Source organism: Equus przewalskii, chromosome 18 (genome assembly GCF_037783145.1).
Source record: "Equus przewalskii isolate Varuska chromosome 18, EquPr2, whole genome shotgun sequence".
NCBI lineage: Eukaryota > Metazoa > Chordata > Mammalia > Perissodactyla > Equidae > Equus > Equus przewalskii.
The window spans coordinates 60,603,755-60,675,843 of record NC_091848.1 but is presented as its reverse complement, the minus strand read 5'-3'; positions in this window follow the sequence as shown (position 1 = coordinate 60,675,843).

Below are 72,089 nucleotides of genomic sequence, written 5' to 3'. Positions count from 1 at the left end.
ATTCCCCAGTTTCTGCCCTCCATCCAGGCTTGGCAAAGTGCAGAACTCCCTAGTGGCTTCAGGCACCATGGAGATAAAGTTAAAGCTCTTTGCAATTTGTGATATTGCCTCGTTAACCTTCCTGATGATTTTCCAGCATCATTTACTGCTGTTGCTCTTTTCCTTGCTCCTGACATGCAACTTGCCCTCCAACCACACCACCCTCACTATGTTGCATGATGCTCTTTCACACCTCTGTGGCTCTGATTTTCATTCTCCTCTGCTTGTAATGTCTTTCCCAATGCCTCACCTGGCAAATTCTTGCCCCTTAAGAAAGAACACAAATTAATCTCACTTAGCTCATTTTCCTCAACCCTTACAGTTAAAGAGACTTAAACACTCTTTCTATCATTACTCCCTCACATTTGTCCATTTCTGGTTGACTCCTCATCTCTCTGTGCTCTGCTGGGAGATACTCTTGCCCGGCTCCCTTGTCACCAGGTTTCTCAATGGGCGTTAGGTCTTTCCAATGAAATGTGCTCAGAAGAGACTTGGGGAGTGGGAGAGAGGCAGAGGCTTTCTTCTTGCAGCTGGGGTGGCTCCTGTGTAGACCTTAGCTGACTGGAGTTTGCAGTGGCCAGATTCTATCATCTACCCTTTGCTCGCCCGAGGCTCTGGGATAGCGCAAGGTCAGCAGTAGGCCCTAGACACTACCTGACCTCTGAGTGGCAACTGCAGGAGCTTGGGGTGGTAATCTGTAGGCTGCTCTCTGGGTTCTGCTTTCTCAGCCCTTCTAACAATGCCGTAAGCACCTCGTCCCTGTATTAGGCTCTTCTCTGCTTGGAATATCGATAGTGGGTCCATTCCCTCAATTGAACCCTGAACAAGGCTTTTAGCCTGCCTCATGAACTTATGGATCAAGAATTACTAAACACGTTGAAAGGATGAATATTTTCATATATGTATACATATAAATAACATGCCTCTCTATATGTACAGAGAGAGAGATGAAAGTATTCATCCTTTAGTGTCATTCTAAATTGTCACCATGAAATGATATTACACATTACTTCTTACTTTGGAAAAGATATAGAGATATATATCTCAATACAGATAAAAAGATATGTAAACCTTTTTATATATATAAAGATATATATATATATTATATATATATAAAGATATAGATAAACCTTAATATTTCTTTTGGATATGTCAAAATATAGAATTTAATAAATGGAAGGACTATCTGAACTAGTTTGAATGATTTGAAAATTAGCCTACAACAGTACGTATAGTAATGTTAATATGTTTAGTAAAGTTAAGATGCTTGACCATTTTGATGGAAGTTATGTGTAAAAATGTATAGATTTATAATACCCTTATAAATATTATATAACTATAGATTTATAATACTATTACATCGAGCAGTATTTATTTTTATTAAAAGGAGCCATTTACTTCACAACAATTTATAGCAGTAGTAGTTTATGTTCTATATTTTCCTACTGTATGTAAAATAAAATTTGAATGATCAAAATAAAAATTTGCACACAACTCCTGGAACACAGCTAAAAGAAGGGTCAAGTGGCACTGGAACTGTACTCATTCTAGAAATAAACAAAAAAAAAGACGTGACTAATAATGATAATAAATCATCATTGGTCATAACCACGTTTGATAATTTTATGCCCTTGAACCTCATCTCTTCATTTTCAAAGACAAGGGTCTATAGGTTGTTTGATAAATGCATATCAAACATCAGATATCCTACAGCCTGCTTTAATGTGTATTTTTACCTAGGTTTCAATAATCATTATACGATTCTTGTATCTGTTCCAACCTAACATGTGGCAGACTGAGTTACTCAGAAACAAACAGCAAGTCGTTCCTCTCTGCCTGGTTGGAATATTTCTCATTTTTCAAAATTGTATTGAAGCACACAGTAATGCAATCATCACACTGAGACTGTCGATAATAACCCTCACAACTCAAGTGGCTTCTTTGAACAGCTGCTCCAACACAATTTTAAATCCCATATTCCTCAGAAGGATAACAAACAATGACTACGACGATAGAAACATTTGAAATCTTATGAGGTACCCTATGAAGACATTGACGTGGTGTCAGTGGTGTGTCAACAAAGAGTTCTGTGTCCTTCCATCAGGCGCTTATTGTCTTTGAACCTTTTGGGAACATCAAAGACATCATGTGTTCTCCACATACAGTGTTCAAAAACACCTGGAATTTGAGCATATAGATCTAGCGATATCCAGCACATTTTCCTATTCAACAGATCAATTCAATTCTTCATGCCCCAGTGTTTCTGACATGAAGCCTCGCTATAGCGATGCAAATCATGAAAACATTAACTATGAGTTTAAGACTTATCTAAATAAATTCATTTGTAACTAGTTAATATTTCGAATGGTTATACAAGGCCTAAATTGTTAGACTGATTCATTTTTGAAAAAAATGAATATATGACTCATAGATTGAATAGCGTGATAAAAATTGAAGAAAAGGAAGGAAAAGAGAGAAAATATTGAGGAATACGAACTGATGTACAGGAATCTAGTTTATACTAGAAGGTAAATATGACAAAAACTCTTCTCAGCATTCCACGCAATCGGTTCAAATGCGTTCTCTATGTTGGTTGGATTTAATCTGACTACATCGGACCTTTGTTTAATAATTATGAGTTATTGCAAACATGCATAATTAGAGAGGAAAGCACCAATTCCACGCTAACCAAAGGCCTTGGCATCCTCTTCTAACGTGATATACTGTTGGCAAGATTCATTTCCTTGCAGCTGAGAAAAGCCGGAAAGAGTCTGACATCATCGTCTTTACCCCAAGCCTTCTTTCAGAAGCTCCCCTGATTTGATCAGACTCATACAAGATAAACTTGATTAACCTAAAGTCAACTGATTACAGAGCTTAATGACATCAACAGAGATCCCTCACATTTGCCGTGCAGCTGAACAGAAACACAGAGCTTATATTCCCAAGATGTGCCATATTCTACTGGTTAGAAGCAAGTTTCAGGCCTGCCTGCACTCAAGGGAGAAGATTATACAAGGTACAAGGGTACAGGTCATGGGTGGTCCTGTGGTCCTGTTGATCTTCTGCCTGTCACAAGACCACTGCAATGTCTTCACAGTCATTGTATCATTCATTACCTGGCTGAAGTTCATCTTCTAGGAGTTTCTTCCAGAAGGATTCACGAGAAAGCTTTCTTTGATCTCATGAATGCTGGGCAATCTTGATTTCTTACTTTTACATTTGAATGACATTTGTGTGCTCTTAAAATTATTGGTTCCTATGTTCTTTCCCTGAGGGCTTTGCAGGCATTGCCAAAGTCCTTTTCAGAGTTTACTGTTAATGTGGGAAAAGCTTAGGCTGGTCGATTGCTTTGTAATTTTGGGTAGAATCGTATTTTGCTTCACTGCCGATGGATTCTTCGACAAGCTTTGAAATCAGTTAGCTTTTGAAGATATTTCTAGATTGATTACTGTGTTAATTTTTTTCTAAGACCCAATATGTCCTTCAGTTGGTGATTTCAATGCTTTCTAATTAAGTTCTATTGAATTTCATGTTGTTTTGCCTCTTTTTAAATTTATTTTTTATTTTGTGAATTTTTTCAGTTCCCTCTTTCGTGTCCTATGTTGTGTCTTTGTGCTACCTGAAAGTAATTTTTCTTTTCCCTCAGATAGTCAGGTTTTTCTTTTATGATTCTTCTCAGAAGTCATATTACCTAGTTTATCCTCTAGTTTGATATATTGTCCCTAAGATTTTGTATGTCTGTTTTAAACTTTAATTTCACAGAAGTGAAATGACAGATTCATTTATTATATTTTTTAATGTAATGACAAAATTTGGGGTCATGATGTTTACATATCTCTGTAGTTTTTTTTTTCTGGTGAATGTAAACATTGGCTTTCACCTTTTCTTTTTCTTGCCCTTACCTCTTGTAGATCCTAGGCTCAATATTTTGCATTTTGCTTGTATTTGGATGCTGTAATTGCTTCCTGAGCCAGCTTTACTCATGAGGACCATGGTCATGTTATAGTATAGTAAATATTTTCTTCACAAGAACAAGAGGGTCTTCTTGAGTACATTCTCTTAGTCTGTATCTCTGCCAGACAACAGCAATCAGCTCCTCACAGGGCAACACAGTTCTCTTCCACCAGTCTAACTCCTGTGGAACCCACTATCTGCAGATGGGATTGCTCATCCATGCCCACCTTCCTGCCTCTTCTTCATGCTGGACGAGGCTGGAAAGAGGGAACTCACCACGAGCCGTAAGATACTTCCCCTATTCCAAACAAGCAGTTTAGTTTTGAACTCAAGCTGCCTCACTTAATTTGTGGAACTTGCCTCAATCATGGTAGTGCAAGATTTTCAGCCATAAGTATCATCAGTTGTCATCTTTCTAAACTGTTATCTAAATTTGCTTCCATTTACAGAGTTTTTTCACATAATGTAGTGCCAGGATACATAAATTTCCTATTATTATTGCAAATATGGATTGAGTTTCATATCATTTATCTTTCTTGATTGAGGAATTTCTGAAAGGACAATGAGAAAGCCACATGCCACTTGCAATTTTAAAATTATAGTTCTACTCTGGAGTTCTACTTCTCTCTATAATACTTTTAAAAAATATATTCAGCATTTCTATCTTTATTTTTGCTAAAGAAGATACTACATTTTAGGGGTTTTTTGAATTATATTTGATGATGGTTGGTGAATAGCTATATTGATCATTTCGTAGCTGAACATGAAGTCTTAATTTTACCCTCAGTTTTAAATTAAAGTTTAGCTAATATTCTAGGTTGTTAGTTATTTTTTCTCAAAATTTCTTTAGATATTTTTTGAAGCTGGTTAAAAAATCTGGTATGCCAATTTAGCAAAAAGCTAATTTCATTTCTTCGACAAATGACCTTATAACTTAAAAAAGACCAAAAACACCTTAATTATTTTTTTCTGGAAATTTTCTCTGTGATGAACACAGGTACAAATATATTTTATTTATTCTTTTTAGCATAAGTGTAATATAAAAACAGAACTCATTTTTTTCCTTCAATTATCAAAAAGTCACATTGATAATACCTTCAGATATTACCACTCCAACCTTCCTTCCATTTTCTTCTTCTGAGACCTAAAGATCTTCTTCAGAGTCTCTACTTGTCATTCCACTGATCTTCTTAAATTCAATGCCAACATTTTAACATTTTGGTACACTAGTGGAAAATCTCTCAGTAGAGTCTGACAAGTTGCTGATATTTTCCTCATTTGTGTCTTATCTAGTTTGCACTATTTATTATGCTTCTATTGAAAGGACAATATATATATTAATTTATTATTTCCAAAATTTTCTATTCATGTTCCGTAGTCATAAATTCTCCTTTCATTCTTCTATTTGATACTGTTTTTTTCTTTTAAATTTACTTTTCCATATAACTATTTGAGCACCACAAACATGCTGAATTTAATCTCTATATTAGACCATTTTATAAAATCATTTTCATCTAGATTTAACTTTCATAGAAATAGTTAATTTGTGTTTACTTTGTTGGCATTGACTTTCCTTTCATATTTTGGGATGTGATCTGTTGTATCATTTGGAAAGGAGTTTTCTACTTTAATACACTTGTATTTCTTCTTTATCTTTGTTTGGATTTTCCTTTGCTGTCTTCCAATCAGCAGCTTACTGGTGTCTGTTATCTGGGCCACTGGTCCTTGAGAACTGAGGCTTATGACGAAATTTTATAGCGTTATAAAATTAATAAAATCTTGGGCTTTCAACTCTGTGGTGGTGTTGAGGAGCCAAATTTAAACATAAGTTGAAATCATCTTTCTTCAGTTCTGAAACTGTATTTGCTTCTTTAGACTGTAGGTTCATAAGTATAGTTGCCAGATAAAATACAGTTAAACTTGAATTTAAGATAAACCAGATAATATTTTAGTATAAGTATGCCCCATTGTATTTACAATTTCTATTTGCTAAACATGGCAATCCTGTTGAAGAGGGCTCTGCAGTGGTCTTTCTAGCCTCATTGGTTGAGACGGGGAGCTTGCCAGGCAATGCTCTCATTCAGGTGGTGAGACTGACTCTTGCTCTCATCTCACATGTGCACATGTTGTCCCTTTATCATGCTGGAGCCAAATCTTTGGTCATCATTGTATACTTATGGTCCAGGGCCCACAGTTTCAATACTCTACACATTTTGTCTGTTTCTGTTTTTTCAACCTGGCTATTCCTTTTCAATTATCTATATTTGTAATGCTTTAGTTTTATATATTTGGAGCTAAGAAAGGGCATTGCAACATGAATCTACTGTATCATCTTGACCAGAAATCTGTCATCCCTTTAAGAATTAAAATACATTGAAAAGAAGTAATACATCACAATATCTTTCAAAAGATATCCAGTTATCTACGTACCTATATCATATCCCACAAAATATGTTCTGAACATATATGCAGAGAAAGAGAATCATAATTCTACAATAAAATCTAAAAGCAGCCTGATATATTACTGAAGTTCAAGTGTGAATATTTTCCATAGAATCCCAAGCCCAGTAAATATTTGGGAGAACTTGACATTTGTATTCCACATTGTGTATAACACTGAACTTTTATGAAGTGTTTTATTATTGGGGATTAAGTATAGCATTACCTTTTAATGGAATCATAAATCTTTAATTACAGTTCAATATCTTGCTGACTTAAATTGCTTTTGGACTCAAACAGTTCTGTTACAATATACAGTATGAAGAAAGCAATTTCTTTTCCCTAAAATAAGTATCCTAATTTCTAACATAAAATAGATGCTCTCTGCAGTACATATGACTTTAAGAGAAATAAAAGTAAGATGTTATCCTTTTAGCAAAGAGGTGCTTACCTCTGCAGTGTGACATTATTCACAGGTCTTTAATAAACAAGAGAAAATCAGAATGGGAGGAGGCACTTTGAAAATCATTAGTTTAAACCACAAATAGAATCAGGATTTACTTTCACTGTGTCCGTTCTAATACTAATACAACAACAGTAATAGCAGCAGCAGCAGCAAATGTTTGCTTTAGCCTACTCTGTTACAAGAGGATCTAAAAACGTATCTAAAACTCATCTTTATTTTTATGTATTGTTTAACTCAGTTTATCTGGAATCTCATATATATATATATATATATGCACATGCGTTATTTTATGTGATTTAACATATTCAAATAAAAAGAAATGCCAGTTATTTTAGTGCAAGTATAATATGACTAATTTAATCTTAATATTTTCAATCTAACACAGAGTAGAAAATATTTTGTAATAAGATGCAACTTGGTTTTGAATATCATCTTCACATTAAATTTCTAAGGTTAAACTTTTTCAGATTACAAACTTCTCTCAGTTTCATTATTATCCTATACAAAATTGAGAATACTAATAATATTCTAGTAAGAATTGATTAAAATATGGCTGTACCAGGTTTAGTAGGATAATGCCTGAGTCATAGTAAATTTACAAATAATAGCTCCTTTTCTTGTCTCATTCATATTCCAAGTAATCCTTATGAAAATTTATAGTGAATGCTGATTTAAAAGTATATTATGCTGGGGTTTATTCTAAATGTGCAAGCCTGGCTTAATAGCTCATTCTTTTTTAGCACTGAATAATATTCCATCGTCTGGATGTACCAGAGTATGTTTACCCAGTCACGTACTGAAGGACAACCTGATTGCTTCCAAATTTTGGCAATTATGAATAAAGCTGCTATAAACATTTGTGTGCAGCTTTTTGTGTGGACATAAGTTTCAGCTCCTTTTGGTAAATACCAGGCAGTGTGATTGCTGCATCATGTGGTAAGAGTATGTTTAGTTTTGTAAGAAACCACCAAACTGTCTTCCAACGTGGCTGTACCATTTTGTGTTCCCACCAGCAATGAATGAGAGTCCCTATTACTCCACATCATCACCAGCATTTGGTGGGCACTGTTTTGGATTTTTGGCCATTTAGGACAGTGAAAACACTCTGATACTGTAATGATGAATACATGTCATTATACAGTCATGTATCACTTAACGACAGGGATACTTTCTGAGAAATGCGTCGTTAGGCAATTTTGTCATTGTGCAAACATCACAGACTGTCTTACACAAACCTAGATGCTATATCCTTCTACACACCTGGGCTGTATGGTCTGGCCTATTGCTCCTGGGCTGCAAACCTGTCCAGCATGTTACTGTATTGAACTCTGTAGGCAACAGTAACACAATGGTATTTGCATATCTAAACATAGAAAATATATGGTAAAAATACAGTGTAAAAGATAAAAAATGGCACATTTGCATAGAGCACTTACCATGAATGGACCTGCAGGACTGGACGTTGCTCTGGGTGAGTGAGTGGAGAGTGAGTGAAGGCCTAGGGCATCACGGTGCACTGCTGCAGCCTTCGTAAACACTGCGCACTTAGGCTACACTAAATCTATAAATAAATAGTTTTCTTTTTTCAATAATAAATTAACCTTAGCTTACTATAACTTTTTATAAACTTTTTAGACTTTTTGACTTTTTGTCCCTTTTGTAATAACACTTAGGTTAAGACACAAACACATTCTACAACGGTACTCTAATATTTTCTTTCTTCATATCCATATATAAGCTTTTTTTGTATTTAATTTTTCTTTTTTACTTTTTAAATTATTTGCTTAAAAACTGAGACATAAACACACACGTTAGCCTAGGCCTACACAGGGTCAGGATCATCAATATCACTGTGTTCCACTCCACATCTTGTCCCACTGGGAGGTCTTCACTGGCAATAACATGCATGGAGCTGTCATCTCCTATGATAACAATGCTTTCTTCTGGAACGCCTCCTGAAGGACCTGCCTGAGGCTCTTCTTGAGGAGGGGTCACTCTTCAGAAATATGCCCACGTGGTTTGCTTGGTTTGTTTCTGTTTTCACCACAGATTTGTCTGTAAGCAGATAACGCACCACAAACATTCCTCTCTACTAATGAAAACCTCTCGCTGCTGGGGTCCATGTTTTCAGACTTTTTAAGGAGCTTGTGGAGGTCTGCCAAAGCTTCTGCTAAACCCTCCACTGTGAATTTTCCTGGTGGTTCTTCCTTTTCTTCTCCTGCAGTTTCCTTCTCTCTTGCCTCTTCTCCGGCTGTGTGTTCCTGTTCCAGGTCCAACAACTCCTCACGAGTCAGCTCCTCAGGAGCCGCCTCTAGGAGCCCCTCAGTGTCATCCTCATCCTCACCCAGGTTAGAGTTGTTTGCCATCTCAACTACAGCCTTGTTGATTTTTGCAACCTCCTCACCCTCAGCAAATCCTCTGAAGTCATGGACGAACCTCTTGAGTGTCTTCTTCCAGATGTCATTCACACACTCCTTGCCAACATCACCCCAAGCACAAGCAAGGTTCCTGATGCAGTCACAGACATTGTAATCCTTCCAGAGTTGCATCAGTGTCTTATTTTCAGCAATAGCCTGGGCAAAGGTCCTCCTCAGGTAGTAGACCTTAAAGCTGCTATAACTCCTTGATCCATTGGTTGAAACAAAGAGGTGGTGTGTGGAGGGAGAAACACTGCTTTGATATTGAGATGAAGATCACCAATAAAGGGAGGATGTCTGGGAGAGTTATCAACAATAAGCAAAATCTTGAATGGCATGTTATATTCTCCATTCTCCACGGTACTTCCCCATTTTGCTGGCATAGCATTTCAGGAGGGCATGTTGGACAAGAAGTTGGGTCATCCATGACTTCTCATTGCTGCTGTACACTGGCAGAGTGTGCTCACTGATACACTTGAAGGCCCTGGGGCTCTCGCCGTGCCAGATCACAAAGGGTTTCAGTTTGTAGCCTGCAGCATTGCCCCCAAGCAAGACTGCTATCCTGACCTTAAAAGCCTTGAAACCTGGCACTGACTTGGCCTCCTTGTGGACGAAAGTCCTTTCAGGCATCTGTTTCCAGAATAAGGAGTTTTCAGCCATGTTGAATATTTGCTCTGGCAAGTAATTTTCCTCCACTATCAGCTTATCTAGAGTTTCCAAAAATTCTTCAACTGCTTTCACACCAGCACTCGCAGATTCACCTCTCACTTTCACAATATGTAATGAGTAACGATTCTTAAATCATTTAAACCACCCAGAGCTGGTCGTAAATTCAACTTTGTGGTTGGGTCTGGCCTTCTCTTTCAACATCACAAATAAACTTTCTGCTTTGTCCATAGTCATCATGCTGCTGAGAGGGATATGCTTCTGTATCTGGTCTTGAATCCGGGTCACTAGAAGTGTCTCCATGTCTAGTATAGGCGTTTCTCAAGTTTTTGTTAGTCTCATTGCCTCAATGAAGCAGATCCTTTAACAGCTTCCATCACTTTGTTCTTGTTCTTCAGGATCATAGCTATGGTGGAATGGGACATGCCTGACTGGGGAGTGATAACCATCACTGATTCTCCACCTTCATAGTCCTTAATCACTTTTAATTTTGTTGCCAGGTCAATCACTCAAGACGGCTTCTTACTGACAACATTGGCAGTGGATTTTGTAAGCCTGAGGGCCGTGGTGAACAAAACAATATGAGATTAGATCAATCACAAGAAAAAACTATGCAATCAAGAGACTCAGTAAACACAAAATGTATGAGACTGCTGTCAGCATACCACGGCATACTGTTTTACAATAAACTGTTTTCTTATTAGTAGAAGGAGGATACTCTAAAGTAAGGATAAAAGTATAGTATAGGAAATACATAAGCCAGTAAATAGTCATATAGTCATTCATTATCGTTATCAAGTATTGTGTATTGTACATAATGTATGTGCTGTATTTTTATATAACTGCCAGCACAGTGGGTCTGTTTACACCACCACCACCACAGACAGGTGGGTAATGCATTGCACTATGACTTTATGACTGAACCCTAATGTGAATTATGGATTTGTGTGATAATGATGTGTCAGTGGAGGTTCATCCATTGTAACAAATGTACTGCTCTCATGTGGGATTTGATAATGAGGGAGACTATGCATGTGTCGTGGTATATGGGAAATCTCTATACCTTCCTCTTAATTTTTCTGTGATCCTAAAATTGTTCTAAAATCATAAAAGTATATCATGCTATTTGCTTTTGCTATCATTTTTTGGTGTTTTGATGTCAGGTGAGTGCACTAAACACAACTTCTCCTGTTTTGAGCTGCATCCTTTCACATGAACAGTCTATTTGGTCTTCTTCCCACTTTGTTTATTTTGTTGATTGCATTTTTTTTTTATTTGCTAGTGCAATTTAACTACTTTATATTCTTATTTGTAAAAATCAACCTCACTTGATTCTGAGGAATATAGAATAGAAACTACATTCTATAAAATGCTAAAAGAGAAATTCCATAAAGAAATCACTTAGATGATCCATTATATGTGGTTAAATCACTCTGATGAAGAAATTATTTCACAGAAGAAATACAAAATATATATATGTTAAAAAATTTGGTGAATAATTTCAAATACTGGTTATCAAGTGAATAAAATAGGGAGGGCTTTAATTATTAAGCATTCAATATATGAAATATATGAAAAAAGTAGATGCCATATTGTTTTTATTAGTATTGTGGTGTCCTTTGTTTGATTTTATCAATAATAATTAAACATAGAAAATATCCACTGTTTAAAAACAGTAGTAATTAAAAATAGCAATTATCTACTGTTTACAAACAGACACAGTAGGATTAGCAAAATAGTATAAACAGAAACGATTTTGTTGGCTCCCTAATGAATACAAACAGGTGTGGTGCCCAAAACAAGTAGTCATGGATGACAGTTGGCATAATAATAACAAAAGGAAGAAGTAGAACGTATCCGATTCTCATCTGTACTCATAAATTCAACAATTACACCATGGTAGAGGTTTTTGTTTAATAAAACCTGGATTGACTGCTCTGAATCTTACTAGAGAATGCAAAGATGAATAAGATGAATAATAGACCCGTTTTTCATGTGAAGGAACGTACACTTTGTTGGAGGAGAATGGCGCATACTTAAGATATGTAGATAATTAGTAAAGAGGAGAAGATTCTTTCTAAGTTGAAATGTGTATTATATAGAAAGTTCATCCCACCTTGACATTTTAAATTCTGCCTCCTGTATCCCTGGAAAAGTTATGTAGGTTCTCAAAAATACTCTTAAATGTTCTACAGCTACCTAGAAATAGTGACTTGAACGTTTCCCTTTAAGGATGGAAAAACACATGTTCCCAAAGGAATTACTACTGCAAAATAATCTCAAAATTTTAAGTGAAGAAGTACATCCTGAAACAATGCCAATTATATGAGTTTAATTTGGTTCAAAAAATTTTTATTGAGGTATAATTGACATACAACGTTATATTAGTTTCAGGTGTACAACATAATGATTAGATGTTTGTGTGTATTGTGAAATGGTCAACACAGTATCTGTTTTGAGTTTTTCTATTGTGTTTCTAGTCTTTATTTAATTTGTTTCTGATCTAGTCTTTGGCATCTCCTTCCGTCAACTAACTTTGGGCTGTGTTTGTTCTTTTCCTAGTTCCTTGAGGTGTAATCTTAGATTGTTTACTTAAGATTTTTCTTTTTTTCCAGGGATGCATTTATCACTATGAACCCCCCTCTTACAACAACTCTTACCACATCCAAGAAGTTTTAATATGTTTTATTTCCTTTTTCTTTTGTCTCAGGGTGTTTTTCAATTTCACCTTTGATTCTTCATTGATCCATTGGCTGTTCAGTAGCATTTTGTTTAGCCTCCACATATGTGTGAATTTTTCAGTATTCTTCTTGTAATTGATTTCTAGTTTCATACCATTTTGGTTGGAAAAGATGCTTGATCTGATTTCAATCTTCTTAAATTTGTTAAGACTTGTTTTGTGGACTAACATGATCTATCCTGGGGAATGTTCCAATTGCACTTGAGAAGAATGTGTACTCTGTTGCTCTGGGATATATCTAAGTTCATTTGTTCTAATGTATAGTTAAAGCAGATGTTTCCGTATTTATTTTCTGTCTGGATGATATATCCATTGATGTAAGTGGGATATCAATGTAATCATTATGTAATATCCTCCTTTGTCGCTTATTACAGCCTTTGTTTTAAAGTTTGTTTTGTCTGATATAAGTATTGCTACCCCAGCTTTCTTTTCATTTCCATGTGCATGGAATATCTTTTTCCATCCCATCACTTTTAGTTTGTGTGTGTTCTTACATGTGAATTGAGTCTCTTGTAGCATCATATAGATATGTCTTATTTTTTATCCATTTTCCATTCTATGCCTTTTGATCAGAGAGTTTAGTTCACTTACATTTAAAGAAATTATTAAGTATGTACTTATTGCCATTTTGTTATTTTTTTCTGGCTTTTTTGTAGTTCCTCTGTTTCTTTCTTCTTCTCTTGATTTCTTGCTTTATGGTTTTATGACTTTCTTTAGCAGTATGCTTAGATTCATTTCTCATTATATGTTTTGTATCTACTATAGGTTTTTGCTTTCTGGTTACCACGGGCTTACATGTAACAACAGTCTATTTAAAGTCTTATAACAGTCTGTTTTAAGTTGAAAACAACTTAAGGTTGAATGCATTCTAAAGCCCTACATTTTTACCTCCCCGCAAACATTTTATGTTTTTGATGTCATGTTTTACGTCTTTTTATCTTGTGTATTCCTTAACTAATTATTGTAGTTAGTTTTACCACTTTTGTCTTTTAATCTTCATACTAGGTTTATAAGTGATTAATCCACTACCTTTACCAATGAGATTGTTACTTTCATGTGTTTTCTTGTTACTAATTAGTGCACTTTCTTTTCAGCATAAAGAAACCCCTTTAATATTTCCTGTAAGGCTGGTTTAGTGGTGATGTACTCCTTTAGCTTTTGCTTTTTTGGAAAACTCTTTATCTCTCCTTCAATTCTGAATGACAGATTTTCTGTATAGCGTATTCTTGGTTGGAAATATTTTTCTTTCATCACTTTGAATGTGTCATGCCACTCCCTTCTGGCCTGCAAAGTTTCTGCTGAAAAATCAGCTAAGAGTCTTATGACCCCATAAGACTCTTGTCTTGTACATAACAGGAATCCCTTGTACATTATAAGTTGATTTTCTGTTGCTGCTTTTAAGCTTCTCTCCCCCCTTTAACTTTTGACATTCTAATTATAATGTGTCTTGGTGTGGGGCTGTTTGGGTTCATCTTATTTGAAACTCTGAGCTTCCTGGATCTGGATATATGTTTCTTTCCCTACATTAGGGAAGTTTTCAGCCATTATTTCTTAAAATAAATTTTCTTCCCCTTTCTCTCTCTCTTCTTCTTCTGAGACTCCTATAAGGCCAGTGCTAGTCCCTTGATGTTTTCCCATAAGTCCCTGTAGCTATCATCACTTTTTTTAAATCATCTTTTCTTTTTTCTGCTCCGATTGGGTGAATTACTCTGCCTTCTCTTTGAGTTCACTGATCCTTTCTTCTGCTTCTTCTAGTCTGCTGTTGGACTCCTCTAATGTAGTTTTTAGTTCGGTTATTGTATTCTTCAGTTCTGTGAATTCTGTTTGGAAATTCCTTATATTTTAGTGTTTTCATTGAAATCTCACTGCGTTCATTCATTCTTCTCTCAAGTTCAGTGAGCATCTTTATGACCATTACTTTGAACTCTTTATCAAGTAAATTAATTATCTCTGTTTCATTAAGGTTTTTTTCTGTGGTCTTATCTTGTTCTTTCATTTGGAACATATTCCTCTTTTTACTCGTTTTGTTTGACTCTCTGTGTTGGTTTCTATGCATTAGATGAAACAGCCACTTCTCTCAGTCTTGAGGGGCTGCCCTTGTGTAGAAGATGAACATTATTGTTCAACCCTGCCCCGGCTCTTGGTTATCTTTCAAACCTTTGTGATGGTCCAAGCAGCCTATTTTATTTCTAATAGCTCCTAGTTGTAGAGGGTGTACCACGGCCAGTCAGTGTCCCAAAGGGGACAATCTCAGACAGCATCTGGATTCAGGCTGCTTGGAAAGCAGACCCTCAGACAGCAGCTCTTAAAGAATGCAAATATATCCTGTCCTGTGGGATTGCAAGCATAAGCCCTGCTGACCTCCAGAGCCAGGAGATCTGGAGGTGTCCCCTGGGCAGCAGCCCCATAACTGGGGCTCCATACAAGTGTACGAGCTCCTTTCTTGGAAATACTAGTGAGCTGTAGTGAAGCAGAGGAAGAGTGCAAAGGTGGTGCCCCAGCCTACATCCCCTGAGCTTAGCCTTCCCATGCACACCCACCTGCCTGCCCCTGCAGCCAAAGCTCCAGAGCCAGCAAACGGGCCTCTTCCACAAAGACTGCCATTCAGTCTGCGGTCTGGCAGAGCCCTGGGGGTGGTAGACAGAGAGAACTGTCTCTCTGATGGCTACAGTCCCATGGGGGCCCAGGAACACAAGCTCTCCTGGGCAGGTGGTCACAGGTTGTCCCCTGGGCAGCAACCACAAACCCGGTGCACAGAATGTGTGCAGAAGCTCCTGTCTGGGAGATGCTGATGCTCTGGAGTGCAGAAGAGGGAGAGAAGGAAGATGGCACTCACTGGCTGGAGAGAGGCCGGGGGCAGTGCAAAGATGGCAGCTGCTGAAAAAGGGGGAAAAAAGGTGCCTCTGGCTTGAGCAGGGCAGAGGGAGAGCAGGAAGAAGGGGCCCACCAGCCTCTGTCCCCAGACCTACGCTTTCATATTAGGAAATGAGTCTCTTTCCCATATAGTCTGGGCACTTCTCAAAGGGCTGCTTCTGCACTGTGCCCTGGGGTGGGTGAGTCTGCAAGCCAGCCCTTTAAGAGCAGCTCCTCAGTTCACTACATCCCCCTGGGTCTCATAAGGTGAGCCCTGCTGGTCTTTTGGTGGTTCCTCTCTCAGATGTCAGTCTTAAAAGCTGTGGTGCCCAATGTGGGATATGAGCCCTTCTCTTCTCATGGGGAAGCTCTGGGTTTTGAGTTCCCCGCCAACTGCGGGTCACCCCACGGGGGTGGGGTTTATAGTAAGACCATGTCTCAGCCTTTGCCACCCAGCTCAGTGCGATTTCCCTCCATTTCCCGCATGTGAAAGGATCACTCTGCTAGTTTTTAAGTTTTTCCAGAGGAGATTGTTCCACATGTAGCTGTAGACTCGATATGTCCATGGGAGGAGGTGAGTTCAGGATCTTCCTACACTGCCATCCTGAGCCAGAACCAATTTGGTTCAAAATCGAAACAGTGTGTGCACAGGCATGCGCAAAGTGTGTATTTCCCAAAAAGTTAATTGTGGTTATTTCTCAAATGTGTCACTGCCAGTTAATGGCCTCTGATTCTCTCTTACACTCTCTGATTTTGGGCACAGACATACCTTGGAGGTATCATGGGTTCAGCTCCAGACCGCCGCAATAAAGCAAACATCGCAATAAAAGTCATATGGATATTTTGGTTTCCTAGTGCATATAAAAGTTATGTTTACACTATACTGTAGTCTATACGTGTGCAATAGTATTGTGTCTAGCAAAAGGTACGTACCTTAATTAAAAGATGCTTTATTGCTAAAAAGTGGTATCCATCATCTGAGCCTTTAGCAAGTAGTAATCTTCTTGCTGGTGGAGGGTCCTGCAGAAAACACAATATCCGTGAAGCACAATGAAGTGAAATGCAATGAAACTAGATATGCTTGTACTGATTTTACAAATATATAATTTTAAATATATTTTATATTAATGTTATATATAATAAATATATAGTCTCATAAATAGGCCTATTAAATGTTCGAAATAAAATATATTTTCTGGTATATAGAAGGATAAAATATTTTAAGCTATGTTAAATTAGTTTAAATTCTCTCTTGAGGGGGACTAGCAATCAGTCATGGAAACTATGTAACATTTTATTATGAAGGTGGCCGCCAGTGCCTATGGGTCAGCTCCAAGGCAGAAAGTGAAGAGGAATTAAATCTACATAGGATATGATTAAAGAAAGCAGAAAATTATCTTCCAAGGAATCATATCTGCAAAATAACAAGAGGAAATCACAATAACACCTGGTAAATATTTACTAAATATTTAAAATACCTTATATAGAGTCATAAAACATACTGTTTGCATCACTGTATTTTAAAACATGACAGTGCAGCCAGTTTATCAAAAATTCTGGGACTCTGCCACATTCATACCCTGTGAGGAGACCTATGAAAAGTGAAATTTTAGTCAATCAACCAGATGGTTTGTCTGCATGATGCCAAATTGCCACCTGCTTAATAACACTTGCCTGATTAATTGTATTTTTTTCCTTTTTATCCACGTTTGGGAAAATGTAGGAACAATCATTATTTTATATAATATTTTACCTTAAAGTATTTAATGGTACCCCATATCTGACAGCAGATAAACTCTTTTTATTTCATAAAAATCACACTTCTAAGGACATAACACAAAAGCACAAAATGTGTAAGTGTCATATCATTGTGTCTTGCATGTCTTATTACTTCTAGAAAATATTTTTAGACTCAATCTTTCACATATCTGCCACGATGTTTCTGTGATTATAAAAGGTCTGAAGGAGAACAAATATTGAATTTAATAAGTGCAGAAGCTGCTTTGTGATGGTACCTGCGGAAATTCGATTGTAAAGTAAGTTAGAGAGATGGTATTTTTGTCTTTGTATAACTCATGTTATAGATTTCATTTACAAAAATATTAAGAAATTTAATGAATATTTTCACTGTGTATCAACACATTTTAATAGCCCTCTAGCTATCACATCACTCAGGCTATATAACATTAGCTATGTTAAGATAGATCATAAGCACGACTTGTATGCTTTATAAAAATGATGGATAAATTACATTTTGATAACAGACTAAAAACATTTTATCTTTGAGGGTGAATTGGGCATAGGCTTTTTAAATACACAACATACATAAATCGATTCAGAAAGTAGCCAAATTGAGTTAGTTTAAAAGATTCTTAATATTTTCATCATTAATGTATATTTAAATAAATAAAGGTTTTCTACATTTTTTCCCTTTTACTGCACATAATAGTATTCAAAGTCCTGTGCATAGTAATTACTGAAGTTGTTCTGGTACTTGACATCTATTATGTATGTATTCATGAACACTGTATGAATGTTGCTACCTGTCAAATATTCTTCCAAATTAAACATTTTAATTATCCAGAATGTTTTATTATTAAAACAAAGCACAGCCAGGGTTTTCCCTTTTTTCCTCATTTAGTCTCACAGGCAAATTTGGCTTTAGTTACAGAAGTGGGATGTCCAACAGCCTTGAATACAAAATTTAAAACATTACAAAGAATCTCAAACACCAAGCAGACATAAATTAAAACTGCTTTAAAGTTTATGATGTTATTTATATTTTATTGCTCACAGTTCTTGAAAAATTACAAATCTAGAATATTGGCTTTATTTACCCAACCTTTTGGAACTTTCTGAAGCTATATTCGGAAATCCAAACATTTCTCAGACTCCTTTTAATCCTGTTCATCAATCCATTCCTTAATTTCTACTTCAGAACAATTTTCTTCCCCCCGTTATTGATAACTGTCCCAACACTGTCTGGCTACCAGCGCAATGACTATTTTTACTGGATTGTGACTGTACTCTTTGAGACCGTCTCAGAGTCTATGGTCTCCCTCTCTTCTCAGCTTCTTTCTCTTAAATCAAGGGTATTCGATCACATGACTAACGACATTTTAGATTTAAAAAAAATTCCTATTTATCAAAATAGAAAATGCCTAAGATATTTAATGAGAGACATTCTAAGTGCATGCTGATTATCAATATGATTTTGCAAACAGTTTTCCTTCAAAGTAATTTTTCAAACATACCTCAAATATTTCCTCCTTGTCTATTCAGGGGCTTAGATTTATCTCGACCTGGAGGAAAAATGAAGGCACTGGTGCCACTCTATAGAGAGAATATAGAAAGAGAAAACAGCAGACTGTAGGTATCCACGTCCTTTTATGTGTGTGGGGGTGTGTGCACATTCATAGGTTTGTTAGATATTCTGGGCAAGTTGTTTCCATGCCTTCTTTAACAGTTAGGTTTTATAAAAGATTTAGTCTATAATCACTTTCACAGTTTATAATTTCAATTTTTGCTTGTAGGATCTTTTGCCAACTTTTAGAATCACTATACTTCTAAAACCATGATAGAATAAGCTCATTCTTTCCACATCAGCCCTTAATTTTTTAAAATAACTTTTGGTTCAATATCATTTTTGAGACTAGTTCTTAAACTTTTATGACTAATTTTCTACCCTCGGAGTTGGGTTTAAAATAGCACAAAATTGTTTCCAAACTACATGTAGAATATATTTTTGTCTTCTAGAATAAAAAACAATGGATACAGTCTTAATTCATTACAACATTTAGAATTAGATCCTGAGTGTATTTTGGCTGCACACATCATAAGAACAAGGAGATGAGTTGCATAACAAGCCGACTATCATCCTTAGCAAGAGTAAATCTCCATTAATGTTCAGGATTTATAGAATAAAAACGGTTTGTCTTAAACTGTACAATTAGAGATAAATGTGTACTTTGTGACATAATCCGATTGAATATGTGTTTTAGTTTCTAATCATTCTACATTTGTTCAATGGGAGAAAAGTCTCATCCTCCTGATAAATAGACTTGGGAATATTCCTGAATCTGATGGAAAGGACTTGGAAGAAGTGAACTAGTAGAGAGCTTCAGGAAAAGGAACATGCACCGTGTTTATTCAGATCTTTCGAGACTCAACCTGTGAGCTTTCCTAGTAAGAACAAGAGAAGAATCCTTGTTGTAGGTCCAAGTGCAGCTGGGTCATTGGCCAAGTAGACACATTAATCAGCATCTCAAAGGGGCCCACCAAGTGCTGGCTGAGGAAGAACGCCCAGGTTCTGAGGACCTTCAGTGTTGAGCCCTGACAGTGTTTCTGTTTCTCTTTTGTTATTGGGCACACACCCATCATTCCTCACTCCTTGTATTCAACAGAGCTCATGTCGTTGAGCGATACAGGGAAAATAGAACTAGGCTCTGAAGATCAAGCAACTCCATGGAAGCAACAGAAAAGGAACAGATATTTTACATATTTCACGAGAAATTTTTTCTTCTAATTTTTATTTGTATCTCATGCTAACTTAGTTGGACATTCGTCCTTCAAAATAGCCATTTACTAGTGCTTTTTATCACTTTTCAATTTGCATTACCTCCCTGGTACCACTTATTCCAGGTTTGACTTAATTTACCAGCACTGTGCCTGTAAGGCCACCCCAGGACATGTCGTTTATTCTGAGTGTTGTCTTGGCAGATATTTCCTATCTGCCTAAGAATTCTCCTGCCAGTTACCAATGCCAAAAACAATACAAAGCGTCACACAGAGGCTGCTCAGGATGAAGTCATGCACTGTCTATATATGAGAACAGTGAGAGAAGAGTCTCCACGTCCAGTTCACAGCCAGTAGTGCGAGTGATCCTTTCTGTGTGCAAAATGATGGGAATTTTCTAAATAATAACCAGGGGAGAATAGGGTTTATTAAAGGACAAAAAGTGTGTAATGCTGTGTCTATATACTTATACAAATGGATAAGTATATGTAAGGGTATCGATATGAATGGATGCATATTAGATAAATATTGACATATGAGTTAACATTTATCATGTGACACCGATATTTTAAAACTAGCATCTTAATTATTAAATACATTTTTCTGTTCCTCACTTAAAAAAAAGACCCTTATATATATATATATACACTAAGAAAACAAAATAATTGCTGGGTGAAATTAAATGTAACCTCCTAAACTCTTAAGGACCAGTAAAGTAACTACTTGTGGTCAACTCAGTTTACATAAAATAATTATTTCGTTTTTCTCTTTGCTTATCTCCCCATATGTCCCCTTTCTCCACATCTCTCTCATTTTCTCATTGTCCTCATCTACCTCCCTCCTTCCTTCGTTCTCCTCCACTGCCGCTTTCTCCCTCCTTCTCTGCCATCATCTCTGTCATTATCATCATCTCCAGAATGATTTACCTCGAAGCCATCACATAACTGAACATTGTGTTATGCCATTCAGGAATCATTTCACAATATTAATTATTTCTTATTTCTTCTGGTTATAGACTGATACCATAACAGAAAACCTCATGGGCGTCTGGTGTATATTTCTGATTTTATTCCCATAGTAGAGAAGGTAAATTGTAGCTCGTATTGATTTAAAGAGATATGTCTCCTGTTTGTAATTTCCTCTCCCTAAGTAGAGGTATGTTAACATTCTCCACCTCTTCCTTGTTCAGTTGATTATCATATTAATCGAAAACAATTATTTAAACACTAGTGAAAAATATGAATGTGACAGACAAAAATTTCAAAAGAAATATATTTTATAAAATGAGATGCCCCATACTTTTTGACCTAGAATGCCTCTATGTACTCTGTATCCATAGTCTTCCCCACAATAGGTTGAAGTAAAAATAACCTGAAAACACTCTTTCAGTCCAAAATGAAACCAAGCAACCAAGTAAAAGTCGGCCAGTGGCGTTTTTGCAGCTGCCTTCTTGTTTTATGAATGTAAGTACCTGCACGTTGGCTGGAGAAACCTTGATTCTGAACCTAAGAATCATGTAAAAAATGTTAGTTTTTTTCAAGTAATAAATAATATGAATATTTACTCCCTTAACAGATTTATATCAGAGCTTTTAGTCATCTTATTTTTTTCTTTTTAACCACATTCTATTACTATTCAACAAAAAATCAATCAACGGATAATGAATCAATGCTTGCCATACACAATGCGCCGTGTTCCCCGTCCTTCAACAGAGCCCCTATCTGAAGTGCTCTCAACATGTATTTTCTTATAAAGACATTTTGGGAAGAGGAAAAAATGTTAAAAACAAATACGCAGAACAGCTTTACTTTCCCTCCCTAGGATATGGCACCCTAACAATCAAGACCTTCGCTGTCACTTTAGCTCCTGTGAGCAGAGCCCCCCGGCCGTGCTGCGTCCGCCGCTGCGTCCTGTGCGCCCACCCTTCGTGAAGGAGAAACCTCTGCTGATGGGAAGGAGAGGGAAGACGCGGGTCCTCCTTACCTTAAGCCTTGTCTGACTCCAAGTGGAGTTTCCTTACTTTTAGCTGGGAGACTCATACATAGAACCAAAGAATGTCGTCCTTTTCTTAGGTTGGGTTATATCAGTGGAGATCCGAGGATGACATTTGTGTGCAAGGAATTTGTTAAGAAGCCGCCTAGTAGCAGTCAGAAGGAGAGGAAGGAAATCGTCAGACGGGGCGAGGTTGGATCGCGGGCAGAGTCCTTCGTGGGACGCTTCAGGTCCATCTTGCGGCGGCTCCGGACATACTGTGAGGACAACTCAGAGCGGCTCTGCCAGGAGACAGAGGCGCTGGACGGCTTGCACTTACATCCCGACACGTCTGTCCATCACCGGCTGCAGAAGGGCCAGGGCGCCGGCGCTCCCGGTGCAGCAGGGAGCCGTGCTCAGCAGCCTCAGCGCCAGGCCTTCGACGGGAAGACGCAGCTGCGCCCTCTGGGCGGAAGCACGGTGGCCCCCGACGCGCGTGCAGGTGGTGAAGGGACCAGAAGGGACACGCGTGGACCAGAGAAAGCTTCCGCGTTTGCAAAAGAAGTAGAATCTCAAGTTCTGAATTATACGAACCTTGCTTAAGCTGAAAAACAAACGTCAAATAGAAAGAATTAGACTAGAATAAATTTCACCATTTTAAGCGTGCAGTTTGGTGAATTTTGGCAATTGAATATAGTCATTATCACATCAACCAGGATATAGAACATGTCCAACCAACTGAAATGTGTCCTTGGGCTGCCTTGCAGGCCATGCCCCCCTGGGCCCGGCCCTCACCACCGGGGTCACTGCTCTCCTTTCCGTCCCTACTGTTTTGCCTTTTCTGTAATTTCATATAAATGATACCATAATGTTTGCTTTTTTGTGTTGGACATTTTAAACATAGCATAATGTTATTTGAAATTCATCCGTGTGTTTTGAAGTATAACTATGCTGTTTTTATTGCTGAGTAGTATTCTGTGATACTGAGAGAGAGCCACAGCTTGGTTATGTCTCCATGAGTTGATGATGGCTGCGGCACTGCGCATTTCAGTCAGGAATCCCTGGCAGTTCCGCCGGCTCCGTGTCCTTGCCAACACTGGGTATTGTCAAGCATTTTGCTTTTAGCAAATCTAGTAACTGTGGTGTTATCTCATTATGGTTTTAATTTTCACTTTCTGGATGCCTAACGTTTAGCGCATCTTCATGTGGCCATTGGCCATTCATCAATCTTCTTTTGTGCATGATCTATTCAAAATTGTTTGCTCATGTATGTTGGAAGAAGTATTGTTTTTATTTTTTTCCATAGAAATATTCAATTGTTTCGGCATCGTTTATTGAAAAGATTATCTTTTCTCCTTTGAATTAACTTGGCGCTTTATAGAAAATATATTCACCCTATAAGTCTGTGTTTATTTCTTCACTCTCTATCCTCTTCTCTTGGTCTATATATTGATCATTACCACAATGTACACGATCTATGGTGAATGTTTCATTTGCAGATGTGTTCTGCTGTTTTTGAGTGTTTATAAATGACAATTAATTTGGGGGGAAAGTTGCTCAGATATTCTATATACTTACTGATTTTTGGTCTTCTTTTTCTAACAATTATTGATAGATGGGATGCTGGAACCTCCAACAATAATATTAACTTTGTCTATTTCCAGCTTAGATTTGTTAGTTTTTAATTATCTGTCTTAAAGCTCGATTATTAGGCTTTTAGGATTGTTATGTCTTCTTGATTTTCTCCTTTCCTCATTTAGAGCTTAACCTCTCTCTGTGGTAATTCTTCTCAGTGTCACCCCGTCTCTTCTGTCTGACAATAATGTAATCAATATTATGACCCTGGTGGCTTTCTATTAGTCTTTGCTGGTTGATGTTTTCCTACCCTGTTACATATCGGTTAGCCTTGTTTGGGGATCTAAGTGGAAAATTTCTGCATTTTATTGAAGTACATGGTCCATTTAAGTTTAAAATAACTATTGATGTATTTATATATAACTCTACCATCTTTGCTTTATATTTGTCTTTTTGGTTTGTTGTTTCTTATTTTTTTCCATTTCTGCTTCCTTTGGGATTTTAAATATCCCGTTTAGTCTATTAGTTTTTCCATTTTGTTTAGGTGCTGGCTCTAGGAATTACAGTTTTCAATCCAAAAGCACCACAGTCTACATACAATTAGTATTATAGTCCTTCACATATAGTATGAAAGCCTTCCGAGAGTATCCATCCATTTGCCCCTCTCTTCCTTGGTAGATGTGCATACATTTTTATACATATGTTAAACCTCACACTCAATATTTTGTTATTATTTTTGCTTTAAGAGGTCAATAAGTATTCGTTTTTCTTCCTACATCCAAATCTCTATAAGATATTTTCCTTCTGCATTAAAAAACTTTAATATATTTTGTACTCCAGATATCCTGGTCATAAATTTTGTCATTATTTTTTAATTTCTAAAAAGATGTTTGTGTATCTTTAATTTCTGAAGAATATATTTTACTGTATGAGGAAACCCATTTGATGGTGCTCCCTCACTTCCTTAACACCCTGTCTTCTGGCTTCCATTGTTTCTGTTGAGAAGTCAGTGAGAGTCCTCATTTTTGTTCCCAGGTCTATAATGTGTCCTTTTTTCTTTGGCTGTTTTTTTTAAAGATTGGCACCTGAGCTAACATCTGTTGCCAATCTTCTTTCTTCTTCTTCTCCCCAAAGCCCCCCAGTACACAGCTGTATATTCTAGCTGCAGATCCTTCCAGTTGTGGTATGTGGGACGCCTCAGCGTGGCCTGATGAGCAGTGCCATGTCTGCATCCAGGATCCGAACCGGCGAAACCCTAGGCCACTGAAGCCGAGCATGCAAACTTGTAGCCACTTGGCCACACGGCCAGCCACGGGCTATTCTTAATATTTTTCTATTATCATTGTTTTTCAGTAATTTGGTTACAATTTTTTTACAGGTTTTGTTTTGTTTTATTTGTTCTTATCCTGGTTAGAGTTTTTTGAGCTGCTTAAATCACTAGGTTTAAGATTTCACAAAATTTGAAAAATTTTGTCCGCATTTATTTAAATATTTTTTCTGCCCTAATATTTCTCCCTATTCACCTGGGAATGTAATTACATATGTGATAGAGTTTTTGATGTTCCCTAAATTCATGGATGCTCTGTTTAAGTTTTTAAGCCTTTTTCTCCTGTTTGGATAGTTTTTATTTCAAATGGTTTCAAGTTCAGTTTTCACTTACTCTGAAATATCTCACCTGAAATTACTCTTTTCAAGGGAATTTATTTTTTCAGTGCTATATAAATATGTTTTCAGCCCAATAATTTACATTTTGGGTTTTTTTATACATTTTATTTTCTTTTTTGTACTGAAATCCCCCGTTTGTTCTCTCATTTTATTCCCTTTGCCTTTAAATCCTTAAACATGGGTGTAAAAGTATCCTAAAATCTGTGCCAGCAAAACCCACCACGTTCGTCATTTCCGAGCCTGTGTCTGTTGACTGGCTTTTCGCTTCTTTTAAATTCGGTCACTTGCTGTCGCGCGCCCGCATCGCCTTGCCAGCTTATCCAGGTCAGCCTTCTGTCGTCTTCAGGAGGGCGCCATTCTACTGCGGCAGGTGGTTAATCCGCCTGCAGGGGCTTGGCTGTTGGGAGCTTCTCCCTACGTTCGCTGAGCTGGGTCCTGGGCTGCTTTCCCTGCAGGGCGATGCCAGCCTCGTTCGTGCCGCGCCGCCTCTCCGGGCGTTTGCTGCATGCCCGGGTGTAAGATGCGGTCTCTGCTCTGCTCCGGGGAGTTTGAACATCTAGCCGCTCTGTCCAAACCCAGGCGGCCGTGCAGCTCACAGCTCTCCAGCGGCTCATCTTTCTCGAGTTTTCTTTCCCTTCGTTTCTTTCTCTTTTCCCTTTGGTTGTGGGTGGTTGGCTCAGAGCATCTCCTCGTCCAGCTTCTCAGCTTAGTCTTTAGGGATTCGTTCAGGATGAGTGCTGTGCATATTCCCGGAGCCCCTTCTCTGTGCATTCTTTCTCCACTTCTTTGCCCCAAGTCCAGCTCTCTCGATGACCTGGACAGTGACCCCTGTGGCTTCAGCGCAGCGTGGTTTCCGGCTCCGTCTGGACTCGCTGCCTCTGGAGAGCGTCCCCAGGCTCGAGGCTGAGGTCGTAGAGCTGCCTCAGTTTCCCTCTTTGCGGTGACAGCAGTGCTGCCTTGCCTGTCATGCGGTACTTGAACATAGTTATTACAATTATTGCGCCATTTTAACCAGATATAGATGCTCCTAAATTTTTAGAGTTTGTCACCCAATTGTTTTGACAAAATACACAGGTTTTCATAGTTTTTAAATAGTATCTTTTGATATATAGGCATCCTTGAAAAATTCCCTTCATAATAAATGACAATTTCCAACAGGGAGCAAAGAATAGTGTATTTTCAGTTATTAGATTACCCTAATATAATTGAAGTTTATGCTGTCACGTTATTACTGAAAAAAGAAATAAAACTTTCAGGATGCTATATCACTCCTCATTAATGCAGTGTTCCAACGGCCATAGTAATTACTGGACCTTTCTCATTAAGTATATTGGTGAAAATTGGTATATGTCTTTGATTTGGTCTGTTATGTCTGGAGGGAAAGTGGTCATGAATAGCTAAACTTTGCAAAATAGGTTACTGAACACATCCATATAAAGGTAAGAAATAGTGAGTAGATGCCTACATCTGAGACCTGTGTACCTAATTTTTGTTCACTCACCACGTCCTTCGTGAGCTAGTTAAAAAACAAACAAAAAAACAAAACAAACCCCCCAAAAAGCCCATGGAAAGATTGTGATGGTTAATTTTATGTGTCAAATTGGCCAAAGAACTCAGATATTTGGTCAAAACCACTCAGAGGTTGCTGTGAAGGTATTTTCTAGATGAGATTAACAGTTAATTCCCTAGACTTTGAGTAAAGCAAATTACACTCCACAGTGTGGGTGGGCCTCACCCAATCAGATGAAGTCTTTACCCAAAACAACCCCTCCAGTCTCCTGAGAAAGAAGAAATTCTGCCTCCAGACTGTCTTTAGACTCCAACTGCAACATCAGCTCTTCCCGAGTCTCTAGCCTGCTGACATACGCTGCGGATGTTTCACTTGCCAGCTTCCACAATTCTGTGAGCCAGTTCCTTTAAAATCTCTCTCTCTCCATCTCTGTCTGTGTATACACACGTCCTGTTGGTTCTGTTTCTCTGTAGAACCCTGACCAATACAAAGGCTATCCTTCTCTTCCTTAGTCATGTGCATACGTGTATGCCTCATCTTTGCTAGTAACCCTTGTATGTTATTATAATAATCTCTAATTATTTTATTTGCATATAGTTTCCATCACAAAGTACAGAATTCCTTACAACTGGGACAGTGCCTAGTGCCACTTTTATGTCTGTGTTTGCCCCTTTTCAATGGCAGAGGTAGGATGCCAGGATATATATAAAAATTCGCCCTTTTGTTGTGGATTTTGCTGCTGTCTCTTGTGAACAAGTGTGAAACATCTGACACATTCGTAAACCTCCAAGCGTGTGTGTGAGTGCATGTGCTGGGAAAGAAGAATGAAATAGGATCAATATGAGCTGTTCCTGACTCTCAAAGGAGTCGGAGACTAAGCAGGCGCCTTACCCATGTCTGCTCTTGAGCGTGCGTACAGCGTGCGTGAGGGCTCTGATCGCGGTGATTGGGGTCATATTGGGTACTTCGTTGTTTCCAGTGGAATTTAAAGACAAAGGGACAGGTCATGCTAGATTTATTCCAAATACACTGCTGCTCGTGTCCCCACAGTGGAGACAGGTAGGTTTACTGTTGCTGCCAGTTTTTCTCTTTTTTAAGGAGAATATTTCACTGACCACTACAGTAGGGTCATCTGATTGTCTTCAGCTCAGAGAAATAAACTCAGCTTTGTAACTTACTCTACCTCTGCCTCACGGTTTTCTGTAATAAATGATATAAATGATGACCTTCATCCTTCTAGGAAGTTCTAAGACACAAAGACTACCTGGAGATTTGTATTCACCTATTTTATTTTCATGGGACTTGCTTAAGAGTGACAGAATGCAGTTTCTTTTTCTTTTTTCCTTGGGAGATTTGCAACTGAATTGAAGCAAATCAAATCAATTTATAATCCTGTAGGAGGATAAAGTATAGACATAAATCCAGCGAAAGGCATGTAATTAATATTTGCATATCTGTACATATTCTGGCTGGCTCTTTGCTCCTGTGCAGCCAATGCCAATCCTCTGTCCACAGCCGCCTGTGATGCGAGGCGGGCACCTGGACGCCTAGCCATCCTCTGTCTCTTTGCCTTTCTTTTTGTTCTTATTCCTTTGTCTCCAGCCTCTTCCACTTTTATGTTTTCATTGACTCCTCTAAGCTGCTCTGGGCCTCCCAGGTTCGGCAAAGTTGTCCTCTGGTGTGCTTTCCCAGCTGTCATGGCTCACGGTGCAATTTAAGCCTCTGTTGAACAGTCCTGTAAATCCAGGTAATGAAAGCCACAAACTTCTCAGAGCATCGCGACGCTGACACCTGTCAGGATGAGTACTGTGCAGCCAGCAAGGAGGAGGCACGTGGGGAGGCTCCAACAGCTAGCCTCGGGTTTCACTGCACAGTGCTGCAGACGCCCCTGCAGAGTGGGGGGGTTTGCACAAATTGACACTGGATAAAATTTGTGGGTTAGTAGTGTGTCCTTAATAAGTAATAGTTCAAGTTTTCAACAACACATTTGTATTTTGGAGGAAAAGGATGAATTATTTCCCAAGCTCATTATTTAAAAAGATTACTTTGATTTTCTAGGTAAGTTTTATTTACTTATTTACTATATTTTATTATATTAATATATATTATTTAAGAAAAATATAAACTATGTGAAAGTACAAATATGAGGAATTTCATAATTATTCTTACTATCAAAAACCTCTCAATGTTATTTAGGTTATAAAGGTTATAAAGGTAAGAAATAGTGAGTAGATGCATACATCTGAGAGCTGTATACCCAATTTCTGTTCACTCACCACATCCTTCGTGAGCTAGTTAAAAAACAAAAAAAAAACCAAAAACAAACCATAAAAATCATTTTATTATGTTTTTATTTTTATATTGAACACTATATGCAAATTTGCATCTTATTTTTTAGTAAGATTTGTGTCACAAATATTTCCATGTTAATCATTTTAATCAAAATGCTTTCTGGCTATTATTAACAGAAAGAGTTCACAGAGTGCTTTAATTATACCTAATACTACAATATCCATAAAAACAAGTTCTAACATTGTCCATTTCCTACACGTCAGATCACATGCTAAGTGATGTGTAGGTGTCATCTCATTTAACTCTAACAATCATCCTACTGTTCATATTATTGTATATGATATATAAATATAAATTATAACAATATATGAATTATTTTATGTATATAATCACTGACATTATGTTGTTCTATTTTTTCTATGTTAAGACAATGAAGCCAAAGATTAGAGGACTAAAATAGAATGGTTGAGACAACAGCCAGTGAGGAGAAGAGCTGGCACTTGAACACAGTCTTGCAAATGTCTGTAGACTTATTTCTGGTAATACCCATCATATCAAGCACTCTGTAAGTGACAGGAAAATGAATATTGATTTTCAGTTACAATTCACATGCGGAAAAAGATTATTTCCCTCCATTCCATCCCCTTGGTATATACAGAGAACATTATAGAAACAGAAAGATGCTAATCACCATGACAGCTGATTATATAAAAATAAAGAGACAGTCTTCTGTCATTCCCTTTGAGCATGTAAAAGAACTCAGCAATATGCTTCCTGCCACGGTATAAACGAAAACTGGAAAAGGATGCTGGAAGAATCTCATTCTTTCTCTCACCACACAGTGAAACAGCACAGATCAAGAGCAGACGAGAAGAAACACGACTGGTGTGGACGTGCTGCTTCCCGTTATTTCTTGAGGAAGGAAACACTGAGAACTGATTTGGAGGCCACTATGCATCGTTTACTACTTTTCCATGTAAGTATGGATATATTAATTAAGACCCATATTCTACAAGTGTGAGTCATTTTTCTACACCCCTGTATATACTTTTTTTTGACAATAACTAAATTAATGCAAGACCTAATCATTCCATTTATTTTTGTAGGGAGGCTGGAAATAAAAAAAGATCATGCCATTAGAGGCTAAATTGTGATACTTCTATCGACACAGTGAACTATCACTCTCTTGTGAGGAAGAATAAGGAAGAACTTGATGACGTCAGACTGCGTAACTTCTGGGCAAAAGAAGAAGAGTCAATGTGGCTAGCTCTCTTTTCCGTAGGAAGAAGGTGAATAAGAACATGCAGGCACGTTTGTTTAATTTCTTCAAGGGAACTTGAGAATGAATACGAACTCATCTCTCATTTTATTGTGATTCACGTCATTGTGCTTTGCAGATACGGCATTTTTTACAAGTTGAAAGTTTGTGACAACTCTGCATTGAGCAAGTCTGTCATTGATATTTTTCCAACATTTGCTCACTTTGTGTCTCTGTCATAATTCCTGCAATACTTCAACCTTTTTCATTATTATTATATTTGTTATGGTGATCTGTGCTCAGTGATCTGTGATCAGTGATCTTTGATGTTACTATTGTAACTATTTTGAGGCGTCACAAACTCTGCCCATATAAGATGGTGAACTTAATTGATAAGTGTTGTGTGTGTTCTGACTGCTCCACCGGCTGATTCCCCGTCCCCACCACCCCAGTCTGTCTCCCTGTCCTGGGGCCTCCCTATTCCCTGAGACACGACAATATTGAAATTAGGCCAACTAATAATCCTACAATGACCTCCAAGTGTGCAAGTGAAAGGAAGAGACACAAATCTCTCACTTTAAATCAAAAGCTAGAAATGATTAAGCTTAGTGAGGAAGGCAGGTCGAAAGCAGAGATGAGCCAAAAACTAGGCCTCTTGTGCCAAACGGTTAGTCAAGCTGTGAATGCAAAGGAAAACTTCCTGAAGGACATTGGAAGTGCTACTCCAGTGAACACATAAGCAGTAAGAAAGTGAAACAGCCTTACTGCTGATGTGGAGAAAATTTTAGCAATCTGGAGAGAAGACCAAAACAGCCACAACATGCCCTTAAGCCAAAGGCTAATCCAGAGCAAGGCCCTGACTCTCTTCAATTCTATGAAGGCTGAGAGAGGAGAGGAAGCTGCAGAAGAAAAGCTTGAAGCTAGAAGAGGTTAAAATTCATGAAGTTTAAGGAAAGAAGCTGTCTCCTAAACGTAGGAGTGCAAGGCGAGGCAGCAGGTGCTGACGTAGAAGCTGCAGCAAGTTGTCCAGAAGATGTAAGATGACTCATGAAGGTGGCCACACTAAACAACAGATTTCCAATCTAGATGAAATGGCCTTATTTTGGATGATGATGCCATCTAGGATGTTCATAAGTGGAGAGGAAAAGTCAATGCCTGGCTTCAAAGCTTCAAAGGACAGGCTTACTCTCATATTAGGGGATAATGCAGCTGGTGACTTTAGGTTGAAGCCAATGCTCACTTACCATTCCAAAAATCCTAGGGCCCTTAAGAATTATGCTAAATCTACTCTGCCTGTACTCTATAAATGGAACAACAAAGCCTAGATGACAGCATGTCTGTTTACAACGTGGCTTATTGAATATTTTAAGCCCACTGTTGAGACCTACTGCTCAGAAAGAAAGATTCCTTTCAAAATATTACTGCTCATTGACAGTGCGCCTGGTCACCCCCGAGCTCTGATGGAGATGTGCAGAGATTCCTGTTGTGTTCGTGCCTGCTAGCACACCATCCACTCTGCCGTCCATGGATCAAGGAGTAGTTTTGACTTTCAAGTCTCAGTATTTCAGAAATGCAGTTCATAAGGCTACGTTTGCCATAGGTAGTGATTCCTCTAATGGATCCGGGAAAAGTAAATTGAAAACTTTCTGGAAAGGATTCAACATTCTGGAGGCCACTAAGAACATGCCTGATTCACAGGAAGAAGTCAAAATATCAGTGTTTACAGAAATTTGGAAGAAGTTGATTCCAACCCTCAGGGTTGACTTTGTGAGGTTCAAGACTTCAGTGGAGGAATTTGCTGTGGTGGAAACAGCAAGAGAACTAGAATTAGCAGTGGGGCCTGAAGACGTGACTGAACTGCTGCAATCTCAAGAGAAAACGTGAAAGATGAGGAGTTGCTTCTTACAGATGAGAAAAGAAAGTAGCTTGTTGAGATGGAATCCACTCCTGGTGAAGATGCTACGAAGATTGTTGAAATGACAACAAAAGATTTAGAATGTTACATCAACATAGTTGGTAAAGCAGTGACGGCTTCAGAGAACTGCCTCCAAAGGTGAAAGAATTTCTACTGTGAATAAAATGCTATCACGGTGCATCGCATACTACAGAGGAATCACCCATCGAAGGAAGAGTCATCAATATGGCAATCTTCACTGCTGCCTTGTCTTAGGAAATTGTTACGGCCACCCCAACCTTCAGCAACCACCACGCTGATCAGTCAGCAGCCAGCAACATTGAGGCAACAAGACTCTGCATCAGCAAAAAGATTACAGCTTGCTGAAGGCTCAGGTGGTGGTTAGTATGTTTTAGAAATAAAATATTTTAACTAAGGTATGTACATTGTTTTTTCCAGACATAATGCTATTTCATACTTAACAGACTACAGTATAGTGTACACATAACTTTTATAAGCACTGGGAAGTCAAAAAAATGTGTGTGAGTCACTTTATTGTGATATTCGCTTTATTGAGGTGGTCTAAAACTGAACCCGCGATACCTGAGGCATGCTTGCACTTAATTTTCTGTAAAACTTAGAACAAGGCGAATGATACATAAAGCGGATACATTTATATGGTTTCGACTTTGAACCATATTTGTCTTACATCTCTAAAAATGAAATTCAACCACAAAGATAAGAAAATTCCTTAAAAATTGGGAAAAATAAATGCAAAATTAAGGACCACCATTAAAAATAAATCTAACTTTGTATTAAATTGATGATACAGCCATAAAGAATAAATAACATTTCAAGTAACTTCTAAACAGTTTTCTGAGTGTGTAGATTTAGCAGTATATGTCTGAACAAAGTTGACTATAAAGACATTTTAAAGTTCATTCAATAAGTTTATCATTAGCCATAATGTTGGCAATGCAATTTTAAATTAAAATAAAATATATTATTTTAAACTACATTAATATATTATAAATGTATTTAAAATAATTATCCTGTAATGTATGTTATAGGATAAATAAAATCTGTAAATATATTGAATTTATTGGCAATAGTTTTTAGAGCATATAAGTGTTAAATAAAATAAGTATGCAGAAATCTTATTGCTAAATTTGAGTTAGAAATAAGAATATAAAGTTATAATTTAAAATATGTATTTCTTAGTTTTCTTATATTGAAATAATCTAGAAACAATGACATCCCAGGAGTAACGTGCACACAGCACCCATAACTCAGTTCTAAAAACCAATATAGTGAAGAGGTGAGACTTGGAGGAAATAGCTATTTCCAAGGCTGAGAACAGGGAAAAATAGAGAAAATGCAAAGTACACACGAGCAACTGATCAAATATTAATGTGTTCATATCAAAAGGACACAGAAGTGAGGTTGGCAATTTATGTGGAAAATGAATTTTATCAATATAAAATATAATTTTTTGTTCTTTTCAATGCTCTACACCTTGAAACCTTGATGAATTTTTCCAGCATGAATAATATGATATCCACTTTAACTTTGGTATCTATACTTGGAGTATATTTCCACTCTGTTTATTTTTAAACTTTCTGCATCATTTTGTTTTAAAACCCTGTAACGCCAAAAGCATATGGGCTTTGAGAGGAGGCAGTGGGATTCCGCAGGAGACAGTGATTTCATCAGGGGGCTCAAGCCGTCCATGTGCACTGATTTCTCATATGTTTGGATGTGTTTGTAGTTTTCTTTTACCTTGATTGTCATTTTACTTACGTGTTTTATACATGCCATTTCCTACTTTTTAGTGGTTTTAATTTTCCTTGCTTCACTTTGTTAAAATATTTAAAACTACATATTCTACTTTCAAATTTTCTGATTAATTTTCTATACATAATTGACATGGAACTTTAAACTCAAATTTTCTGCTAAAGCTGAAGTTTAACATGATCGCTTTTACTCCCTTCAAGGACGTTAGGACCTATTTAATTTTATCTTCTTTTTTCTCACTCCCTTTCTCATAAATAAATGCACACATATGCACACCATCACAGAAAAACTTGTTTTTATTTTCATCGAGGCTGTAGTTTGTTAACCTACACACTTTTAAGACCATCACTGCTTGTTTAGATACACTGATATGTACTGGTGCACACACATACACACACACATATTGGTATTATTGTAGACTTGCTCATGGTAGCAGATTTTTGGATGATATTATTCAAGTGCCAGTAAGCTAATTAAATAATTTACAGAAATATAGCATTTAACATGGAATATTTGTTGTCATTAATAGTTATGCCACATATTTAAAATGCTCAAAACTTAATATAAAGTGAAAAATTAAACATATATCGTTTAGAATATTATCTTATTCAAATTCTATCAATAACTATATCTAGAGAATTACCTAGATAAATAGATAATAGATAGATATGTATATACATAAACACACTTGTCATTTCTGGAAATATGCACCTTTGTTTTGTAAACGCACTTGACTTTATTGAGGGGAAGTGGTATAATCTGTTATATTCACATTTGTAACGTTAAAATTTTGGCATGTGTATGTGATATGTAAAGAAAGAAATTATTCAAAATAAATATCTAATGACAAAGTCATGATTTTTAAAGTTCTTACAAGTCTTACATGGTACATGGCATCTGAACAGAAGTTGCTAAAGAAATTAATTTATTGATAAAGAAAAACACGTGCCCCTAGAGCCAGCCCTGATGGCCTGGTGGTTCAAGTTCAGGGCTCTCTCCACTTAGGTGGCCCGGGTTTGGTTCCTGGTGGTGGAACCACACCGCTCACCTGTCAGTGGCCATGCCCTGGCAGCAGCTCACATATAAGAACTAGAAATACCTACAACTAGGATCTACAACTGCACCCTGTGGCTTTGGGGAGGAGAGAAAAGAGGAAGATTGGCAACAGCTGTTGGCTCAGGGCGGCTCCTTCCCTGCAAAAAATAAAGTCCCTAAAATAAAGAGAGTTGAATCTTCATAAACAAAGAAATGCAAGCAGGGGCCAGGCTGGTGGCACAGAAGTTAAGTGCGCATGTTCCACTTAAGTGGCCCAGGGTTCGCTGGTTCGGATCCTGGGTGCAGACGTGGCACTGCTTATCAAACCATACTGTAGCAGGCGTTCCACATATAAAGTAGAGGAATATGGGCATGGATGTTAGCTCAGGGCCAGTCTTCCTCAGCAAAAAGAGGAGGATTGGCAGCAGATGTTAGCTCAGGGCTAATCTTCCTCAAAAAAAAAAAAAAAAAAAAAACCCCAAGACATGCAATAACATATTTGCCTACAATTTTGTCATTTACAACCTTAGCAAAGCATTTTAAATTGTTCAATCTGATGGAGAATGTGAGGAAAATGTTACTGAGAAGAGAATTGATATTTTATGCGGATACGTGTATTAACCTTCAGTTGGCATAAGACAATGCAATTAATTATTGGTAAAGAATTTTATTAAACTGAAGCAAGTTCCAAGTAAGAATATGTCTAATGATACTCTTCCCTCTATTATAAGGAACATATTTCATCTGTTTTTATTTTCCTTACATTTGATATAAAGAGAATTAAGAACAAATTTTATTTTATTACATAGACTATACTTATCAATGTAAACAGTAAATCTTTTATATATTTTAAATGAAAAAAAACTAAAGTGTTTTAAAACAGAACTGTGGCTGAATTATATACATTGTATACACTGTAAACGATTTTAGAATAATTTTGCGCATTTTTTTTCTTTTTTCACTTTCCTAGGTGTTTGTTTGCAAAATCTATATAAAAAAAAATCTATAGGAGTTTTAATTTGTCTAGGATGATAGACGGAGATTACAATTCCTGGTCTCTTTTTATTGACATTTTCAGTGGGCATCAAGCAAACTTTATCACAAAGTAGGGAGCTTCATTTATGCTTGGACAGTGGTTATATTAATTATAATTATGTCTCTGTCCTCCCTTGTAAATGTAAATTAAGAAATAATACATCTTTATGTCAATATATTTGTAATCCACTTATTATAATACATTTGCACATATCATGAATCATTATTCTGTCATTCATTATATATTATGGAGAAGTGAAAAATTTTGTTATTAGCAATAGATATGTAAGGTATATTATATAATATTTTTAAACGCATTTTTTAAACACTTTTAAAAATGCATTTACTTATGTCAAATTTTGTCCCATTAAGGAGTCAGACAAATATCAGTTATAAACCTCAAACAAATATTAAAGATTAACAACTGTAGAAGAGTCACATCATCACCGGGCAGAGTGGCCTGTTCCCTTTGTCTCTTCCCTCTAAGTCACTAGCAGTGGGACATCCATAGACCCCCAAAGGACACTGCACAGCACACCAGAACACCTGAGAGCTCCATGCATCTGTGCATCTGAAGGTGGGTGGACTGGACCTTGTGGAGGTGGTGGAAGAGCAGCAGTGATAGATCCTGAGACCAGAGTCTCCAGGAACCACTGCAGCACTCACAACCCAGCCCCCCTCCCCTGGCAGAGGCAGCAGCACCTGTGACTCTGGCCATCCCATCAGCAGGGGCTGCATCCAAGACCCCAGTGCCCATGACCTGAGGTTCTAGGAACTGTGGTGGCACCTGAGACCAGAGGCTCCAAGAACCACAGCAGCATTTGTGACCAAAATACCCCCCTCTGAGGTGGGAGTGCCCACTATCCTGGCTCATCTGGATTCAGCAGCAACACCTGCAAATCCAGCATCCCTGGCAGTGGCAGTGCCAGCACACTCAGAAAAACCAGAAGCAACAGCACAGGCAGTGCAGGTGACTCTGCCCCCCTCAGTTGCAGTGGCTCTTGCAACCTGTCCTCCCACCTGTGGCAGGGGTGCCTACAGAACCAACAACCTTGACATGGCAAAGGTGCCTGTGTTCTCGGTTCCTGCCCCATCCCCTCTCCCTGCCACACTGGGGGCACCTGTGACCCAGGCAACCCCGAAAGGAGCAGAGGTGCTCACTAGTGCCATGACCCTGGTGGCAATACCTGCCACCACAGCAGCGCTGGCAGCAGCAAGGCACGAGCAACCTCAGAGGCATGAGCAGCACAGCAAGGGCACCAATGCCGCCTCTAGGAGAGGTACTGGAGAGTGGAGAGTGGTAAGTGCAGGCTCTCAAATACAACCAGAGAAGCTCAGAACCAAAGTAACCAAAGCCTCACCCAAATTAGAAAGGCATTTACTACCACAAATGCACCAACAGAGGATCAACTCATCAAGCACAATAAGAAATTGTGATAACATGGTATCACAAAATGAAAATGTCAATTCTCCAGAAACCAAACTTGAAGTCACAGAAGATTGCAATCTAACTGGTAGAGAATTCAAAATAACCATCATGAAGAAACTCAGTGAGCTGTAAGAAAAATCAGAAAGACAGTTCAATGAGCTCAGGGATAAAATTTATGAACAGAAGGAATGCTTTGCCAAATAGATTGAAACTCTAAAAAAAAAAAACAACTGGAAATTCTGGAAGTGAAGAACTCAATAAATGAGAGAAAAATAAAGTAGAAAGTTTTGGAAATAGAGCAGACAATGTGGGAGAGAGAAATAGTAAGCTCAATGATAGAAATCTAGAAATGATTCAGGTAGAGAAGAGAAAACTAAGATTTAAAAAAAAATAAAGAAATTCTGTGAAAAATATCCAACCCCATTAGAAACAGCAACATAAGGTAATGAGTATCCCAGGGGGAGAAGAAACAGAGAAAGGAATAGAGAGCTTATTCAAAGAAATGATAGCTGAGAACTTCCCAAACCTGGGGAAAGAACTGGATATTCAAGTACATGAAGCTAATAGAACTCCTAATTACCTCAATGCAAAAATACCTTCTCCAAGGCATAGTATATTAAAACATTCAAATGACAAAGAAAGAATATTAAAGGCAGTCAGGGGAAGAAACAAAACAAAGCAAAACAAAACAATAATCTACAAAGGAATCCCCATTAGGCTGTCAGTCGATTTCTTAGCAGAAACTCTTTAGGCCAGGAGAGAGTGGAATAACATACTCGAAATATTGAAAGATAAAAACTGCCAGCTAAGAATCCTTTTGACATACTCAAAATATTGAAAGATAAAAAGTGCCAGCTAAGAATATCCAGCAAAGTTATCCTTTGGATATGAAGGAGAAATAAAGGCTTTTCAGACAAACAAAAACTGGATGTTCATTGCCATTAGACCTGTCTTAAAAGAAATCTGGAAAAGCGCTTTCCTACCCGAAATGAAAAGGTGAAAGTACAGAAAAATTTGAGTTTGGTGATAAATAGACAGATAGAATCAGAAAATTGAAAGCTATTACAGAATAGAGTGTTAAAGAGTTAATTATAGCATAAGAGTTAAACAGGAAAAAGTATTACAAATAACTGAGCTACTTCAATATGGTAATGAACTCACAACATAAAAGGGGATAGCTTGTTACAATAAAAACGTAGAAGGGGAAGAGGAAAAGGATGGGACCTGTAGAGGAAAATGGAGATAAGATGCTATCAGCAGAAAAAGGACTATTTTATCTATGAGACTTTGTATACAAACCTCTTGGTAACCACAAAACAAAAGTCTAGAGGAGAGACACGAAACATTAAAAAAAACCCAAAAACATCACAGAAAACCGCCAAACAGAAATGGCAGACAGAAACATAAAGAAGAAGAAACGATGAAAATATAGAACAACCAGAAGACAAGAGATAAAATGGTAGTGTTAAGCCCTCATATATCAGTAATCACACTAAATCTAAATGGATTGAATTTGCCAATCAAAAGACACGGAGTGGCTGGATGGATTAAAAATCAAGACCCAATAATATGCTGCCTCCAGGAAACACATCTCAGCTGTAAAGACAAACACAGGCTAAGAATGAAGGGATGGAAGATGATACTCCAAGCTAATGGCAACCAAAAGAAAGTGGACGTAGCCATACTTATATCAGACAAAGTAGACTTCAAGCCAAAAAACGGAATAAGAGACAAAGACAGACACTATATAATAATAAAGGGGACACATCATCAAGAAGACATAACATTTATTAATATGCATGCACCTAACATAGAATCACCAGACGATATAAAGCAACTATTGACAGACCTAGAGGGAGAAATTGACAGCAATACAATAATAGTCAGGGATTTTAGTACCCTACTTATGTGAATTAATAGATCATCCAAACAGAAAGTCAACAAGGAGACATCAGCCTTAAATGACACATTAGACCAGATGGGTTTAATAGAATATACAGAATACTCCATTAAAAACAACAGAATAGACATTTTTCTCAAGCGCACATGGAACATTCTCAAGCGTAGACCATATGTTGGAATGCAAAACAAATCTCAATAAATTTAAAATGATTGAAATCATATCAAGCATCTTTTCTGAATAAAATAGCATGAAACTAGAAATTGACAAGAAGAAAACTGGAAAAATCATAAGTATGTGGAGGTTAAACAACATGCTACTGAACAACTATTAAGACAATAAAGAAATCAAGGAAAATTAAACACATGGAGAAAAATGAAAATGAAAATATGGCATACCAACATCTATGAGATATAGCAAAAGTGGTACCAAGTGGGAAGTTTATAGCAATACAGGCCTGCCTCAAAAAACAAAAAAATCTCAAATAAACAATCTAATGTTATAAATACAAAGGAACTAGAAACAGAAGAACAAATGAAGCCCGAAGTCAGCAGAAGGAAGGAAATAAAAATCAGAGTGGAAATAAATCAACTAGAGACTAAAAAGACAGTTAGAAAAGACCAATTAAACTAAGAGCTGATTCTTTTAAAAAGTAAACAAAACTGACGAACCTTTACCTAGACTCACTACAAAAAAGAGAGGAGGCTCAAATAAATAAAATCAGAGATGAAACAGGAGAAATTACAACAGATACCACAAAAGTACAGAGGATCATGAGAGAATATTACAAACAGTTATTTTTGTATAAACAGCCAACAAATTAGAAAATCTAGAAGGAATGGACAAATTCTTAGAATCATACAACCTTCCAAGACTGAACCAGGAGGAAACAGAGAATCTGCATAGATTAATCAGTAGTAAGGAGACTGCAACAACAACTGATAAGCTCCCAAAAAACCACAGTCAGTCCTGGGTCAGACAACTTCCTTGGTGAATTCTACCAAACATTCAATGAAGAATTAATACCTATCCTTCTCAAACTCTTCCAAAAAGTTGAAGAGAAAGGAATACTTCCTAACTCATTTTATGAGGTTGACATTACCCTGACACCAAAACCACAAAAAAAGAAAATTACAGGTCAATATCATTGAGGAACATAGATGCAAAAATCCTCAACAAAATATTAGCAAACCAAATTCAACAATACATTAAAAGAATCATACACCGTGATCAAGTGGTTTAATTCCAGGGATGCAGGGATGGTTCAACATTCACACATCAATCAATATGATACACCATATTAAGAAATTAAAGAACAAAAATCATATGATTATCTCAATAGATGCAGAAAAAATAAGAGTCAACATTCATTCATGAAAAAGTTCCCAATTAAATGTGTTTGGAAGGAAAGTAACTCAACATAAGAAAGGCCATATATGACAAGCCCACAGTTAACATCATGCTCAGTTGTGAAAACCTGAAAGTCACCCCTCTAAGAACAGGAACAAGACAAGGATGCCCACTCCCACTGCTTTTATTCAACATAGTATTGGGTGTCTTAGCCAGAGCTATTATTCAAGAAAAAGAAATAAAATTTATCCACTCAGTCAGAAAGGAAAGAGTAAAATTGTCACTATTTGCAAATGACATGATTTTATATATCAAAAACCCTAAAGACTTCACCAAAAACCTATTATAAATAATAAATGAATACAGTAAAGTTGTAGGATACAAAATCAATATAAAAATATCACTTGCATTTCTATACACCAAGAATGAACTATTCAAGAAATTAAGAAAAAAATCCTACTTAAAATTGCAACAAAAAGAATAAAATACATAGGAATAAATTTAGTCAAAATGTGAAACACTTGTACACTGAAAACTACAACACATTGTTAAAGAAATCGAAGAAGATGCAAAGAAATGGAAAGATATTCCCTGCTCTTGGATTGGAAGAATTAACATATTTAAAATGTCCATACTTCCTAAATCAATCTGCAGATTCAATGAAATTCCTATCAAAATCCCAATGGCCTTTTTCACAGAACTAGAGCAAATTTATATGAAACTACAAAAGACCCTAAATAGCCAAAGTGAACCTGAAAAAAAAGAACAAAGTTGGAAGTATCATACTCCCTGATTTCAAAATATACTACAAAGCTATAGTAACCAAAAGAGCATGGTACTGGCACAAAAACAGACACAAGGATCAATGGAACAAATAGAAAGCCCAGAAATAAACTCACACATCTATGGACAGCTAATTTCCAGTGAAGGAGCCAAGAACATACAATGGAGAAAGGAATGTCTCTTCAATAAATGATGTTGGGAAAACTGGATAGCCCAATGTAAAAGAATGAAAGTAGGCCATCATATTACACCATATACAAAAATTAGCTCAAAATGGATTAAAGACTTGAATGTAAGACATGAAACCATAAAACTCCTAGAAGAAAACATAGGCAGTACACAGGCAGTAAAGTTTATCAGCACACCACTGTCACATTACTTCTTGGCTAAGTGATTTGGCTAAGTGATTTAGCTAAGTGCAAAAATGACTTTTAGATTTCTTTGTTTATTCAAAATTCTCTAGATGCATGCTGGAAAGATCATCACTGTCCTAGGTTTTAGTCCAGGTCATATCACCAACAAATTTTATGTATGTGTGCATGTTATTAATTTGTAACATTTAATCTCCATTTTCTTACAAAGTAAATAAAATATTAATATTAACATCTACCTTACATTTTCAAGGTTGACAGGAAGACCAGTTGAGAATTTGATAAGAATTTACTTTAAATGCTATGAAATACCACTTGAATGTCAGTTAGTATTTGATACACTAATGTATTGTTTTTCCTCCTTATTCTTTCCTTTCATTCTTTCTCTCTTCGATCTTCACCTAATGTCCTCAATTTTATCTACTTAAACAGTCAACTTTACCTTTGTGTGAATCCTGGGATATTTGTCTTTCCCTTTCTTTTAGACATTAGTAAATCAAACCCATTATTGCTTATTAGAATGAATCAAATTAATGATTTTTTCCCACCAGTGTGTAAACCAGAAAACAGAAAACATCAATGGCAAGGATTTTTATATTCATTTCTTTCTTTTGTTGTTTTCCTCTCAACAGACACAGGTCTTAAACAGCAACTGCTTTGTTAATACTGTATTTGACTTGAAACAAATGGACCCAAATGAGCCTGTTCATAGTCCAAATATCTGTGCATATTTGTATAAACCACCATTCAAAGCACACCAATTACTATTAATTAACATTCACTGAGCACTTGTTACGTGTTGTAAGTTATTCTAAGCATTGGAGACTGATAGGAAGTGGTAGAGACAAGATTGAAATCCAGGCACTTGGGTCAGAACCAGTTCTTAACCACTGCACAATGTCACCCTCTGACATCAATTAACCAGGGGAACACACTGTGGGACCACACTGTTCTGTTAAAGTATACTTCCTAATACATGAGTTTTGATCTACATTTTAAAGAGAATGAGAAGAGGAAGACAAGTCTAGGTTTGGGAGTCACCTCTGGCTTTGTAAGGATAATTTTTATAAAGGCACAGGGAAGGTGTATATGTTTATTTCAAGACAAGATGATTATTTGTGGGGGGGGGGTCATACTGATGCAGAATCTGGGAAAAAATGAGAGAGGAGCTCAAATTTGATTTTAAAAAGCTGTGGTTGTGTTAAAGAAAAATTTATGTAAACTTTCTGTTAAAAGAAAGGTCTCTGATGTGAGAAACTATTGAGGTTGGATTTTGTGTGAGCGTCTTCTGACCTGTGTGATGTTAGAAACATTTATTACCACTCCAGAACCTCAATTCCCACATTTGTCAAAAAAGAATGTTAATAACACCTTCATTTATGATGTCTGAGGATTAACTAAAAAATGAATGTAAAATGTGTAGTCAAATGGTAAACACTAAACAAATGTTAATAATGATAATCTTGATTTAAAAAGAAAGGTGTTATGTTGATGTACTAGGTAGAAGACTAAGTCATCCAAAGTAAAAAGTAAAAAAGCAATACAATGTAGTTTAAAGAAAGTGAAATTTCTTTTTTTCTTACATAACCACTCCAAGGTGAGTTGCAAGGTCAGTGAGAAAGCTCTGCTCTGTGAATTTATTCAGGGTCTAAGTCCCTTCTGTGGTCTGGCTCCACCATCCCATAGGGTCTTCTCACTGTCCACGTCACAGCCGGTAGGAAGGAGAAAGAGGGAGCGTGAAAGACACACCCGCTCTGTTACGAGCCCTGGACTGGAGGTGGCTCAGCCCATTTCCACTCACCTTCAACTGGGCAGAATTAGTCACATCTCACTCACTATCTGGCTAAGTGTACAGCCATGATTCCATTACAATAAAAGAATGGTAAAGGGATTAGGTTTAAAACCTGGCAGTTTGGGAAAAGCTGAGTAATCAATTAAAAATCACTTGAAATATAAACTAATTCTGATCCTGTATAGACCAAATTAGATTCATACCCTGCCATTTCTACTCTGTAAATCTTTTTCTTCTAAGCTTCAGTGAGTAGTTGTATATCCTAGTTGTTATCTTAGTTCTCTGTGTAAGCTGCCACCACGGTATGACGACTGACAGATAGATGGTGTCATTCCACGACCAGGAAATGAACCTGAACTGCTGCGGTGAAAGTGTAGGATCCTAACCCCTAGACCAGCAGGCTGGCTCTCAGTAAATCTTTATACCTGAAAAAGATTTACTGTTGTAGTGACAGTATTTAACATTGTAAATTAGAGTTCAAGAGACAAATTAGCTACTTTCAATCACAGTTTGGTAGAATAAGGGAAATAATACTAAGAAAAATAATGTGGATAGTCTAATTATGACTAAAATGACATTTTAACTATCATTACTGCTCTCATTTAAACCAAACAAACAACCAAGCTATTTTACAATGCAAAGAGCCAATGAAATCTCAGTCTCTTTCACTTGCCTTACTTTCTGTCAGAGCCATCATTGCATCATATCCTAAAGTAAAAAGAACTCAGAAGCAGCCCTGAGAATCCCCATTCTACACTGTCTAGTGAATGGAATGTGCTGAAACCCTTGGCTCTCTCTTATTTTAGCAACAGTAATGTGCAGCTCCAGGCGGGCTCAGCTTCCCCTTGCGCTGCAGGCAGGCTGCCTCAATCTTGTGCCATATCGTGTTCTGATTTTTGCCTGTGACTTTCACAATGCCGCATAAACACAACGTGGAAGTTAGCAGGAGCACGGACACACAATATACTGGGGACAGCAGCTGGCAGACAAATGCTCCAGCTTCAGTCCTTGACAGAGACAATACTGGGAAGATTTCTGTATGTATCTCAGGAGACCTCACAGCAGTAACTCCTTAACGCATCCTTACGTTGGCTTCTCCTCTTAACTTATCTCCCTTCCTCTGGTCCCTGTCTATGCTTCTTGGATTGGCTTCCCAAATAAACCATCTGCACACAATTCTTTTTCTAAGGCTCTGCTTTTGGAAAAACCCAAGTCACAATATTCATCATTTATTTATTGAGTCAATTGCATTTTTAAAATCTTCTCTTTCCCTTCGAAAAGGTATTTATATTTAATAAAAGAAAATGAAAGATATATTATCTACATCTATCTATCCATCTATCTACCTACCTATCATTTACTTATCTATCTATACCATGCATTTATGTATATTCACACACTTACAATTATCATTATGTTCTTTACTGTGGCAATAATGAATTCTTAGGCACTTGATTTATAAGAATTTATGAGAATTTCCATTACTATCCCATACAAACAGATGACTATGGGAGCTTTTCCAATAAATTATTTTTTTATATATAGAGAGAGAAATGGAAAAAAACATGACAAAAAGATATCTGCCCATTTTAATCATCTTACATTTCTAGCTGTATTCCAGAATCTAAAACATTAACAAATAAAATAAGGAAAAAACATCATGCTTAGGCATAGTAGAGTCAAGATGAGAGATTAAAGAACAGAATCCATATATCAAATGTTGAGAGTAGGTACTCCTGGTAGACTCTGAACCCCTGTGAAGATGAACAGTGTGTGGGACAGATCTAATCAGCACATGTGGAGACACATGCCATCCATTTCAGAGCTGATGTGATGTCCAAGGCGATGATGTTGTCAAAAGGGAGTTATTTTCAAGGTTTGTAGTTCTCTATTAGAGTTCTGCAAAACACAGCATGAATTTTCACAAAAAATATCCCAGCTCCACTTTCAATTCACTCTTCCTGGAGTCTATTAGCAGGAGTGGTGCTTGTTTTCATGGCAAGACCAACTCCTGCTTTATGAATCATGTGTCTACATCGTACCCTCCTAAACTGTGAAAGGAGAATTATTATGGAGAGAAAATATTTCAGCTGTAAATTGTTTTGCTCTCTCTTTACCTAAATTCCATGTTCCAAATCCTTACTCTCTAATTTTATTATGGCATATGTGTTTCTACTTTGGCAAATCATGCAAGCTATAACTATGTTACAATAACACTAAATTAGCAGGTGTGTAGACCCACACACACACACTATACAATATGGGTGAGTCAGTAAATCTCTGCCTTTGCTTACCTTAGAAGCATTCTTCAAATAACCCAAAGCCAGGAAAACCTCTATCCTCTTGGAAAAAGTCTTAAATAAGTTTAGAAGCAGGTAAATTAAGTAGGACATCAGCCAAATCCCTAAATGCATATGCTTTTATACCAACCTTCCACTTGGTTGTCTTTATGGTCTACATCTAAAATTATCTGACACTAGCATACTTGTCCACGAAATCCTACAATCCACCAACACTCCTAATACTGCACACTTTATTAACAATTATATCAATGTTTTAAATGCTCACTTTGGCATCATGCTTTCGAGCAGAGACATGAGTGAAAGAGTGATAGCCTGCACGGGCCCGAGTCTCAGAGGGTTGGTGGGTGAGCTCTCTGAGGCAGCTGTTGCTGAATGAGGAGCATCACTCAGAGCCTTCCAGCTGCTCTCAGCACTGGGGATGGGTGGCAGCACAAGCCATAGCTGTTTTCTTTTTCTCTCCCTCCAAATATGGAAACAATCTCCTTATTCTTGAGCTTCCCTTACTTTAACAGATGAAACTCAGAAAAACACAATTGCCTCCAGGCCATTTTACTTGTTTCAGTTCTCACCACACACCCAAAAGGACTTAGCTGGCTTCTTTCCTCAGTTATCTTTTGGCTTTTCCAGAGCTCGAGGATCTGGAGTGAGAATTTGCGTCTCCATGGAGATGAAAGTACATTCTCTGTACAGCCATGAGGAAAGCATTTTATATTATCAGCCCAGACATTTCTAAATAAAGTTTTAACTACTGGCATCATGGATCTCAAACACAAAAAAATTTGAAATCCGTATGCATACTACTGTTCTTATTCCTTAATGAGTGTTAAAGTAGGAGTGAAATGATATGGGTTTTGTACAAATCATAACAAGAGAAATATCAGTTTTCCAGAGTTCAATGCATTCCTGAAGGTCAAAGCTTTATCGGCTGATTCACAAGCTCACGTCTGGAACATCCTGGATGTATCCTCGCTTTACCTCCAAAGTTGGAGACAGTCTTGGGTCAGAGGATGCTAATCTTCTCATAAAAAACCCAGACCAAATCATTAGCTAAGGAGGGAGTTTGTCCTTAGAATTTCATGGAATGTGTGTTTATTCAGCATTAAGGAAACTACCATTCTCAACCACACAAACACACCACAGAGGTAAGGGCTGATCTTACAGTTCACAAGTCCAATTCCGTTTCCGGTCTCTCATTTGCTCAACCACCACCTACTGTAAGAAGACTCTTTCTAGGTGTTCCAAATACACCAGTGAACAAAACAAACATCCCTGCTGGCAAAGAACTTAAATTTTAAGAGAAGGGGGCAAAATCAATGAACGAAATAAAGGGAGTAAATTACATAAGAAGGGGCAGGTGATAAATAAAAAATACATGGAAAGTAGGCCAAGAGGGTGGCTGTGTGTGTAGCAATGTTATAATTTCAAACTGAGATTTCTCTAAGAAAGTGACATTTGGTGAGAACTTGAATGAGCCATGCCCATCAGGAGGAAGATTACTCAGATTTTGGGAATAGATGGTACCAAAGATCTAAGGCCAGGAGCAGGCTTACTGTGTCAAACACACTCTAAGGAGCTGGGTGGCTGCCTTGGAATAAGAGAGAGGGAAGCAGCAGGGAATGAAGTAGCCTAGTATGAGATCCTTAGAAAACATTTAAGGATTTTCGTATTGCTTTGAAGGATGTGAGGAGTCATTGCAAAGATTTAAGCAAAGGAGTGAAAGAATGGAATATTTTCAAAGGATCATACAGGCTGCTGTATTTGGAATATGATGGCAAGTACAAAAGCCTCTTAAATTCTAATTTCATAAGAGAAGGAATTCTTTTAAACATCATTCTAAGAGGTGTGTTTTACCTGTTAGACAGATTTAATCAAGATTATTAATCCCAGAATGGATATCATAATAGTAAAGATTAAAATTAAGTACCATGTACCTAAATATGCGAAATTACAAGTCTTTTCTTCTAAAAAATAAGCAGTTTGCTTATGGTATTGTCATTCGATTAAATGAATGCCATGTAAAAGCAAACTAGCATACTTGGTTTTCTGTGCTATTATTTTGTCTGTCATCTTTTTGCCATTCAGTAGAATCTACTCTTCTTCTTGGAGACTTCTGTGAGTGTTGATGAGAACAAATCTATAAAACCATCAGAAAAGTTAAGATACAAAACATTTCCTTCATTGCTTCTTGTAAAAACTAGTCCTATGCTGCTTGTGTGTAGCCAAAACTTACCTGAAACCACTGATCTGTTCTCCATTGCTCCCTTTATGAATTTTGATGACTGTCATAGAGCTAGAACCATATAGTACATTCCTTCTAAGCCTGGCTTCTCTCACCTCCAGGAATCAGATTTATCTGTGTTGTTTGTATTGGTTCCTTTGTTACATTGCTGACTATTATTCCATTGTGGGACCTAGTTGGTTCACCAGTTCACCTACTGCAGAATATTTGGGTCTTTTCATGTTTGGACAATTATAAATAAGGTGCTATAAACATCTACATGGGAGGGTTTTCTGTGAACAATTTTTCTGTGGACATTTCTCTAGAGTGGACACCGAGGAGTGAGATTGCTGAGTCATATGTAAGTAAATGGATACCGTCTTAGACACTGCCCAACTCTTCTCCATTCCCTTTTATCCTTATCAACAATGTGCAAAGGTTCAAATTACTCTGCATCTTAGCCAGCTCTTGTTACTGTCAGTTTTATTTGTTTTTTCATTTTAGCTAATATATAGGTATGGCATCATGGTTTAATTTGCATGTTCCTAATGACTAATAATTTTGAGCAATCTTTCATGTGTTTATTTACCATCTGCATGGGTTGATGAAGTATATATTCAAATCTTTTGCTCACTTTTTTGTTGGATTTGTTTTCTTATTGCTTAGTTTGAAATTTGTTCCTATTTTCTGGGTATGTCATTTGTTATATCAATGATTTCAAATATATTCGCCTGATCCATCACTTGTTTTTTCATTCTTTTAATAATGTTTTCAAAGACCAAAAATTTTAAGTTTATGTGAAGTTTGATTTTTATATTTTTTCCTGATATAAATTGTGTTTTTATTTTTGTATCTAAGACCCTGTTGCCTAACCTAAGTTAATGATTTTATTACCTTAGGCTTTCAATAAAAGTTTATAGCTTTACATTTCATGTGTAGGTATGTGATTTTTCCCTTTTTTTTGCATATGGTTATGCAAAAATATGTCGTTGTTTCAGCACAGTTTCATTAAAAGACTACCCTTTCTCCATCGAAGTACATATTTGAACTTTATTAAAAATAAATTGCCACACAGATTAAAAAAAAAAAAAGCCTGCTTTCTCTAGCCAAAGGACCATGAAAAGGAGAACCTAGTGAGACAGAACACTTTTAAACAACCACCACTTTACTCTGCCAAACAGCATAAACACAGCACACCTGGTTCCATACACAGTGCAGAAGGCTGAAGGGAAGACCTAGACATCCACCCTCATGGGGCCTTAGTGAGGCTCTCCAACACCACCGCTGCGTGATGTCAGAAAAGGCCAAGTACAGAGCCGGGACTTTCATCACCACCTGCAGATAAGAAGCCCTCCCCGCTCCCAAAGCTGCCATGCCATCAGAGCTACATGGTAGCCTAGATGTCCACCCCGAGCCAGAACCAACATGGCATCACTCCCCCTCTATGCTGGAGTGATGTCAGAGGAGACCTAGCAGAGAGTGAGAACTCTAAAATCACCTGATAACAAGTGGAAACACGGCCACTCCACCCAGTGTCAGGAGAGACCGTGTTAGGAGCTGCAGCGTCCACCCCAGCCCAGCAGTAACGAGATGCACCCTCTCGGGGGCCAACTGAGGTCACCTGGCAGGAAGGATCCAGTCCCCCTCCTGCTGCCAAAGTGGAGTCAGAGAAAGCTGGGTAACATAAGTATCTGAATAAGATCCAGAATCTCATAAGATAATATAAAAACGTCCAAGTTTCCATAGAAAATCACTTGTCATGACAAGAACTAAGAAGACCTCAAACTAAATGAAAAAAAAAAAAAAGACAACCCAAAGATGCCAGCACCAAGAGACCATAGATATCAGAATTATCCAACCAACATTATAAGTCAGTCATGATGAAAATGCGTCAGTGAGTAATTATGAACATGCTTGAAACAAAATGAAAAAATAGAAAATCTTAGGAAAGAAAATGTCTCAATAGAGAAATAGAAGAAAAAAAGAATCAAGTGGGAATTTTCAAACTAAAATATACAATATCCAAAATAAAAAACTTAACGGATGGGCACAATATCAGAAGAAAGGTCAAAAGGACGAATTAATGAACGAAAAGATAGGACAATAAAATTACACAATATGAACAAAAGAGATAAAATAAAAGAAGAAAAAGAAAAAATGAATGAAGCATCAGTTACCTGTGGGAATATAACAAAAGATCTAATATTTACTTAATCACAATCCCAGAAGGAGAGGAGAAAGAGGTTGAGGCTGAAAAAGTGCTTGAAGACATAACAGCTGAGAACTTCAAAAATTTTCAAGAGACATAAAACTACAGACTCAAGAAACTGAAAGAAGTAAAAACACATTAAACACAAAGTAATCTATGACAAAATAAGTATAATTAAACTACTTAAAATAAATGACAAAGGAAAAAGTCATGGCAATCCAGAGAAAAATGGCACCTACAGGAGAAAAGCTATACGATCAATGGGAGATTTCTCCACAGAAGCTGTGGGGGGCAGAGGGCAGCAGCACAATGCTTCTCAGGTGCTGAAAGGAAGGAACTGTCAATCCAGAATTCTATATCTAGTGAAAATATTCTTTGGGGATGAAGAGAAGTTAATAAATTCTCAGTAGAAGAAAAACTAAGACAATTTGTCACCTGAAAATCTACTCTAAAAGATGTCTAAAAACATTCTCTAATGGGGCTGGCCCAGTGTGGTGGCACCGAGGTTAGGTTCACGTGTTCCACTTCAGCAGCCTGGGGTCCGCTGGTTCAGATCCTGGGTGTGGACCCACATACTGCTCATCAAGCCACGTTGTGGCAAGAGTCCCACATATAAAGTAGAGGAAGATGGGCATGGACGTTAGCTCAGGGCCAGACTTCCTCAGCAAAAAGAGGAGCATGGGCGGCAGATGTTAACTCAGGGCTAATCTTCCCCCAAAAAAATGAAAATAAAGAAAAATAAATAAATAAATAAAAACAAATTCTCTAAGAAGAAAAGAAGCAATAAGAGAAGGAATGTTAGGACATCAGGAAAGAGCAAAAACATAGCAAGCAAAAATTAGGGAAGCTTTCCTTTTCCTTTTGAATTTTATAAATTATGGTTCTTGTTTAAAGCAAAACATAATACTGAGTGAAGTGATTATAAATATTTTCAGAGAAAATTTTAAGACTATTCTGCTGTAAACTGGGAAGGATAAAGAAACATACAGGGAGGGAAAATTTTATGCTCCATTTGAACCCATTATCTAAATACCATGAACTTCAAAAGATACATGTAAGCTGTACAATGTGATTTCAAGCCACTGTATAAGGGATGCCTGCAATTTAAACTAATTTGAAAATATCAAATCCCAAGAAAATAGAAAAATATGTAAGTGATTCTACACCTTTTGTGATGGTTAATTTTATGTGTCAACTTGACTGGGCCATGGTGCCCAGATATTTGGTCAAATATTATTCTAGATGTTTCTGTGAAGGTTGTTTTTGACAGGGAGGGGGTAGATTAACATTTAAATCTGTGGAATTTGAGTAAAACAGACTACCCTCCTTAATGTGGGTGGGCCCCCTTGACTCTTTTGAAAACTTTAATAGAGCAGACTGACCTCCCCACATCAAGAAGGAATTCTGCCAGCAGATGGTCTCCCTATGGGAACTTCAACCCTTCCTCGAGTCTCCTGCCTGTCAGCCTCCTCGGTCAGATTTTGTACTTGCTAAGGCCTCCACAGTTTCTGAGCCAATTCCTTACAATAAATATTTTTCTCTATATATCTATTACACATCCTGGTAGTTCAGTTTCTCTGGAGAACTCTGACTAATACACTCTTGCTAATTTTGTGCTTAGTTCTATTAACTGTTGACAGAGGGGTGTTGAAATATTCAGCTATAAATTTGGATTTATTTTCTTCTTTCGCTTACATCAGCTTTGCTTTGCATATGTTGCAGCTCTGTTGTTTGGTAAAAACACACTTAGAATTGCTATGTCTTGGTGAATTGACCCTTTTATCATTATAAAATGATATTTGAATGCTTCTTATTCCTGCTTCCACCCACCTATTAGTTTGTCACAGAGCAATTCAGAACAATCAAAGGCTCCATTTCTGAGGCAGCTACTAATATATGCTATAACCCGGGATAGGAAAAAAAAAAAAACTCCCTCCAAATTTAAAATAACTGAAATCATATGAAGTCTGGTCTCAAAATCCAATGGAATCAAACTTGAAATAAATAACAGAAAGATAAGAGCAAAATAAACCAAGAACAATGAATGAAATACAAGAAACAATAAATATAAGAACAGAAATCAGTGAAATTGAAAATAGAAATGCAAGAGAGAAAATCAGTGAAACAGAGAGCTGATAATTTGAAGAATCAAAAAACCTCTAGTAAGACTGACAAAGAAAGATAAAAGGTGTAGATTACCAATATCAGGAATAAAATAGAGAATATCACTAGAGACCCTAAAAATATCATAAAAATAAAAAAGGACTGCTTTGAACAACTTTACACATATAAATTCGATATCTTACATGAAATGAATGAAGTACTCATAAATCACAAACTCCTATAACTCATAAATATGAATAGATAATTCGAGGAGTGTATAAGCACAGTACACTAAGCAAATGATACAAAACGAAAACTACAGAGCAATATCCCTCATGAATATAGGTGTAAAAATTCTTACCAAATATTAGCAAACAGAAATCAACATTATATGAACATAATTTTATGCTATGAACAAGGGAGGTGTATTCTAGAGATACAAGACTATTCCAATATTTGAAAAGCAATCAATATAATCTATCAAACTAACAAGTTACAGAAGGAAAATCAGATGATTATATCAATTGATGTAGAAAAAGCATTTAACAAAATTTGACACATTCATAATGAAAACTCTCAGGAATGGAGGGGAACTTCTTCAAACTAATAAAGCGCATCTACAAAAAAAACTACAGTTAACATAATATTTAACAGAGAAGGACTGAATACTTTTCCCCTAAGATCAAGAAGAAGGATGTCCACTTTCTCAACACTTCTTATTCAGTAGTGTTGGAAATTCTAGCAATGCAATAAAGCAAGAACAGGAAATAAAAAATACAGATCAGAAAGGAAGAAGTAAAACTGCCCTTACTTATAGGTAGATAATCCCAAGGAAACTCAAAAAAAAAGGTAAGAAAGAAACAAACCTAGAAATAGTAGATATGTTCAGGACTATTCCAAGATACAAGTTAAACATACAAAAAATTAACTGTATTTCTATATATTGGCAATTAATAAGTGGACATCAAATTAAAAATCCAAAATTACGCAAAAATTATAATTTAAATTTACAGTTATGCCAAAACATATGCCAAAAACTATGTACTAAAGACAAAGGAAATTGAAGAAGATTCAAATAAATGGAGAAGTATATCTTGCTTATGAGTTTGAAGGGTTAACAGGGTACAGATGTCAATTCTCCCCAAATTAATATCTAGGTACAATACAATTAATGTAAAAATCCTTGCAGGATTTTTCGTTATATTGATAACATTATTCTAAAATTTATACAGAAAGGCAAAGAAATTAGAATAGCTAAAAAAAAAATTGATAAAGAAGACTTAAGTGAAAGAAAGGAGTCTACCTGATTTCAAAACTTATTTTAGAACCACAGTAATCAAGACTGTGTGGTACTGGTGGAAGGAAAGACATGGATTAATGGAACAGAGTAGAGAACCCAGAAATAGACCGACATAAATATTCCCAATTGATTTTTGACAAAGATGCAAAAGAATTCAATGGAGGATGGATAATCTTTTCAACACATGGTTCTAAAACAATTTGACAATCATAGAATAAACCTCGACCTAAACTCATACCTAATACAAAAATAATTCAAAATGGATCATGAACTTAAATGTAAAATTATAAGACATTTAGGTAAAAATCCTAGGAGAATATCTTTCAGATGCAACGCTAAGCAAAAATTCTTAGACCTGACACCAGAAGTGTAATCCATAAAAGGAAATATTGATGCAATCTGCTCTGTAAAAGACTTTCTTAATTTTTACAAAAAAATAAAATCTTGGGAAAATCTTTGGAATATAGGCATAGTCAAAGACCTTTAGACTTCGCCATGTGAAAGAACCTGTTCAGAGAACAGAAAGACAAGCTGCAGATGTAGAGAAAATATGATTAAGCCTCGAATCCAACAAAAGTTGTATCTAGAATATATATAGAATGCTCAAACTCACCAGCTGGGGAAAACACCTCCAACAATTGATTAACAAAATGAGCAAAATGCAGGAACAGACATTTTACTGAAGAGAGGTTACAGATGTCAAAAACATCATTAACATTATGGAGACATCATAATGCTTAACATCATTAGCATTATGGAAATACAAAAACATAATGAGCTATTATTACACACCTATCCAAATAGCTAAAATAAAATTATGACAACATCAAATGCTGGAGAGGATCCAGAGAAACTGGATCACTCACACCTTGCTGCTCAGAGTATAAAATGATATAGGCACCCTGGAATAGAATTCAGCAGTTTCTTACAAAACTAAACTTGCAACTACCACTTGACCCAACAATTGCACTCTTGGGCATCTGTCCCAGAATATTTTTTTTAAAAAACCTTTATTTTCATGCAAAAACCTTTACATGAATGCATGTAGCATTCATAATAGCAAAAAAGTGGAAATAACTAAATTGTGCAATAGATGAAAAGTTAAACAAACAATGGCACATCCACAATAGAATACTACTCAGTAATAAAACATGAGAACCAACGATGAAAGCAAAGTCTTGATGAATCTCCACAGAACTATGTTGAGTGAAAAGAAGCCATTCCCAAATGGTTACATACTGTACAATTCCGTCTACTTTACATTTTGAAATGACAAAATTAGCGAGATAGAGAAATGAATGCTAGATGCTAAGGGTTAGAGAATGAATGGGATGGGGAAGTGAGAGTGGCTATAACAGGGCAGCATGAGGAGGGCTTCTGGTGGTAGCAATGTTCTATAAGTGACTGAATGCATGTCAACATCCTGGTTGTGATACTGTTCTATAATTTGACAATACATTACCATTTGGGACAACTGGGTTAAAGATATACAGGATCTCCCTGCATTATTTCTCACAATTCACACTGCTTCTGAGTTCAAATAATTTCAAAGTTAAAAGTTTAATTAGAAAATAAATTGCCCTCATATATGTGGTTCGTTTCCTAGACAGTATGTTCTATTTCACTGATCTTTATGTCTAACCTTTCACCAAAATCACATTGTCTTGATTACTCTATCTTTATGGTAAATCTTAAAATCAGATAACGTGAGTCCTCCAGCTTTGTTCTTCCCTTTGTCAGGAACAGTAAAGAATCTGAGATTTTACCCGACCTGTAAGCTACAAATATTAACCTTCCATACTTTCATATGTGCTGGTGAAAGACAAATCTTGGGGCAGAGACAAAGGAAGGTATTCCTCACAGCACCCAGCCTGAGCTTCATACTGACATCTACTTACTTTGTCCTCAAAGTCCCACAGGTGAGAGAGGCAGGCCCAGACGGATGCGGTACAGGTGGTGGGTTTGCTCTAGGGATAAGGAAACCTGAGCTGATGGAACTGACAACCTTGTAAGGGTGTTGTTGGTAAGTCTGCCTAATCTTCGCCCTGGAGGGCATGAAGATTGAGGACACTATGTCTACCTTTTAAGATTTTACAAGGATGTATACAAATATCCTTGTTAAAAAAAGATATCCTGGAACAAAAGATGCTACAAGTCATGAAGAAATCCAAGACACCAAGGAAAATTGTCTCCCAACAATATTTATGATTCTTTCTACACCATTTTAGCTTCTGACAAATTTCCCTTTGAATAAGCCACTCTGCCAGTCTTTCTGACAAATCTGACCAGCTAGGTCTGGGACCAAATGCATTCAGTTTGTAACATGCAGTGTTAAGTTAAGGCTACTATCAACAGGACTGCAAGCAGCAGGACGAGGACATCCTGCAGCCTTGATAGTGTCTACTTCCCCCTAGGTCTCAAATATCAGTACATAAACCATCAGTGTCTACCTTAGAATCCTGGTGGGGTTCTTCTTAAGTTTTTGCATTGACTTATGCTTTTGGTCCATGGTATGTATCCAGATAGAGTAGAATGTATTAGTGACTGCGCCTTGCCCCTTAAACAGAAAGTTCAGGATATTTCTGTCATTTTTAACAACTCTGACTAGTAATTGAGGCCAACCTGAATGCCTTCAAGGATTCAGCTGGTGTTTGTGTAAACATTCAAAGGTTCCTTATGACTATCCCCTAAGGTGAAACTCACCATCTTTTCAGGAAGGACGCAAGTTCACACTAGAAGTATGATCCCCAGGTGCACATGGTATTCCTGAACAGGAAGTGCTTACAACTGTTGTGCTCCCCAAATAGGTCCTACATAAGTCATGAGCAGTTCCAAAAGACAAAGATTGTTACCCCTGGACCTCCTGGGATCTAACATGCCCCCAACCCAGGAACCAGGGTGTTGTCTTCCCTCTTAATCCTCTAGTTCTGGGTGCTCAGACCTTTTGTCTGGAATCATCAGTTACAGGAGGGATAAGAGCATCTTTACAAAATGTAATCTGAATTGTTTGAGTTCCCTAGACCCCTTCTTGCTGGGCACCAGCTGGAGGGTGTACCACTCAGGCTGGCTTGGAGTTGCTGTTGGAAAAAAGAGAAAAGTTTCATGACCAGGAATAGTTAGGAAGAAGCTATCAATGTTCAAACTAGGTCCGTATATAACTCCTATAACCTCCTGTGTAGTAAAGAATTAATCCTACCTTGAGAGAGGTCTGGCCTTTATCCTTAGCTCCTGAGAACTGATCTCTATGCCCTCAGAAGGCCAGGCCTGATTAGAGTGCCTTTGTGTACCTAGGGGCCTTTATCACACCAGATAGCATAACAATGTGATTTAGGGTCAGGGCTGGCCCACCATGTAGTGACAATGTCATTTATGGTGAAGGCTTAGAGTCACACAGTATTAGGAGACCTCCAGAAGGGCTGGAGCCTTGAGACTGTGATTGGCTATGTGAGAATCAATAGTGCCTACATGATGGAGCCCAGTAAAAACTCTGAACCCTGAGGCTCAGGTGAGCATCCCTGGTTGGCAATACCCCATGTGTACCATCACTTATTAACACTGGGAAAGTAATGCTGTCCTGACTCCACAAGGAGAGGATGACAAGCAGCTCCATATTTGCCACTTTTCCTGGACTCTGTCCTAAATGTTTATTCCCTTGGCTGATTTTTTTTTAAAGATTTTATTTTTGTTTTTTCTCCCCAAATCCCCCAGTACATAATTATATATTTTAGTTGTGGGTCCTTCCAGCTGTGGCATGTGGGACTCTGCCTTAGCATGGCTTGATGAGTGGTGCCATGTCCACGCCCAGGATTAGAACCTGCAAAACCCTGGGCTGCCAAAGTGGAGCGTGTGAACTTAACCACTCAGCCACGGGACAGGCCCCCTGCCTGGCTGATTTTAATCTTTATCCTTTCCTTATAATACACTGTAACTGTGAGTAAAATGGTTTTCAGTGAGTTCTGTGAGTGCTTCTAGCACATTATTGAACTTGATGGTGATGTGGGGAACACCCTGAACTTGCAATTGGTGGAGAAGTGAGGGTGGTTCTGTGTGGACTGTTTCCTTAACTTCACAGTTGGCCAACTTCCGCATCCTCTTCTTCCCCCTTTGTCCTCATCCTTATCCAGGAAGCAGAAGAGATAGGATCATCAGTTGGGGACAGCTGCATTCAATGACCAAACTTCCTTTTTCTAGAATGTTTGGAGCAGGAAAAGATGACGGAGGTAGAAGATGACGGAGGTAGAATTCGACTTCCAAGCTATCGTTGAGTCCATTTTGTGATGAAAGGTGCACCATTGTCAGAGTGTAAGTAATCTAGAAAGACAAAAAGACGACATAGATTAGTTCTGATGTAGTTGGTCTGCCAAGAGCTTGTGGTGTAGTCTCCCTCACTGTAGGATGGACAGATTAACCCAGGAGGAGTCACAAGTCAGGCCTGTGGAGGCAGCCTCTGAGTCAAAAACAAATGAATGCTCGGTCCGCAGCTTGTTTGTGGTTGGTGTCATTCTAGAGAATGAGCTCTTACCATGGGAAGCTGGGCGACCCAGACAGTTCAAGCGGCAGCTCAATTAGCTGCACCGTTTGCAGCCCTGAGGAGGAATGTTGTTAATCTTTCAGTCTCTAGTTCTCCAAGCAGCAGACAAAAGAGCTCAGCCACAGGAATCAGAGTTCTGCCCTTTGAGTGGAGTGACAGTGTACTCTATTTTGTGTGTGGGATGCCACCACAGCATGGCTTGATGAGCAGTGTGTACGTCCATGCCTGGGATCCAAACCTGTGAATCCCAGGCCACTGAAGCAGAGTGTACGAACTTAACCACTATGCCACCGGGCTGGCCCCAATAAAGCCAAGAGGCTTTATTCTTTTAGAGGCTCCAATCCATAAGATCACAAGTCACAGAGACTTACATTATCTCCAATACCCCAAAAAGTCTAAAAGGTGCCAAGTTGCCTTTTGTGGTGGGAAGCTAAGGAGATAGCAGTTTTTTCTTGATTGCTGGAGGGGTTGACCATTTGAATTTGCCCAATAGTCCCTGGAAATTCACTTGGCAAGCAGACCCCTGAATTTTGTCTGGGTGTTTCGGCCACCCTGCAGGTGAAAGTGTGTTAACTCCCAGACGAGGCTGCTGAAACCCAGGCGATTCACCAACAGCTTCTCTGATAGTGACAGGTGGACGTCAGAGAGTAGAGACTCTCACACTGAATTCTCGCCCACCTGGACAGCAAAGGCCGCCGAGTGTTTTCACCAGCACTTTATTTGCAGCTTTGCCGTGGTGGGAATCTTCCCATCTGGCGGTTCTGGGATGGGACATACAAGTGTTATCATACTAATTCTTACAGTGCGTTCAGATGTAGAAGCGACAACACCACACTGAATTGGGCCAGATGGTGTGACCCACAAGGTCACTTTAGCTTTCCTTCCCTTCCCCATGGGAATCACACTCAAACCCCATCTTACGTGGGCCTCCCCCCTGCCTCCCACTTGAGACAGACCAGGGAGTCTAACGGGAGTATGACTTAGAAGTAACAATGATTTCTCGGTCGTCAGACCCTCCACCACCAGGAGTGTAGAGTGCAAGGCTGGTCTACTAGGAACGGCTGAGGGAATTTGGCTTCAGCTGTTAGCTTCAGGCCCATGCTGCCTCCTCTCCCCATGACTCCCAGTTTCCAGAGCACCTGAGCTCAGGGACCCCTCTCTTTCTGTGCTTGGTCTGCTGTCATGCTCTGCCCCCAAATCCTCGAGACTTTCAGCCACCCTGCACCTGCTTCTCCCTCTCCCTACTTATATGTGTAAAGTGACTTTGACACCAACATCCCCAAGAACTACAGAAGCTTCCTTCCGTCCACATCATGAAGGTCCCAGCGCCCATGGCTTTTCCGAGTGGCTGCAGCTGGTTTGGGGGGGTGAGGGATCATGGGATGGGAGTGAAGAACAGCTCTGTCCCAGCCAGCACAACATTACAGTCACTTCCTGTGTCAAGTGGCCCAGCAGCTGACCAGGGGCAGTAAAAACAAATTCTCCTTTGTTGACCAGCAGTTCCATATTCTCATTCGTTTGGGTCTGGGGACACCTCAGCAGCTGCAGCTGTGTTGTGCTGGGTTGGAACGTCTGACTTGCTGCCTTACAGTTACCATAACACCTGTACTCTTTCATCCTGGAGGAGCGAGCCAGGGTCAGAGCACGCTCGGGCAGTGTTTCAAGCCCACCTCCCACTCTCAGCCTCATTACAAGGTAGCACTATTGGGAAACTTAGTGGCTCCTCACTCAGCACTGGGGCAAGAACATCTGCAGTTCTGTTGTGTCTGCACGGGCACCAGCAAGAGCCAGTCTCATCCTGGGTGACACCTGAAACTCAGTTCTCTTCTCAAAGTCTTTGCTGTGCTGCTCCCTCCTCACCGTGACTTCCACCACACTCTTCAACTCCCAGGGTCTCCTTTTCCTGGTTCTGAGGACAGTGTTCTATCTTTCCCTCCTTGCCTTGCATCCCTGTATGCATCAGCGAGAGAAAAGAGAGAAAAAAATGAGGTTTTGCCCAGTATTCTTTAGACCACAAGAGACTCTTTTTCTATGTCTTCTGGGTAGAGAGAAAGATTTTATTCCAGAATTGTGGTACTTTTGTGGCCCTTCCTGCCACATGACCACACTACCACCACTGCCACTGTGGTCACTGTGGGACTTCAGTTTCATTACTGGGGCTGCCTGGAAGTAGGGCCAGGAGAGAGAGAGAGAGGAGAGGGAGGGAGAGAAAAAGAGAGAGAGGGAGAGAGAGGGATTGGGAGGTGGTTGCCCCTCACCTTCTCCACGACATGACAGCTTCCAATCCTGGCTCCCATACTGGGAAGATAGAGGTTTGGTTTGTGTGTTTTGTTTTTTCTTGGAGATGCTGGTGTGTCAGCTCTGCAGTTATGCAGTTCTGGGATTCATGCTGTCTTGCTTGAGCTATGAGGTGGAAAAAACAGAACAAGAGAAACAAAACAAAAGAGTAGAACAGGCAATTTACCTCTGTATTGGTTGTGGGTTGAATTTTGATTTCCCTTCCAAGTTTGCCTGCAATTACGTACTTTTCAGGGTCTGCAGATCGTCGCTTACGTATTCTGTCCAGGTTCTGTTGTTGTCGTTGCGACCATTGGGAAAGATCGGATGGAGTGCGCTTACTCCATCTTAGGTGGGTCTGGATGTCTTCTGTAGTTTTTAGGATTAACAAATTCTATTATTGCAATATAAACACAGAGCGGCAGCTGTGGCTTTATCGCCTTGTGTCACTTTGCACGGAGTTACCCCTAGTTAAAACATATTCATGTTTAACATGGATAAGAAAGAGAAAAAGTAAGGCTAGAAACTATTTCCTTTCCATAATTGTATTTCTTAAAAAACTCTCCTTTTCTTTTACTCCTATTCATATTTTAGTCAATAGTAGTATCGGTGTGCTGGATTCATATTTCCTTTGTTTACTGGCGTGGTAGGTACCATGAAAAACGGAACATTATTAATCTCCTTTCCTTTTGTGTCTATTGATGTGTGGCAGCAGGTTTTTAATTCCAATGCTTTCCTAAGCACTGCACTGAGAATAATTAATTTTGGAGTCAGGCAACAATTTTCTCTGAGACTTTCAAACCTTGTTTACTTTGTTAAAATCATAGAGTAAAAATGCAGAGTGTTTTAGCCTATGAATAAGCAATTGGTCACAAAATGCTTTTCTAATTAAATTCAGTATGTCCACTGACTCTCAAGTTATTGCACATCAAGTGTAACCAAGAGAAGAGCTAAACTCCGAATGTGTCCACATATGGAGAAACACCCAGTTGTCTGCCTGTGTGGTCACTCAGGTAACCTACTTCTCGACACGTTTTAGTATCTTCAGAACTAGTACATCTCAATGAAAGTTATAGCTACTGCAAGTAAATAGATTTTGAGTCTAAATTCTTGTTCTAAATCTGTTTTATGTACTGTTGAGTTTTAGGGACAAATTATTTAACATATCTAATTTACATTTGAACCTTAATCAACAAAAGGAAATATTTTATTACTAATTTTATTACTTATAATTTTAAAATATTTATTCACTTGTTCAACCTTAGGATACGCATAAAATAATTGCATGATTGCTAACCCACAACCCTATATACCAACTAGATAACAGGGTTTATGATTAACTCTCTTTTTGTCTTTAGCTTTACAGTACAAAGTGAAAATATTTTTTCAAAATTACTTAGGCTGGTTATTCCCTTCTTCATCTCCCTCATATTTTTATGTGATTCATTTGCAATAATGTTAGATTAATTTGTCAGAGCATGTGTTACGACCATCCTCTGCCCACACAAATCCTGGTTGATTTCTTTAATCAGCATATATAAAATTCACTCTTTATCGTGTAGACTTCTGTGGGTTTGACAAAGACGTGGAGCCATATATCCACTGCCATAGTCATCATAAAACTGTCCCATGACCCCAAAGTGCTCCTGCTGTCTCTATGTAACAAATCCCTTTGACCAACAGCACCCTCTAGCAAATACTGAGATATATTCCATCCCTGTAGTTTCACTTTTTCCGTAATTCATATAAGCAGAATCATACAATACATAAGCTTTTGGATCTGGCTACTTCCACTTGGTGAAATGCATTTAAGATGCTCTCCTATGTTGTTTTGTGGAAGAGGGCCGTGTATCATTGTGTTGCTGAGGATAATTCTATTGTTTGCACCTACCATGGCTATCGCTGACCAGCTGGTGGAGAGCTGGATGTTTCAAGTTTTGAGGGATCACCAATACGAATATTTTCTGTGCCATCCCTAGAATTAGTCATTTCTCCAGGGAGGTCTGGTTCCTTTTATTGGAGAATGCTATAAGAAACCAAGAGCTGGTTACTCCGTGTGCTTGTTGCTACTTGTAGCGTCATTGCATACAGACCCCTCCAGTTGAGAGAACAAGGAAGTGTATGTGTGTATAGGAACCTATGTATATGCATGCATCTATCTATCTATCTATACATCTATCTGTCTATCTACCCATCCATCCATCCATCTATCTACATTCCTCTATATAACCATCTGTCTCTATATTAAGCTAAATATGAACTCACACTATGTCTTCGACTCTCACCCATTACCACATGGGTCTTTTAAGCCTTCCTGATTGTTTGTCTGTAAACTACCACTCCAACAGTAAGAAAACCAGCTCTGCCATCCCCCTAGGTTTACTTAATTGTTTAATTCCAGTAAATATGTAGAACAGTTTCAGAATTTTTAACGGCACTCCATGGGAAACAACTTCATCAACTAGAGTACAGTGCTTATGCCAAGTTCCTTTTGTCATTAGTCTTACAGACCTCACTCATTGCCAAAGTTTCTTAGGTGAGCACATTTTCTTCCAGCCCCATCAGTGAGGTTATTTCATACATTTCTAATGTAGGTAGATTCCCTTGACAAAGTCTGCATTCCTTCCCGGGATCCTCTGATCTCCTGAAGGGACGTATTTTGTGTTTGTATACAGGAAGATTCACTATTTGTGATACAAAGTTGTATGAATTTTGACAAGGGTATGGTGTGATTTATCCACATTACAGAATCCTACAGAACAGTTTCATTGCCTTAAATGAATTCCCTTTGTTTTACCCAGTTATCACTCCTCCCAGTCAACTGGCACCCACTAGTCTTTTTGTTGTCTCTACAGTCTTGACTTTTCTGCACTGTGTGTAATTGAAATCACACAATGTGTAGTCTCATTAGACCACTTCCTTTCACTTAGCAATAGACATTTAAGATTCATCCATATATTTTCATGGCTTGATAGATCATTTCTTTCTATCACTGAATAATGTTCCACTGTATGGATATCCCATATTTTTTATACATTCAAGGATATCTTGGTTGCTTCTAGTTTTGGCAATTATTAATCAAGCTGCTCTAAATATTAGGGTATATGTGAGTTTTTAAATCAGTTGGGTAAATATTTAGGATTGTGATACCTCCTAAAATTATATAGTAAGACTATTTTTAGCTTTGTACAAAACTCTCAGTCCTCAAAAGTGCTGTACTGAAGGAGGACTCTTATGGACCTGCATCCTCACTGGTAATTTATGTTTTAGTGTGTTGTCGGTGTCGCAATCCAATGTACACAGCAGGATAGATGCGGAGAGGGCTGATGGCCACCCTGAGTTTATTATAACCAGCGTTTCAACATATACATAGCTTACATCTGTTAAACATACACAGGTGTTCTGGACAATGTAATTAGCAAATGCCAAGAATTCTTAGTGATTTCTCAAGGAGCCCTCCCTCGGCCTCTGTTTTGATATTTTCATGTATTGCTGTGCTCGTATATTTTTATCTCGGAGCAGGCAAGGCCTCCTAGGCAACGGTCCCTCCTGCTCCCGATAATGTGTCTCCATCTGTGCCCCCAGGCGACCAGCGCCTCGCTTAGGTTGCCTCCCCCTGGAGGTCTTACCCGTCATTGGCTAACTGGCCTTCTCACTTCTGGGTCACAGTTTATTGACAAACCTTTTCCAGTGATTATTAACCCTTCCTGCATCAGGGGCAGCTACGTGTTTCAGGATTTTTGGCATTCTCATAGGTGTGCAGTAGTAAGTCATTATGGTTTCCATTTTTAAAAATTTGTTTGATATTGTTATGTTTTGAGAATTCTCTATGTACACGAGATACGTTTCTCAAGCTCTTTGCCTAACTCAAAGTTCTTTCTGCAAGTTCAATCAATTTGTGATAAAGACGGGTGTTGAAGTCTCCAGGTATTCTTTTTATTAGTTCAGTATTTCTGTTTATTTTTATCTTATTACTTTTGAGTCTCTCCTATTAGGGATATAGATATCTAGGATTGCTATTGTTGGAGAATTTACTGTTTTATAACAATGCAATTCTCGTCTTTTTCCTTGGGAATATTTCATGTTCTGAAATTTATTTGTCTTGACTTTTGGTTATTTTTACATAGTAAAGCTTCTCTTTCCTTTCACTAACTTATTTATATTTAAAATGAGTGATTTTTGAGAAAATAGGGTTGGTTCTTCATTTTTTTGCTCAATCTCACAATTGCCATCTTTTAACGAGTGGATTTAGACTATCAACATTGACATGGATATTGATATGGTTTGATTAAAATCTGTCTCTCTTCTTGTTTTTCACTTGTTCCATCTCTTCTGTATCTATTGCTTTTCTGCTCTCTTTCAAATTAATTCAGCATTAATTTGTCTGTCCATTTAGTGTTCTCTGACATGTAATTTTTATATCTTTCAGAATTTCTTTTTAGTGCTTGTCCCAGGGCATACTAAATACTTCCTTCATTAGTCATAGTTTATCTTCAAATCATATTATACCACCTTATATATGGTGAAATAATACATTCTCGATTCCTTCTCCTCCCATCTTTGTACAATAGTACATTTCTGATTCTGTCTCCTCCCAGCTTTGAACTATTGTTGTCATATATTTCTCTTTTACTATGATATAAACAGTATACTGTCACCAGTTTTGATTTAGACACTCACTGATCTGTTAGAGTATTTAAGATAAGAAAATCATAGGCCTGCCTGGTGGCACAATGGTTAAGTTTGCACGTCCCACTTCTGCAGCCTGGGGTTCACTGGTTGGGATCCTGGGTGTGGACCTACACACTGCTTGTCAAGCCATGCTGTGGAGGGCATCCTATGTGTAAAGTAGAGGAAGATGGCCATGGATATTAGCTCAGGGCCAGTCTTCCTCAGCAAAAAGAGGAGGATTGGCAGCAGATGTTAGCTCAGGGCTAATCTTCCTCAAAAACAACAAAAACAAAACACAACAAAAATTTGGAAAAACAAGATAAGAAAAACATTTTTTTTTGATCTTTATGTCATTGTGTATATCTAGGTTTCTCTGTTATCATAGTATATCTGCCTTTAATAGTTCTTGCAGTGTAAATCTGTTGCCAAAATTCTGTCAGTTTTTGTTTGTCTACAGCAATAAATATTTTTCCCTTTCATATTTGAAAGATATATTTTGATGAGTATAGAATTCTGGGAAGATATATATATATATAATTTATATAAATATAAATTCGTCACTTTTGAGATGTAAGATGTATCCGCTGTCTTCTGGCTTACACATTTTCTGGGAAGAAGTCTTCTTTGTTGTTTTCTTTGTTTTCCCCTTGCTTGGTGTTGTCAGAGCTTGTCAGGTAAGTCTTGGTGCCTGTTGCCTACCATTAATTTTGCAAAATGATCAGACATTGCTTCACCTCTTCAAATAATGCTTCTGTCTTGTTTTCTGTCTCTTTTCCTTCTGGGGTTTCAGTTGCCTGTGTGTTAGACGGTTTGATGTTGTACCACATATCTCAGATGATCCCTTCAGATCTTTTCCCATCTTTTTCGGTTTGAGTTTGGTTATTGGATAACTTCAGGCTGGCTGATTCTTTCCTTGGCTGAGTTGACTCTGCCGATGAGCCTGGCAAAGGCATTCTTGAATAGTGTTTCAGTACGTTCATCTCTAGCATTTCCATTTGGTTCTTTCTAATCATTTTAAGCCCACTGGTGAAGTTACTCATCTCATCTCACATTCGCCAGCATTTTCATTAGAGCCTTTGACATACTCAAAATGATTACTGTAAATTCCCTTTCAGAAGAAAATTCCAATGTAAGTGTCGTATCTGAGTCTGGCTTTTTTGATTGTTGTGTCCCTTGTCAGTGTGGTGCTTTTTTCTTGCCTTTTCATACGTATTTCAATTTATTGGTGAAATGTGGATATCTTACATAGGACAGTAGAAACTGAGATAAATAAGTTTATGCTTGGAATGGTCGCACTTTTCTACGGCTAACTCTTTATTTGGGGATTTCGGTTAATCTCCTTAGGAGTTAGGCCGAGTTTGAAGTTCCTTGTTGCTCCATTTGCTTTCATTTCACAATGATCATCAAACTCTTCTACAACCTCTAACCGGTGCACTGCCACTGAGGGTGAAAGCCAACTTGACAGTCCCTCACTTCTGTTGCCCCCTGAGTTTCAGGTGTTCCCTGTGCACTGCTCTTCCACTCTTAATTGCTGCTAAGTGCTGGCTTGCTCTGCGTTGATGGGTATGGGACAATGGGTAGCATCATCCCCGTAGTTGGGTTGGAGACTCAGTATTAGACAGACACTGTGCCCCCGGGTCTCAAGGGTGCTGCCTTCTCAGTGCTCCTTCCATTCTTTTGGCTGTAGTTTTAGGTCTAGAATGATTTCTGTCCCTCTTTAGGAATCGGTGTTTATTTCTGTTCCCTTCTTCCAGCTGTGATGGGTTTTCAGCAGTGTCCTGGAAGTAATAGTTTTTGTTGTCCTGCCCACTGTAGAGTAAAGCTTTTATTTTGTGCAGCATTAGGGAAGAAAGGTCACTGATAAAGTTTCATGCCCACTGTTGCTGTTCTAGCCCACGCCTGCACCATGGATGATGTTCCTCAGGATGCTTACCCAGTGGATTAAAAAAAGGCTTGTGTGGCTGGACTGGTGGTGTAGTGGTTAAGTTCATGCACTCTGCTTCAGGGGTTCAGTGGCCCAGTATTTGCAGGTTCAGATCCCAGGTGCAGACCTACACATAGGTCATCAAACCACACTGTGGCAGTGCCCCGCATATAAAATAGAGGAAGACTGGCACATGTGTTAGCTCAGGGCCAATCTTCCTCATCACAAATAAAAGTCTTGTAAGCAGATGCATACTCCTTATATCTGAACTATCAGGTGGTCCACATGCTCTTGCCAGTCCACACTCTATCTTTCCATTCTTCTCTTAACTGTATTCTTGTTTTTGTTCAGCTGTATCTTCCCTGGGTCCAGCTTCCCCTGTGGAAACCTGACTGTCTTTAGAAAATGAGCTGGGTAGTTGCTCTGTGACCTCAGTCATTTTGATGAGCTTTCAAAAAAGTTGAATACTCACATTTTTTCCAGTTTTGTTTGTTTTAAGTTTTGGAGCAACAATATGTTTCGAATTTTTTAAAATTATAAATTGAGCAAAAATTGACCATAACTTTGGATGGCACAGAATGGACCCCAATAATTTTTTTCCTTTTTGGCATATGAGAAACAATGAATGAATCAGTAGCTAGGGTTGGCAAGTTTAGTACTGGAGAAATGCTACTTATAACATAATAATTGCAAGCATGTTTCTAGGAAAGACAAGAACAGACGGAACTAATTCTACATTGAGCTGTTCACCAAAGTGATTGATTATCTATATATTGTCATTTAGCAGCTTACGTCTGATCTGAGAGGAGCCCCTTTCCCATGGGTATGATCTGGGATGCTGGTATCACGGCAGGAGCCATTTGGGAGGCATAATTACATTGCTTCAGGTATTTACAAAAATGTGTTTTGTGGAGAACTGTTTTGGGTAGAAATAAGTCTTGAACTAGGCTCTGAAGTAGCAGAGCACAGACCTTAGAGGGAGGGGCTGGAGGGAACGGCCGTAGCAGGAGCTGACCATCGAATTCCAGATGAGGGTGTGTTTTCCATGTAAACTGAATGGGCCTCTGGACTACACACCTGGAATTAAGGCAAACATCTGATTATAAAAGCTAGGAAACCATCAGAAATGTTAAGGGGAAATCAACTATTTATAAGGTACGCAGCTGCCACTCACTACTGGAGGTTAGAACAACAGTGAAATTTCAGACTTTTCTTTCTGGTGATTATATGTATATTCAGTTTAAGGAAGCACACTATTTTAACGTGCTTGCCACAAAGGAGCTTCGGTTTTGAAAGAACATTAAAAACACAAATGTATAGGGGTTTTTGAAATGAGAGTTCATGCACTTCCTTTTGGCGTCTTTTATTTACAATTCAGTTTTTCTTTCTGGATATTCCACAAAGCTAACGTGAAGGTGCAGCCACATCCACTTTCTTTCACTCATGAGTATAGAAGCTCACTGAGACACTCTGAACTTATCTCTACGTAGATCTATCAGGAAGTTCCCACTCTGTTCTTTCCTTCATTTATAGTTTCTTGTTTCAAACACTCTCTTCCAAATATTTTATCTGCTTCTGGAAGAGAATAATGCTGAAGCAAATAATGATTGAATGGCCAGGGACGTTTTCCAGATGCTCAACTTACAGCAGAGTGGGAGTGGAGAGGAGGAGGGCCGAGACAGACGCATGTGCAGACTGCACTTAAAAGTCCTCCCCAAATTGAACCTTGTACGTGATGAACCACTCTGACTGCAACAAATGTCTGGACCAAACTGAGTGTACAAAATCATGAATTCTACCAAGAAAATAAAATATAAGAAGTAACTTTGAAATGTAATGCATTTTAAATGCAGTTTCTTAGTTCAATTTAAAATGATAGATTTTTGCTTCGAATACAGTTATTCAGTTTAAATGCTATATAAAACGTATATGATATATAAGATATGTCAAATATGCATGTTAAGCTAATTTTTGCCATAAGTTCACCATTAAATGCATAGATTTGATTTTGGCTTAAAATTAAAAGGTTTCTCTTTAATCTGGCATACCTGTGTACTACAACTGCCAGGTAAGAAGGAAATCGCATGAAGGCCCTGATAACTCTGTAAATTATTTTGAGGTTCATGAAAGCATGAAATTTAGTCATGACCTGTTCTTCTTTTCCTTCTCATTACAAGAATGAGAACTCGAGAATATGTGGCTTTCTTTTACAACCTTGAAATCTAATTGGGATTCAGAGAGACTGTTGATTATTATCAGATGGAGAGAATGATTGTCTGAAATCTATTTAAACGTATTTAATATTCCAAGAACAGAGACTAAATCACACAGATCACATGGCCAACAGCACTTTGGGCATAATGACTTGTACACAGATATCGGATCAGTTGCTTCTTTAAATCTACTCTCTCTGAATGGACATGATTGCCCACTTTGCTTTAGATACTTACAGACTTCATCTGAAGTAAGATGCCAACATTTATTTTGCATCCAAGTGTCTTTCTTTCACAATGTTGTGAATTACTTTTAATTGTAACATATTTGCTGATAAAGAAATGAATAAATAGCATGAAACAGTTTAAAAAGGATGGCCTTTATGGTCAAGATATCTCTAAACTGGTACTCTATCATCACATTCTACAATGATGGCCGAATTGGAAAGTCAGTGTCTCTGATCACCAGTTAAATAAGTGATAACACTACTTCTGTCTCAGAGTTGGCATGAGGGGTGAATGAGTTCCTAGTATTTCCAGAATCTTTATCATTCTGATCGCCATCTTCTAGAAACACAGTGCTTGGGATTGCTCACAGTACTTGAGTCATGGGTGATTCATGAAAATCATGAATGCATCTTGTGTTTGCAATAAGATCCTGCATAAAGAATCTTAGGAAATGCTAGACGTTTCAACAGCTGTCCAGCACCGTTGGCTTGTTCAGCTTGGAGTAAATTAGACTCCAAATCTGAGTGAAACGCACGCTTCAGATGTCTTAGTCACATGTATTTTCCACTCCTCAACAACAGCTTATTTGTTAGGATTGCAGTTCTACAAATTGCTGTGGGGAACAATTTTGTGCTCTAAATTTAATCAGGTAAAGCTGTAAACATATCAAAGTGCACAAACTGCTGTCATTCTAATATGATTTGTTTGCTCCCATTTTTCACGTACATGTGAGCGTAATTGGAGCTATATCTGTATTCCCCATGAACAGTAATCTGTTATCAAAATAAAATGATATATCTGGATCGTTTTTAACTTGATGCATGACACAGAAAGTCCCCTGCAACCTACAGAGGTGGGGCTTATCTACAAAACATTGCTAAAACTTTTCAAGCATAATTGGGAATTTCTTAGAATAAGACTGAGGTAGAAAGAAAAGGATGACAGAAGGTATAGCAGAAGTTAAAAACTGTACAATGGCAGTTCTGACCTTTTCAATTTTTTTACACCATTAAAAGACAGAAACAAAAGCAAACTAATGGGGTGATATGATCAAGGAAAGATCAGTGGATTCAGATGATTGCAGACAGAACCCACTGGGACAGCCTCCAGCTTTGTCTGACTCATCATTGGGTAACTGATACCCCCACACTTCAGCATATAATTGATGCTTAGGAAATGTTTAAATAGAAAATAAATAAACTAAAAAGTGAATGATGAATGAATAATGAATGAATAGGTCCACCTATTCTGTGAAAACGTATTTTAATAAGTATTGCACGTCAATGAGAAATATGTTTGTCCCAAATTAAAAAGAGAAATTATTTATTTAGTACTTGATAAATGTAACATGTATCAAGTGTTAAAAGGAAGAAATAGGGGCAGGCCCAATGGCCTAGTGGTTAAGTTGAGCACTCTCCGCTTTGGCAGCCCAGGTTCAGTTCCAGGCATGGACCTACACCACTTGTCAGTGGCCACCCTGTGGTGGCAACCCACATACAAAATAGAGGAAGATTGGCACAGATGATAGCTCAGGGACAATCTTCCCCACAAAAAAGAAAAGAAGAAGAATAAAGAAGACACAGTACCTACTTTTAAATTTCCTATCACCTTGGAAGGAGTACATGGTTACTACCTCAAAATAGTACAAAGCCAAAGGTAAATACATTAATGGAGAAGAAATTGGGAGCAGCTTCATTTTAAGACAAGATGTCTTAAAATTGGGATATAATTTACAAACATTGAAATCTGAAGATCTTAAGTTTTTATATGTGTTCTGACTATTGTGAAACCCGTACACTCATCACTCAGGGGAAGATATGGAATATTCCTTCCCCTCAGCTAGTTCCTTCTTGCTAACCCCATGCCCACAGACAACCACTCTTCTTTCTATCATCATCAACTATTTCTACCATGTTTGCCATATTTGTTTATTTCTATAAATGAAACTGTAAAGTGAGAGCTCGTTGTGTCTGGCTTCTTTTGCACCATATGTTTTGAGATAAAATTTTTAATATAAAAAAAGTGTGCTTAAAAGTCTGAAATATATAATAGGATGTGCTCCTTCCCCCAGTGTTTTGAGACATTCTTCCTGTCTCTTTGCTTATTTTCTGCCTGGAGCTTGTTGGTAGAATCTGGAGGGAGAAATTCTGGAAATCCTGAGAGATGGTGTGGAAAGGAACCCACTTTCCATGGTGTTAGACTTACATAAACAAGGATGGATCTTTGTTTTGTGAAACCACTGAGATTTTGGAGTTGTTTGTTATTACTGTTGGCATACCCTGACTAATATATAAGTAGAAAGTAGATGTCCTGTTTATTGCCATTGTAAGAGCAAAAGACAGATTAAAAACAAGAAGCTTAATTCT